Source organism: Lissotriton helveticus, chromosome 6, assembly GCF_964261635.1.
Source record: "Lissotriton helveticus chromosome 6, aLisHel1.1, whole genome shotgun sequence".
NCBI classification, from domain to species: Eukaryota; Metazoa; Chordata; class Amphibia; order Caudata; family Salamandridae; genus Lissotriton; species Lissotriton helveticus.
Window position 1 is genome coordinate 1,307,132,129 of NC_136067.1, and position 72,089 is coordinate 1,307,204,217.

A 72,089-nucleotide genomic window follows, 5' to 3' on the forward strand; every position below is an offset into this window, starting at 1 on the left:
ATAACCTGCAGAAGTAGCATTGATTACACCTTTCCACTCAGAATGTTAATGGACTGGAGCAGTGCTTAATTTGTAAAATATTAAGTGCCAGGGCTCTGACCAGGAGGCCACTGCAGCTTGCACCACCCATCGCCCTTGTCATCACTGCCAAAACAACTACTAACCATCTCTCTTGCATGTAAATGCGCACGTTCACATTATTCAACCTACCCAAAGCAAAAGGAATTGCTGGGGAGGCGGGTAGTAGCAATTTTAATGTATATTGTAATCTTAAACTACCGTTGTTCTGCTCATCTTTAAATTAGATGAGCAGCGGCACCATGTGGTGGACTGTTTCAAGTATGGTGTTGACAACAGGTGCCGGTGCCGAGCACCGGAGACTAATTACGTGCCGGTGGTGAGCACCGCAAAGCCCCAGTTCAAATTAAGCACTGCTTGCATTCCACTGCTTAATGTCCTAGAGTGCAAGGCGCAATTTAAAGTACAATGTGCTATCTACTCAGGCCAGATGTTTTAGCTTAGCTGCCGCCCAGTGCTCGCCAGTAAGATTATTGAATCGTAATCTAATTTGATGCTCTTGTGCAACCGGTGGATGGCCCTTACTGTGCACTTCTTCTGTGTAGTGAGGTGTGCAGTGCCGCCGCGTAGGAATAATAAGAAGTGCATAGCGCTGATTAGAATTGCATATGTTGATTTATCGATGGCCTGAGTCCAGCTGCTCATTGTTAGGTTCAGGTTAAGAGGCACTATGCTGGTTTTGATTTTCAATGTCTTTGCCTGCCGAAGGACTATGAGATCTGTGGCGATCATTGAGAGCTAATCTGATTAAATGTGTAAACCTTACCACTCTTGCGAGGTTGCAAACCTTAGTTTTTGTAAAGCACAAGCCTGAGGCCTCCTTTCAGTTCCTCACACCCTTGGCCCTGAAAATGGGCGAAGCAAACAATGGCGATCTTCAGCCAATTTGGGACAGCAACACTACAAGTGCAACCAAGATTCCTAAGGATATGAGCATAACCTGCAAGAGGATACGTCCCTGCATGCCCAAGCTGGATTTATATCACCCATTCTTAATGTGATGAGTACCATGTAGAGTATTTTCCTACGGGCCTGAGCTGACAGTGCTCAGAGATTTCTCCAGGTTATTTTACGTGTCCAGTATCGCAGTGATTGAATTGTGGTGAAATGCTGCCAAGTCCTGTTCAAATGAAATGGTCAATACCTGCCTCTTCATTGCATTTTTCCAGGCAGATACCAGGATATCAGGTAAGTGAAGGCTTAATGCTTCGATCTTAAAATTGCCAATTGCCTGCCCCTGTTTGGAATGCCAGGGGGAATCTACTTCCTTGAAGATAGTTTTGAATTGGTGTTTAAGTGTGTTTTCTAGGGCTCTAAATACCCTGATGCAGAATTTAATTAGGTTCCTGGCTTGTCTCGGAGCTGGCAGCACTTATTTGTATGCTTTGACCTGTGCAGCTACTATGAACTTATCCAGGGCACCTGGGAAGGCCAGATGCCATAAATAATAGCGGGTATTAATTTCACCTTGAGGACTGTCTACAGGGGCTTGGCGGTTGGGCTTGTCAGACGCAGACTCAGTCGCTTCAGTGTGTTGATTTCACAGTTTGCCTTTGCGCTTAGGTGTTGTGGGTGAGTAGCCGGTGTAGCCTTCTAAAAGAGCCAAACCCCCAGGTATCTCCAAGCATTTGTTGTCCCTATTTTGATGTTTACCCAGTTGCATTGGGCTTGCCATTTATGCAGGCATTTATTAAACACAACTATCTTGATTTTACTCTTGTCAACTTGCAGGTGGTCTTCCCGATTGTACCCATGGAGTGCATTGAGGGCTCTCAGGAGGAACACCCCAGTATGGTCCAATATTGCTGTGTCATCCACATATTGTAAGAAGGGGAGTCTCACCTTACCCAACCTTGGGGTGACTAAGCTGGCTCCTTGCAGGGCGACCCCCAGGTCATTAGTGGAAAGATCAAAAAGTAGGGTGGTCAAAATGCAGCCCTGCTTGAGCCCATTATTACTGGTGACTCTTGATGTTACTGTGGGGGGCTTGTTTTGACCTGGAACCATGTTCCCTGATATAAGGATACAATAGCCCTCAAGAGCTTGGGCAGAATCCCACATGCAGTTATCTTTTCCAAAATCCTACCTCAGTCCACATTGTCGAATACCTTGCTGTAATCTATGAAGCAGCAAAACACGGGTGGGTGCTTTTCTTTGACCACTTGTTTGGAAAGCTATGCCAATGCAATGATGGTATCCATGCTTAAACTGTGTAGCCTGAATCTGGACTGAAAACATAGGAGAATTCCATTGTTTTTTTACCCATGACTCTAGTACCTTCAATTTGATTCAGGCATAAGCCTTAGGTTGTAGGTCAAGCAGGGTAACACGACTATAGTTTGCTGGATTAGAGCAGTTGCCTTTTTTATGAATAGGGAATAGGATGGATCTTCTCCAGAACTGCAACATTATTGCAGTCATAAAAACATGGCTAAAAAGTGGGGTCAAGTTCGAAAAAAGTAATACCTGAGTGGATTAACATACTGGTGTGGGGATCATGTTAGGTCCTGGATCTCTGTCATTTCTCATTTTGCTAATGATCATGATTACTTCGCCCTCAGTGAATGGGGATCTGTGGTGGTGAATCAGGCTTTTTCTGGGCTGCTCTGTTCGATGGATCCATCGTCTGGTGGGACTTTTGAGTACAGATGTTTGGCGTACCTTACCCAATCACTTTCAGTGACTCCATTCTCTTTCGTTGTTCCCTGGTTATTGAGCTGGTTAATGAACCCCTACAATCTTGAATGGTTCTTTTCCTTCAGCAAGGCAAACACTTTAAGCCATCTCCCTTCTGTGTATTTCCTTTTGCATTCCCATGCTTTTTTTCTATATGCTGCCCTCAGAGTGGCTTTGGAACAGCCGTCAGACAATTAGCTGCCTCTTTTCTTTGCATCCAGTGACTTTCGGAGGGCGTGTTTGCACTGAATTAAGCTCTTTTTTTTCCTCATACGTCTGATCAGTATATTAATGGAGAAAGAAGAGATAGCTGTATATATATTCTCGCTTTCCAACCAAGAGGATACCCGGGCTCTCCGCATGGGAGGAGATGGAAACCGTCACCGGGTCCTCATCTATATAGCTTTTACTCTTTCCTCCTTTATAGATACAGGCTCTTATTTGTGTTTCCAAACTAGTTTCCCCAATCCATCTTGGCAAAAACACCAATTAAATAAGAGTATCCTGTATTTACTGATGCTTAATCATTGGAATAGGAAAAGCCAAAGATAACAGAAAAGAAGAAAAATAAAAATATATAACCCAAGAAAAATGCTATTCCTTATTAAATGCATCAAAGATTACATAAGTTGTAAGTGAATTTAAGTTGCTAAATCTGAAGTCGGGAAGGGGTGTAGAGTGGATGGGAGAATGGAAAGGGTGGGGAAGGGAGGATTTAAGGAGGACAGTATTTTTCAATCCAGTTATCCCAGATACTCCAGAATCTCACTCTATTGTTAACATAGGTTGCTCTATACATTTTTGCAAATCTATGAATTGAGTTTAACCATTCATGCTCTAAGGGGGGATAGGCAAGATCCACTTAATACAAAGTTCTCTTGTAGCTAAGAGAATCAAAACAAAAATGAGTGATTTTAATGATTTAGAAACACTAAAATGCAAGTTTTCCTCGGGAATGGCACCAAAGAAAGACTAATCTTAACTTCATGGCCCACCAGCTCTGATAAAACTTTACCCACTTTCTGCCAGAAAGATTGGATGGAGGGACACCACCGAAACATGTGCGCTTCATTCACATTAAGTTTGCCACACTTCTGACAGTATCTCACCAATTGTTGACCCATCTTTGCCAGTCTTCGCGGGGTCCAGTAGGCCTTGTGAATCGTAAAAAGATGATTTTTCTTTAGAGGTGCAGATTTGACAGAATACCATAATAACGATGTAGATACTTGCCAAAGTGATTCGAGGTCGATCTCCGGTAGTTCCCTCCTCCACGTCTCCACGTCTCCACAAGCCATGTCACTGGGTCTTCTAAAGAATGTAGTGTTATCCAATACCATACCAAAACCTCTTTCTGGAAGCCCGGTCGTAGTGCTATTTTAGCCTCGTACAATTTGTTTTGGCTGCCAGGACCAATCACAGTCTTACTCAGGGTTTTAGCCCAGCCAAATAGCTGGCAGTACTTAAAGCGAGAGACTGCCCCCTCCGAGCTTTGATGGAAATCTTGCCAGGATATTAATTGAGAGCCTTCCAGTAGTTGGCCCCATTCCCATATTCCTTTTTCTCTTATCGGGATTGCGAGAACATCTTGTAGGCACTCCGGGGTGCCAGGAGAATTCCATATTGGGGCATGATGGCTGTAGTATGGAATCTGGAGTGTCTTCCTGATATGGTACCATATAATGCAGGCACTTTTGAGTGTCTTTAATCTAATTTTTTTGAAAAATTTAGTATCTCCGAACTTATAGAGGAAATGATTGGATATATCAGGTGGGCCAAAAGTCAGAGCTTGGAATAGTGGAGAGATAAGGTTTGAGCGCCTTAATAGCTGCTGAATGTTTTTGAAATGAAATGCTCTTAAATAGCATGGAAGATCTGGGCTTGCTATACCGCCATTTTCCTTTTTCTCCCTACATTTCTTCCATGCAATTCTCAGCCTTTTATTTCCCCATATAAAGCTGTTAAAAAGGCCTTGAACGTTCTTAACCCATTCAGGTTTAAATTCTAGCGGGATTGCTTTGAAAATAAAGGTGTACTTGGGGAGAATAGACATCTTCAGTAGGTTTGATTTCCCCAAAAAGGAAAGTGGGAGTGAATCCCACTTCTGTAGCTGTTTTTTTACTTTTGAAGTTATCGAGTCAAAATTTACTTTTGCCACTGAATCTAAGTTATGTACCAATTCAATCCCCAAGTATCTTATCTTGTTTTTAATAAGATCACTATTCGAGAGAGTATTCCACTGCATAACCTCAGTTTTAGAAGGGTTTACAGCATACCCGGAAAGTTTACCAAATTCGGCTAACTTTTCCCAAATAATAGGGATTACCGGTTCCATATGGGTTGTAAAAATCATCAGATCATCCGCGTAAAGCCCTATCTTTTTCTCCCAGTTGTTACAAACAAACTGAATTATACCATTACACGCTCTTAATTAGATGGCAAGAGGTTCAATGTATAGGTTAAAAACGATAGGGTAGAGTGGGCAGCCTTGCCTGGATCCTCTCCTGATTTGCACTATCCTGGAGAGAGAACCGTTAACCAATACCCGGGCCATGGGATTTCTGTACAAGCTCTTAATGGCTGTTTCAAATACTTCCCCCATGTTAAAACGCTTGATTACCTCAAAGAGATAGGGCCAACTTACCCTATCAAAGGCCTTTGCAGCGTCACACATTATTACAGATAGAGTTTTTTTATACTCCATGGCTAGGTCAGTAGCCCCAATTAACTCATGTGTCAATTCGTCTAGATGTTTCCCCATCATAAAACCCTTCTGATCGCTGTGAATGATAGAATCAGCCATACGCTCCAACCTTTTATTGAGAATCTGCGTATAGATTTTGTAATCGCAGTTGAGCAGCGATATCGGTCTATAAGACTCGCATGCTCTAGGATTCTTATTAGGTTTAAGTATAATGGTAATAGTTGCCAAATCCCAAGAAGGGGGGGAATCTCGTTTCAAAATATAGGTAGAATTAAAAAGGTGTAACAGAATTGGAGACAAGACTTCCTTTAATAGAATATAAATCTCGTTGGGGATGGAATCCGGGCCCGCCGCCTTACCCTTTTTCAAACCTCTAATTACACTGTGTACTTCATTCAAGCATATAGGGGCGACTAAATCCTCTTTGTTTTTGTCTGAAAGAACAGGGATATCTATATCACTGAAAAAGACATCTAGCTGATGTTTATTTAGAACTATGTCCTCAGTATTGAGGTCCTGGAAGAAACAGACAAATACCGGTTCTATCTCTGCATCATCCAAGATAATATCACCTGTATCCAAATTCTTTAAGTCAGCTATATTATTTCTAGTTCTCTCTGCTTTAGCCTTCCAGGCCAGAAGTTTGCCACTACCTTCCCCGTATTCATAATTTGCCAATTTACTTGCCTCCCATCTCTTTTTTATTTTAGTTTCTAAAAAATCAGCAGTTAGATTTGTTTTAGCCTTAATAAGAGCTGCTTCTAGAAGGGACTTTGTGTCAACCTCTGTGGAGTGGGCTAGGTCAATTTGAACTGATTTTATCTGTTCATCTAATATGGAAAGGTCCCTTTTCCTTTTCTTATGTTCAATGGCAACACAACTTGGGGAAGGTTCAATGCAAGACCCAGAGAATGAGTTTTTAAATGACACCTCAGGTGCCACGTCATCCTAAGAGCTTAATTCAACTCAATCTAAAGAGTTTTTCTCTCTTAATTTAGATTTGGCACCACTCAACATGGTCTGGGACATCTACAAGGCCTTTCTTAGTGGCATGTTGATCAGCCTCAATGCCATTGAACATTAGAAAAGGAAAAGGGACCTTCCCTATTAGAAGAACAGATAAAAACTGAATTAAGCTCTTAGGATGACGTGGCACCTGAGGTGTCATTGAAATACTCATTCTCTGGGTCTTGCATTGAACCTTCCTCAAGTTGTGTTGTAATTCTGCAATGAGGGCTTCCCAGCCTCTTATTACAGTTGTTGGAGTGGCTACTTTTGGACAGTTTCTTCTCTTTTCCTCCCACTCCGTCAGGATACACATATACCACAAATAAATATATTTTCTTTACCCATGCACCATATGTGAAAGGTGTAATTCCCTGTTCAAGCCTGATCTTTTTGGCAAAAGCTCAATTTTTAAATTAAAAAGCAGAGAGAGAAAGGTCAGCCCTGCCTGTTTTTTCTTGTTATTTTAAAGCTTGGTGTAAGGTTGCCTTTCAGCAAACTTTTTGACGAGAGTTCCCTTATAGATGCCTTGTATGGCCCTACATAACTTATTACCCATTTTATAATGGTATAGAAGGGTGTATAGATACTATCAATTCACCCTGTGGTGTTGAGCATTATGATCACCAATGGTACTTTTTTTGCCAATGCTAAGTCAATAGTCCCTATCAACTGATGAATTAAGTGATGCATAAATCTCTCTTTCATGAAGCCTTATCGATTTTCTGTTATCAGCCCTCCAATTACTTTATTCAACCTATTGGCGAAGAACTTATAGTAACAGTTTAAAAGTGAGTTTGGCCTTTAAGATTCACAAACTAGTGGGTACGTCACTTGTTTTAAAATTAAGGTAACCACTGCTTCCTCTCAAGATTTCAGGAGAGAGGCTCCTTCTTCCCTAATTTCTGCAAATAGCTGGGTCATTTCTGGGTATAATATTTTGCGCAATAATAAGTCAAATTCATTAGGAAGCCTGTTGGGTCCAGCTGCCTTCTCTCCCTTACTTTGATTAATCAGCAACATTACCTCGCTTTGAATTATCACCTAATTGAGGGTTTCCTTATCCTCTACTGAGAGTTTCTCAATTGCCTGCCCTTCCAGCCACTCATTGACCTGAGTCTCAGACACATTCAAATTCTCTGTATATAGAGTCTCTGAGAAGTCAACAAGGGCTTGCTCCTCCTCTTGAGATTTTACTTATGTGTTCCCTGTTCTTCCACATTTTATTTCTCTCATCTAATTTCTCGTCAACTCTGTTTTAGATTTCCATGCCAAGAGTTTTCCTGCATTCTCAGTATCCTCAAGGTGTGCAGGTGTACTGGCTTCCCATGGCACCCTAACCCATTTCATACAAATGGCACTAAAGCTAAATTACTGCCCCTACATTTCTTTCAGCCAGCTCACTATAGATTCTTCCCGTTCTGCTTGCTCCCATCGCTTTTTTTCCAAACATGACAGTCGCATATTCCAAGTCTTCAACCACTTACTTGCACTGCTTAGACATAGGAGCGGAAAGGCCAATCAAGACACCCATATATAGATTTTGAAAGCATCACATACAATATGTGTAGTGTCTGACTTACTATTAATTTAGAAAACTTCTACTGTCCTTGTCTTTAAAATCTCTATTAAGCCTGGATCTTTGTTATGCTCTCTGAGTGACTGATCCATAAAGAAATAATCAATCCTTGAACAATGGTTGTATTTCTTATTGTGATAAGTATAACCCTTTGTGGCGCCCTTTATCTCTTCTCAAATGTCAGAAAAGGTCTACCTGTTTCATCAGTGATCTAATGCACACATGCATTTTGGGACAGAAATATGATCTGCTGTTACTTGACCTGTCCAGATGGTAGTCCATTATGACATTAACCCCTTCGCTGCTGGCCCTAACTGCCAGTTTGATAGCATCCTTAACTCCCAGGCAGTGGACTGGTTCTGACTACCTAGCCAGGGTAGTCGCACCCCACCCCTTTGCCTATGCTGAGGGTGACTCTCGTCCACCCAATGAATTCCGCTGTTTCACCCTTAACTGTTGCTCTCTACCCAAACATCAGCTTCATTTATTTAACTTTCTTGTTGATACTGATCCAGATGTTTTTTTTACTGAAATCTGGCTTCATGATGGATCCTTGCCTGACGTGATTGCTGCACTCCATGACAACTTTGCATTGCTGGGAATAAATAGACCCCATAAAATAGGCAGTGGTAATTGCAATATTTTAAATACATTCTACAATTGTAAAATAAAGGAACTACAGATTCTTAATTGTGAAGCCTTGCTCTTCTCTATTCCTTTTTCTGCTACATTCACCCAGGTCCAAACTGCAATGGCATGGTGAAAAAAAAATGATGGATTTAGGCCCAGATCTCTTGACTGGGGTGAATGTATGATTTGTTTGCGTAGCACGTTTCACCCTAAGTGGGATGGGTATGCACAGACGTGGGACCCTTGCTCACTGTGCTATTGTATTCAAGCTAGCCTGGCTGATGAAGTGTAATACCCAGACACAGGTCCCAGGATGCTTGTTGCCTATCCTGGGAGGACCTGGCTTGGCAGTTCGGTCTGGACCGTTCACATGAGGCACAGGGTCAAGACTTATTTGCATATGGATGGGTCTAATCTGGGGTGGCATGGTTAGCAAAATAACAATGGATGTAACCCCGATCTCTTGACTGGGGTTGAATGTGTGATTAATTCAGCATCTGTCCATCATTTGTTTGCATATCACTTGTATCGGTAGGCCTAGTGCTCGCAAAAGGAGATGGGTTAATTCTCAATGTGGGCACATCACAAGTGAAAGCGGACCCTTTTTTCCCAATGTGCCAGGCTGAGGATTTTGGACGCTAGCTCAGCTGGCACCTAGGGAACCCTTGCAAAACTATACTTTTTTCAAAACTAGACACCCGGGGGAATCCGGGATAGGGTGACTTGTGTGGCTCTCACCAGTTTCTGCTATACAGAATTCCCTTGCAAACCTTAAACTTTGTAAAAAAAAAAGCATATTTTCCTCATTTTTCTGTGATGAAAAGTTCTGGAATCTCTGGAGAGACACAAACTTCCACCCTTCCAGCATTCCCCCAAATCTCCCCTGATTAAAATGGTACCTCACTTGTGTGGGTAGGCCTGGTGCCCGCAAAAGGAAAAAGCCCAAAACTCATTGGGGGCGCATCACATTTTTCCAGTGAAAACAGACCCATTTTCACAATTTGCCTAACTGTGGGTTTTGGACCCTCACTCAGCTGAAATCAAGGGAAACATAGCAAACATGTAATTTTTTGTTAAAGCCAGACATCCAGGGTAATCCATAATGGGGTGACTTGTGTGACTCTCACCAGGATGTGTTACTCAGAATTCCTTGCAAACATCAAACTTTAAAAAAACTAATTTTCCTCACTTTTCTGAAATGGGAAGTTCTGGAATCTGCGGTGATCTGCAAACTTCTACCCACTCAGCATTCCTCAAAATCTTCCAATAAAAATTGTATTACACTTGTGAAGGCAGGCCTATTGTCTGTGACAGGAAATTGCCCAAAACGCAACATGCAGTGAAAACTGACTCTTTTTTTGCAATGTACCTAGCTGTAGATTGTCGACCCTGGCCAAACCAGCGTCTAGGAAAACCTAACAAACATGTACATGGTTGAAAACTAGACACATATGGGAATTCAGAATGGGGTGATTAGTGTGGCTTTTGCCAGGTTCTATTATCCAGAATCTCATGCAAATCTCAAACTTTGGCCCCAAAAAATATTTTACCCAAATTTCTGTGATGTAAAGTTCTGGAATCTGCGAGGAGCCACAAACATCCACCCACCCAGCACTCTCCCAAGTCTCTCAATAAAAATGGTGCCTCACATGTGTGGGTAGACCCAGTGCACGTGACAGGAAATGCCCTAAAACATACTGTGGAGACTTCAAAATTAACGATCACAAAAAGACTTGGTTTTGCAAGGGAGACACCTGTGTTTTTGGTCCCGGCCTTGGTGGGCAGCTAGAGAAACATACCAAACCCAGATATTTCTGAAAAACAGAGAGCCTGGGGAGCCTGGGGAGTACAGAGAGGTGTGGCTTGCGTGGATCTCCCAGACAATCCCTACCCAGAGACCTAAAATGTAGCTAACACATCAAGTTTTCCTTTCTTTTCTGCGTGGAAAAGTTGTGGGATCACAGGGCTGCCACAAATTTCTTACCACCCAGCCTTCCCCTAAGTCTCCTGATACAAATGGTACCTTACTTGTCTGGGTAGGCCTAGTGCTCACAACAGGAAATGGCCCAAAATATGCTCTGGAGACTTCAAAGTTATAGATCGCAAAGCTTTGTGGCTTTGCGACGTAGTCACCTTAATTGTTTTGGCCCAGGCTCGGCGGCCATCTAGGGATACCTACCAAATCCAGACTCCAACTTGTCTTGACTTTCCTTGAATTTCACCTTCACCCTATTCAACTCTTACCTCCCATGAGTTGTGTTCCCTTTCAACTCAATCACTGACACATCCAGTGCTTGTGTTCTTTGAGATAGGGATTCACATTTCTCTGCAAGCCTCTCGCAAACCCCTTCTATTGGCTTGAGAAGTAGTAAACCCATTTTTCACCTCTTCAGCAAGAGACATCAATAACTGCTCCAAGGAGCAGGCCTGGGGCACAGGGCCTGCGAAATTTGGTGGGAGTGAAACACTTGAGGACTTCTCCTCTAAAGCAACCATCAAATTATTGCAATTTTTTTTCTCGTCCACCTTTTCCTGATCCCACAGATGCAATGTTGGTATTGATCCTACAGTGGTATTGGTGTTGACTTTCAACTCTACCCTCCAGATGGCACTCACTATTGAATCTCCTTCTGCCTAGCACTAGTACCGGTTTGGACTTACAGAGTTCTCAGGCACATCCAATGCCCTCCTACTGTAGTCTTGAAGCTTCTCTTCCAATATGTCCTTGGGCCTTTTATCCATTTTAGAGGTTGTTACCTCAGACCTTGAGTCTAGATCCTCTGTGAAGGGAGCCTGACGGGTATTAGGAGGAAGGGAAGACTTCCCAGGCTCACGGCTTTTTCCATGTACTTTAAAGTAAGACCTGAGTTGGGGGGAATCTTGAAAGTATTACATTGGCAGTGTTTTACCCGACATTCGTAATTGAGATTGTCAAAACAGGCCTTGCTGCTCTGGTGGGTGGAGGGGGAACAAGCATCTCTTCCTTCAGCTCTAGGAGGACTTTCTTGCCCACCCTTTGGACTTTAATTTTTTACTTTTATAGGAACCGCCTCTGACTTCATTCCCTGAGGGGTTTGATCCTTAGCTGCAATCTGTGAGTTATCTGTTGTGAAGTTTAGATTAAATGAAAATGTTTTATTTATATTCTTGTTTTTCAGCTCTGAAGAAGTGGCATGTAAATGTAAATCCAGTACTTATAAAGTGCACTGCTCACAGTGGGAAACGGCCTTTACAACGAAGCCGTTTCCCCGAAATCTTTAACCACGCATGCAGTACAACGCATGCGTGGTTACAACTAATGCCTTTACCACGCATACCTTTACTACGATGTTTGTAGTAAAGGCATATGTGGTAAAGGTAAAAAGAAAAAAGGGTGGGCTTGGGGGGTCTCCCCCCCAAATAAAACAACTCACCATAAGTCACGTCGGCGTCAGCGTCGTTTAAGAGAAATCGGAAAAAATGCCGTTTTCTCTTAACGACGTATGACGTCACCACGCAATTATTTGAGGAAAAGTTTATCCGTGGTAAACGAATTCCGTTGTAACGCATGCATGGTAAAGGCATGCGTTGCAACGGAATTCGTTGTATCATCATATATTCCTCACAGTTAGATATCCCGGTGCTTGGGGGCCGTTGGGAAGATTAAGCGAGCTATTGCCCAGAGTCGCATGGTGCTGGGCAGACTCCTGCCGTCGGAGCCAGGGATCGAGCTGTGATCCTTGGCATCCAGCGTCAGTCGCCCTGTCCTCGGCGCCAAACCTCTTCCCTTTAATGCCACAAACCATATGTTGGCTGAAAATATTGTGTATTCAAGAAACATTGTACATTTGGAAATTTTGATAACATATCTTTTATGGTGCTGGGAAACGTATGAGAAAGAATATCAACTGAAAATATGTTCAAGATTTATTGAACGTTTAAAAGTATTGTTAAAAAGTTTTTTTCTAGTGTTGGGAAATTTATGAGATAATATTTACTATTGTAATATTAGTGTTTTTCTGTTGTGGTAGTATTCCAGTAGTACATTTGATTGCTAAATTAATGCACTGATGACTATATGTATGTGAAAGTTGAATCTCCCTACGAATATTTTTTGTTGAATTCCCAGTAACAAAAATGCTGTGAAATATGGGGCCCCAGGACGAGGCAATTTGACTAACCCGATACCGCAAACATCCAAAGGACATGGGCACCGTGGGGTTGGCTAAATGCTGGGGGTTCTGTTTTTGCTTTTTTTTCAAAATCTGATTTTATTAGGTTTTTGGCACATAAACAATTACCATAACAAACTGTAAACAACTTTACAAGCCATATTAGCCGGGCTCCAATCACATCCCTTATAATTCTGATGTCATAGTACTCTTGCTGGTGAAAACCTGTAGTCATGGGCCATCACTATGAAATTACAATCTCCAGATACCACCCAGGAAGACCCTTTGTCCTCGTTTTTGGTTTGAACCCAGGGCAGCCATGCCCATTTAGGGTCCCTTTTCCCTGCCACTTCTCCATGGGATACACATTAGGCCTGGGTGGAGCTTACGGAGTTTCCCTCCACGGTATTCCACGGAGTAAACAAACAACCCTGCCAAACTCCGCAGAGTTCCATGCGTGGGCAGTTATCAGCCGTCTGTGGGTTTCCCATTTAGAATAGGTGTGTATACTGCTTACAATGTCATACAGTTACGAGGTTGGGTAGAAACTGGTGAGCTGTAGTGTTTTGGAGCTGCAAGCTGCCTAAAACTAGTTCACTCCTCACTTACTCATGCCCAGACAACTGCCACAACAAGCAACACCAGCTATGCCTGCAGTCTGCATCCTTCTGTGCCCCATCATCAACCCATACGTAGAGAGTGTAAAAATCAAATGATATGGTAGTCTGCCACTAACCTGTGCTGGTTGTGGGCCTTGTCAAGTCTGCTCTGATATTTATTACTTTGATATGTTTATTTATAGAGTTTTATATAAAGCAAACATGATCCAAGTGGGTATCAGAGCTCTTTACAGATGATCAAGGACAAAAGAGAGGAAGACTAGTAGGTCAAAACAACAACCTGAATGTGCAAGATACATGAGTTCACAAGAGGACCAATATATTGGAACACCACATATCCAATATACTACCGGGAATTGAGGACACTGACTCTTCCTGGGCACCACTCAATATGAAGCCCTGCAAAGGCGCTCTGAGAAAGTCACCTGCTCGACTGTGGGAGAATGCTGGGAAACGTAGACTCAGTGTTTAGGACTCGCTTAGTATCCTGAATGAGATTCAGGTATCACACATGTCCGACTTGTTGGACTGATCCAGCATGATTTACTTATGTGTTCTAATTGGAATCTGACCAACAACAGCGGGTGCATGGAAGGGTCTCATTAGGAGTTTCTGCTGCATAGGAGGATGCTCTTTGGTTGATAGGAGCCATGCTCTCATGGCTGATCCAGTCTTGTCCTGTTAATGTATAGTGTTGAACGAAAGCAGGTGATAAACTGATATTGAAAAGGACTGCTCAGTTCTGCACACATGCATGCACCACTTTGGTGGATTCTGGTGTGTAGCTTTGAAAGTGAAGCCCATGGAGGGCAACAGCGTACAGGGGTGTTAATGGCCTGCACACACCTCATCTGCCTACAATTTGCTAAGAAACTGTGGCATTCGGCCAATCTTCCTTTTTTCTATGAGGATCTCTGGCCCAATTGCTATGCCACTGGCTGACGGTGCTTTCTGGAAGAGTTCATAACCTGGTGCCATGGTTTCTGAACACCGAGACGTCTGCATGCAATCATCTTCTTGGCCTAGCTGTCTCTAGGACATCCATTCAGAGACAAGTGCCTCTATCTGTCTGCCTTGAAGCAATAGGATCTCAAACGCTCACAACCATGGCATGTTGGCGCAGAGGAGCAGAGGATTAGTCATTGATTTAATCAGAGGCTGGGCAGTGTCTTGAATAGGACTGGGAAGTGGTTCAACATTCGAAACTGCCAAGATTAATCAAGGAGTTAAGCGTTTGTGATGAAATCTGTACAACACTTGGAGGTTATTACTTCAAAGGGTAAACCAAAGGAGGGAGAAGGACTTTTAATATCTAGGTCCTGCATACATGTCCTGCTAAATATCTGTCACGATACACAACAGGTTGACTAACCTTGTGAATCAGGTACAGCAGGAGCGATGTCGTAGCTAATTTCTCTCCTCCCCAGGAGCGCCACCCCAAGTGAGTCATATACATGAACACTCCCCTATGAGGTCCTCACCAGGGAAGGGGAAAAGTGGAGAAAACAAACATAAAGGGCAGGCAGCCAGAAACCATCTACAGCACGAGACAACAGGATAGGTACCATTCATTAGGTCTGTGTCTTGGTTCCTGCAGAAAAACACAAGAGACACACATAAATACACACCCCCCCCCTTTCTCTTCTTCACACTTAAAGGTATATATATCTGTATAAATGTGAGAACTCACTTATGATAGCTGCCACTAACATCCAAGAAGAAAAATAAAGTAAATAAGAAAGAAACAAACTACCCTTAGCTCGGCACTGGAGAGCTTAAGGTAAGGGTTCTCAAAGTTGTTGCACGAAACAGGTAGAATGCGACTTAGCTCATAAAGGGAGTCTCTTCCAGCTCAGTAGTGATAATCCAACAAAATCCAGGACTGACGTCTGGAAACAATAACTCTTGCTTTCTTCGTGATATCCCCTCTCAATCCGAGCCTCTCAACAGCTCTAGGGATAGCCAATGAAGTAGTGCCCAAAAAACAAGCAAAAACGAACAAAATAGGAAAGAGCCGAACAACGCTCTTAAAGTTATTGCCCTTAATTAATTGTCAAAATCACCTCCGTAGAAAAACAGGGTCCAAACAGGCTAAGTCTATGTCCCGGAACACCGCGTGTGCCGAGAGCGTCTCTCACCCTGCTCTCCAGCGCGGCTCCGGTTGGCGGGTCAAGGGTCACAATGCACCGCAGAAGCAGAGAGAGAATCTCCCCTCCGTCTTTCGAACGCAGAACAACCGCGAGCGAACGAAGCTACTGCCAGGGGAATTCCAAAAAGCGGAAGTAAACTGGTAACCAGGCAATACTGCGAGCAAGTCAAAATCCGATAAGAACTAAGGGCAAACACTGCAGGTGACAAGCACTGAGTGCTTCCAGCAAGAGGCTGATATGGAAAACAGAGACAGAGCAGAGGTGGAGAAAGAGAGGACAGACTACACACAGGCATTCTGGGAGATGTAGTTTAGGGGCTAACACGCCTGAAATGTGACAATATCTGTACACAAAGGGTATGCAGTTCCTAAGGGGGAGGAGTGGCAGGGGATGGAGGAAAGAGAGGGAGGATAACCAGACGGAGAAGGAACACTAGTAAGGAAGGTGGTGCTCCAATCTGAGCAATCAATCAATCAATCAATCAATCATGACACTTGTATAGCGCACTACTCACCCGGAAGGGTCTCAAGGCGCTTGGGGGAAAAGGGTCCGCTACTGCTCGAACAGCCAGGTCTTGAGTTGTCTCCTGAAGGCGAGATGGTCCTGGGTCAGCCGAAGGTGGATGGGGAGGGAGTTCCATGTCTTGGCCGCCCGGTAGGAGAAGGATCTGCATCCGGCGGTGGCTCTTCGGATGCGTGGTACGGCGGCGAGGGCGAGGCTAGTAGACCGTAGCTGGCGGGTGGGCGTGTAGAAGGTCAGGCGGTCGTTGAGGTACTTGGGGCCCAGGTCGTGGAGAGACTTGTGTGCGTGGGTGAGGAGCCGGAACGTGATCCTCTTGTTGACGGGGAGCCAGTGCAGGTCTCTCAGGTGGCCGGAGATGTGGCTGCGTCGGGGGATTTCCAGGATGAGTCGGGCGTAGGCGTTCTGGATGCGCTGGAGTCTTCTCTGTAGCTTGGCTGTGGTTCTGGCGTAGAGGGTGTTTCCGTAGTCCAGTCGGCTGGTGACCAGTGCCTGGGTGACTGTCTTCCTGGTTTCGGTCGGGATCCATCGGAAGATCTTGCGAAGCATGCGTAGGGTGTGAAAGCATGATGAAGCCCAGGTTACGTGCATGGTCTGTTGGCTTGGGAGTGGTGCCCAGGGCGGGGGGCCACCAGGGGTCGTCCCAGGCGGAGGGCGATGGTCCCAGGATGAGGACTTCCGTCTTGTCTGAGTTCAGTTTCCGGTCGGCTGTTCTTCATCCTCTCGGCGACGTCTTTCATCCCTTCGTGTAGGCTGGTTCTGGCGGTGTCGGGGTCTCTGGTGAGGGAGAGGATCAGCTGGGTGTCGTCGGCGTAGGATATGATGTTGAGGTTGTGTTGGCGTGCGATGGCTGCAAGAGGTCTCATGTAGACATTGAAGAGGGTGGGGCTGAGTGATGATCCTTGTGGTACGCCGCAGATGACTTCCGTGGCCTCGGATCGAAACGGGGGGAGGCGGACTCTCTGTGTTCTTCCGGCGAGGAACGAGATGATCCACTCCAGTGCCTTCTCTTGGATGCCGATGTTGCTGAGGCGTTGAACTAGGGTGCGGTGACAGACAGTGTTGAACGCTGCAGAGAGGTCTAGGAGGATGAGTGCCGCTGTTTCCCCGTTGTCGAGCAGGGCTCGGATGTTGTCGGTGGCTGCGATGAGGGCGGTCTCGGTGCTGTGGTTGGCTCTGAAACCGGACTGCGAGGGGTCGAGGGATCCGTTCGTCTCGAGAAAGGCGGCAAGCTTTCTGTTGACGATCTTCTCGATGACTTTAGCAAGAAAAGGGAGGAGCGAGATGGGGCGGAAGTTTTTGAGGTCGTTGGGGTCCGCTGTTGGTTTCTTCAGTAGGGCGCTGAGCTCGGCATGCTTCCAGCTCTCCGGGAAGGTGGCGGTGTTGAAGGAGGTGTTGATGATGTTCCGGAGTTGGGGTGCGATGGTGGAGTTGGCCTTGTTGAAGACGTGGTGGGGGCAGGGGTCGGTAGGAGATCCGGAGTGGATGGTGTTCATCGTGCGGGCTGTGTCTTCGGTGGTCACCGTGGTCCAGGTGCGGAGGGTGGTGGTGGGGGGCGTTGGGTCGACGGTTGGGTGAGTGGATGGTGCGCCGAAGCTGTTGTGGATGTCGGCGATCTTGCGGTGGAAGAACGAGGCGAGGGAGTCACAGAGATCTTGTGACGGAGTGATGTCGTTGTTGTCGGTGCTGGGGTTGGAGAACTCCTTGACGATGCTGAAGAGTTCCTTGCTGTCGCGGGCGTTGTTGTCCAGTCGTTCCTTCAGTGATTTCTTCTTGGTGGTGCGGATAAGCTGGTGGTGCTTGCGGGTGACGTGTTTGAGGGCGGTCATGTTGTCAGTGGTCTGGTCGAGGAGCCAGGCTTTCTCGAGGGTGCGGCAGGTCTTCTTGGCGTCCTTGAGTTCGTCGGTGAACCAGGATGCCTTCTTGCTTCTGGGTCTGCTGGGAGGGTTCTTCAGTGGTGCGAGGTCATTGGCGCAGGCGGTCAGCCACTGCGTGAAGTTGCGGGCGGCTTCTTTGGGGTCCGTTGTTCTGGCGGGTGGGTTCTGGCTGAGGGAGGTGGTGAGCTGGTCGGCGGTGATCTTGCTCCAGCTTCTGTGGGGAACCTGTTGCGGGTGGTGGTGGGTCGTGGTTCTTCTAAAGCTGAAGTGGACTCAGATGTGGTCGGTCCAGTGGAGTCCGGTGGAGTGGCTGAAGGTGATGTGCTTGCTGGATGAGAAGACGGGATCAAGCGTGTGGCTGGCGTAGTGGGTGGGGGTGTTGACCAGTTGCTTGAGTCCGAGGTTGGCGAGGTTGTCAAGCAGGGCGGAAGTGTTGCGGTCCTTGTTGTTCCTCAGGTGGAAGTTGTGGTCCCCTAGGAGGATGTAGTCAGCGGAGGGGAGGGCGTGCGGGCTGATGAAGTCCGTGATGTCTTCGCTGAATTGTGTGCGTGGTCCCGGGGGCCTGTAGACGAGGGTGCCTCTGAGGGTCGTCTTTGGGTCGGTGTGAATCTGGAAGTGGAGGTGCTCGGCGGCGGCGAAGGTGTCGTTGGAGTCGGTCTTGATGCGGATGGTGTTCCTGTGGACGATGGCGATGCCTCCTCCGGTCTGGTTGACGCGGTCCCTCCTGATGATCTTGTACCCGTCCGGGATGGCGATGGCGATGTCGGGGACTGAGGAGACGTTCATCCAGGTTTCCGTGAGGAAGGCGACGTCTGGTGATGTTGCGTCGAGGAGGTTCCAGAGTTCCACGGCGTGTCTGTGGACAGAGCGGGTGTTGAGCAGGATGCACTTGAGGTGGGTCTTGCTGGTGCTTGGCGGGTGCGGTGCAGGTTCGGAGGCAGGTGATCTTGCAGGCCTTCCAGGTGAAGGGTCCTTGGATGCATCTCGGGGTGGCCCGGCAGCAGGCGGGGTTCCGGCCGGCATTGAGTGCGTTGAGGGTGGCGGCGTCGTAGGTCTGTCGGGTCGTCTTACTTCGGCAGGGGCCAGGGGTCCTGGCACTGGGCGCGGTCCAGGCGCGGACGGGCGCAGACGGGCTTGCCTTCGGCACACAATCGGCGCGTCCGCTGCGCGTCAACACTGCGCGTCAACGCTGCGCGTGCGTGTGGGCGGCATAAGTCAGGAGCCAGGAGGGAGGAGCAGCTGGGTGGCGGGAGCGGGGCGCGAATGGGCAGGAGGGGGCATGGCCGCTGGGATTCAGCGGTGGGAAAGTGGCGGCCCAGCGGCGGCTGGGGCGTCCTAGGCAGCAGTGAGGAAAGCGGCAAAAAAACGAGGCAGGAGTCGGCGGGAGCAGCGGTGAGTGGGGGCGACCTCGCCTGGAAGTAGGCTCAGCGGTCGCTCCCTTCACCTCGTGCGCGTTCCCCTTAAGTCAGGAGCCAGGAGGGAGGAGCAGTTGGGTGGCGGGAGCAGGGCGGCGAATGGGCAGGAGGGGGGCGTGGCCACCGGGAGTCAGCGGCAGGAAAGTGGTGGCCCAGCAGCGGCTGGGGCGTCCTAGGCAGCAGTGAGGAAAGCGGCAAAAAAAAGAGGCAGGAGTCGGCGGGAGCAGCGGTGAGTGGGGGCGACCTCGCCTGGAAGTAGGCTCAGCGGTCGCTCCCTTCACCTCGTGCGCGGTCCCCTTAAGTCAGGCGCCGGGAGGGAGGAGCAGCTGGGTGGCGGGAGCGGGGCGGCGAATGGGCAGGAGGGGGGCGTGGCTGCCGGGAGTCAGCGGCGGGAAGTGGCGGCCAAGCGGCGGCTGGGGCGTCCTAGGCAGCAGTGAGGAAAGCGGCAAAAAAACGAGGCAGCAGTCGGCGGGAGCAGCGGTGAGTAGGGGCGACCTCGCCTGGAAGTAGGCTCAGGGTCCTCACACACTCCAAGGGTTGTCATGCTTCATCATAGGGCAGCTCCTCGTCGGGCCCGGGCTGCAATACCTGTTGGGGCCCATGGGGGGCTCTTTGCCAGAGATCTTTAATGTTGAAAAACCGTTTAGCGCTATATGGTGAAGCAGTGGACACTGGTGCTATGGCTAAAAACAGACTGCAAGAGTCCTGGCTGGCAAAGAAATTAAACTTGTTACAGCTCTAATAGTGAAGTGTGAAGGGATAGTGTTGAATTTAAAAGTCAACATGTTTCATGCCTTAGTTCTCCTAATGAGTGTGTGGCGTTTCTACAGGATGGGATGCAGGGGTTATCTAATCTACTCTCTAATACAGTTTCCTAATTATACTGTCCCTCTATTATCAGATTCCAAAGTAATCTGTGGGAAGGGGTGTAGAAATGTCAAGTAGGGTAGGAAACATCCTTCTCATAGAACTGGAGGGAAGGAAGATAGGGAAACAAAGGCAAGGGTAAGGCAATTAAACAAAAAACTGTAAACAGTTGCAGTCAGAAACCATGTATTTGTCACACATGGAGAGCTGAACAATTGTGACGCAAACAAACATCTGCATACAATCTGTGCGTACCCTTTGTGTACCACACCTTTTACTTTTATTCCAGCCTATAAACCCCCGCCCAGGTCCCGCTCTGGACTAATTTGGCCTACCAAGGAGCCATTTGTAACCTTTGGCGTGGCTTTATTACCAACACGGCCCGCGAGAGATCGTTGGCCACCCGCGGTTTCACAGGACTTTACTTAGTCCTTGTTTCTGACATATACTGAAAAGTGATTCCCGCTTTTTACCCGTGGATGGGTATTTTTACTATTGGGATTGCCCGGGCCACATGCCTCGGCCCCTGTTAAACAAACCCCTCCAATCCACCTTTTGCTCCCCCTTTGTGAGCATGTGTGAGGAGTTTGAATGTGATCCTCTTATTGACCGGGAGCCAATGCAGATCTCTTAGGTGGGTGGAGATGTGGCTGTGGTGAGGGAGTCCTAGGATGAGGCATGCGCAGGCATTTTGTATGAATTGGAGTCTCTTCTTGAGTGTAGTCGATGTTCCTGCCTAGAGGGCATTGTCGTAGTCCAGCCTGCTGCTAACAAGTGCTTGGGTGACCGTTCTCCTGGTCTCAGTGGGGATCCATCTGAATATCTTGCAGAGAATGCAGAGGGTGTTGAAGCAGGAGGAGGAAACAGTGTTGACTTGCTGGGTCATAGAAAGCGTTGAGTCCAGGATGAACCCCAGATTACCTGCATGGTTCGCGGGTGTTGGGGCAGCTCCCAGCGTGGTCGGCCTCCAGGAATTGTCCCATGCGGAGGGGGTGGAGCCAAAGATGAAGAACTCTGTCTTGTCTGAGTTCAGTTTCAGTCGACTGGTCTTCATCCAATCTGCGATGGCCTTCATTTCTTCATGGAGGTTGGATTTGGCGGTGGTTGGGTCCTTGGTGAGGGAGAGGATCAGCTGGGTGTCGTCGGCGTAGGAGATGATGTTGAGGTGGTGTGCTCAGACGATGTTGGCGAGCTGTGCCATGTTAAACAGGGTCGGGCTGAGGGATGATCTTTGGGGTACGCTGCAGGTGATCGTGGTGGCTTCGGATTGGAATGGGAGGAGGCGGACTCTATGGGATCTACCGGTGAGGAAGGAGGTGACCCAGTCCTGGGTTTTGCCTCGGATCCCTGCGTCATGGAGGCGTGTGCGCAGGGTGGGGTGGCAGACGGTGTCGAAGGTGGCCGAGAGGTCCAGGAGGATGAGGGCCGCGGTTTCACCCTTGTTCAGTATGGTCCTGATGTCATCAGTGGCGGCGATGAGGGCAGTTTCAGTTCTGTGGCTGCTGCGGAAGCCGGATTGGGAGGAGTACAGGACGTTGTTCTCCTCCAGGAATTGGGTCAATTGTCTGTTGGTGGTCTTCTCAATGACTATTGCCAGTAGCAGAGAGATCGGTCGGAAGTTCTTGAGGTCCTTTGGGTCTGCCTTGAGTTTCTTGAGGAGGACGTTGATCTCGGCATGTTTCCAGCTCTCTGGGAAGGTGGCAGTCTCGAAGGAGCTGTTGTTGATCTACCTGAGTTGGGGTGCGATGAGGGAGCTCACCTTGATGAAGATGTGGTGGGGGCACGGGTCAGACGGTGAGCCGGAGTGGATGGTGTTCATGATTTTGATGGTGTTGGGGGTGGCAAGTTCCTTCACGATGTTGAAGAGCTCTTTGTTGTTGTGTGCGTTGTTGTCGATGCGTTGCTTGAAGGAGGTTCATTTGGCAGATCGGAAGAGTTGGTGGTGTTTGCGTCTGGCGTTCATAAGTGCAGCATGGTAGTCTGCTGTCCGGGTTTTTTACCAGTGCTTCTTGAGACTTCTGCAAGCTCTTTGGAGTTCTGGAGGTCGGCGTTGAACCAGATGGCTCTCGTGTCGGTGCACCTGTTGGAGGGTTTCCTGATCGGAGTGAGGGTGTTGGCGCAGTCATTGATCCAGTGTCTGAATTTGTGGGCTGCTGAGTCTGTCTCGGTGGGCTCGGGTGGAGGGTCTCTGGCGAGTGTGGTGATGAGCTGGTGTTTGGTGACGTTTTCCAGTTGCGGTATGGGATGCGTAGCACTTGGTGGTGTGTTTCTTGAAGGAGAAGTGGATGCAATGGTGGTTGGTCCAGTGGAGTTTGCTGGTGTGGCTGAAGGTGACGTGGCCGCTGGCGGAGAAGATGGGGTCAAGCGTGTGTCCGGAAGAGTGGGTGGGTCTTGTGATGAGCTGTTTGAGTCCGAGGTTGGCAAGGTTGTCCATCAGTGATGTGGAGTTGTTGTCGTTGGCGTGATTGAGGTGGAAATTCTGGTAAACGAGGAGGATGTAGTCTGTAGAGGCAAGGGAATGCGTGCTGATGAGGTCAGTGATGGATTCCCTGAACTGTGGTCTGGTTCCCAGGGGTCTGTAGACAAGGGTTCCTCTGAGGGTGGTGTTGTGATTGATGTGGATCTGGAAGTGTAGGTGTTCGGCCATGCTGAGGGCATCCTAGGTGCTGGCTGAGATTCTGATGGTGTTCCTGTGGACGATGGTGATTCCTCCTCCTGGTTTGTTGTTGTTCCGGTCCCTGCGTGTAATCTTGTAGCCGTTGAGGATGGCTATGGCTGTCTCCTTTGTCGAGGATGTGTTCATCCAGGTCTCTGGCAGGAAGGCAACGTCTGGGGTGGAGGAGTCGAGCAGGTTCCAGAGTTCGACGGCGTGCTTGTGGACTGAGCGGGTGTTGAGTAGTATGCAGCTGAGATGGTTGTGGTCTGCGCTGTTGGGTGGGCAGGACATGCTGATGTGCGCTGGCTCGTGTAGTTGCATTTCTGGCAGGTGAAGGGTCCGTGGGTGAGCTTCGCGGTGGCCTGGAAGTATGTGGAATTTTGGCCGCCGTTGAGTGCGTGGAGGGTCTTTGTGTCGTAGCAGCATCGGGTCCTGTAGAGCTCATTGGGGCCAGGGGTCTGGTGCTGGGCACGGTCCAGCCACGGACAGGCGCAGACAGGCTAGCCTTTGGCGCACCGGCGGTGCACCCTCTGCATGTGACCCTGTAGCGATCTGCATTTGTAGGGGAGGGGGAGGGACGAGCAGCAGGGAAGCGGGAGTGGGGCGGAAGGGGAGGGTCAGTGGCGGAGGGCAAATGTCGGGTAAGACAGGGACACAGCTGAACAAGCTAGGGAGCAAACATGAGCACAATACAGTGTACAACACAATAACAAAAAGCAGGCAGACAACAGTGAGAAAAAACTCTCAGGGAACTGAGACTGCAGGAAAAAAACAACTTAGACCAAAACAGGATAGAGGGTGGCCTTGAACCCTGCGCGGATGTGCTGGCTGGCTTCATGGCGAAGCAGAGCACCACGGAGCTGCTGGGAAGAGTGAGGTCCTGGGACCAAGGTCTTAGGACTCACCTTTCAAAGATGTCAAGTAACATAAAGCAAATGGTAGGGGCTCTGGGCATCAGATATTCATTCCTCATACACCACATAGCATAAAAGCTTAAAAACATGAGTTTCTCCAGAACACGAGGGATGGCTTTATTTAATTTCCAGTGGAGGACAAAACCCATTACCTGGACTTTACCTGCCTCCAGGCTACTACCTCCGCCATTGCTGTGGTTGGTGTGGAGGCACAGGCTGACGCACCCGCTCCGGAACCGATAGGTGAGTCCCCTGTGTCATTAGTGGCAATACACTGGAAGGATTATTTGTTAGTCTTTGGTCCAGGATATATCCTTGTGCTTCTTGGTTGTGGGCATATGTAATGAGTAGTGGGACTGTTCCATGCATGTTTTGATGTTACCTCTTCCTATTGATGCATAAAAAGGGTTCACCAACTGGTGTGGGCCACAACAACGTGCAAATGTTTGTGTCACGATTGTTTCACTCCCCACGTGGGACAAATACATGGTAGCTCACTGCAACTGTTTACAGGTATTTGTTTAATTGCCTTACCCTTGCCTTTGTTTCCTTATCTTCCTTCCCTTCAGGTCCGCGAGAAGGTTGTTTGCCACCCTACTTGACATTTTTACACCTCCCCCCACGGATTACTTTGGAATCCATTATTGGAGGGACAGTACAATTCTGAACCTCCTGACAGTCCCCCTGTACTAGAGAGTAGATTAGGTACCCCCGCACCCTGCTTCTGAAGAAACGCTACTCATCCGTTAGGAGAACTACGTTGTGAAACATGTTTTAAAACCAACACTATCCCTTCACACTTCACTTTTTGAGTTGTAGCAATCTAATTCCCTTGCCATCCAGGACTCTTGCAGTCTGTTTTTAGCCATAGCACCAGTGCCCAGCGAATAAAGGACATTTTGGACACTTGTAGCTAAACACCACTACACCACTCTACTCACCACATTTGACATCCACTGCTTCACCATATAGGGCTAAACAGTTTAACAACATCAAAGATCTCCGGCTGAGAGCCCCCATACGGGGCCCATCGGGCATTGCAGCGCGGGCCCGATGAGGAGCTGCCCTATGATGAAGCATGACACCACTTGGCGTATCTGAGGGCCCTTTCTCCTATTGGAGCACTCCCCTTCCTTACTAGTGTTCATTCTCCATCTGGTTGTCCTCCCTCTCTTCCCTCCATTCCCTGCCACTCCCTCCCCATAGGAACTGCATACCCTTTGTGTACGGTTATTACTTCAACCATGTGCAAGGTCAACTCAGTGTGTCATCCTTTAGAAGTCAATAAATATGATACCTTTAAACTGAATAATGGTAACACCTGCTATTCAAGAGTGTTTTCTTTTACTTATTAAGTGCAACCCATAAAGGGAATTCTCAACATTTAATCCTTATTAGATCAATCAATATTAAAAAATTGAATTATGGAGTAGTAACATCCAAGCACAGTGAAATTAAACCTACAGGTAAATGGCAGGTTAACAGGCCCAGGGGATTATTAACTAACTTAATGTGCCCTAAATGTAGGGCTATAAATATAATGGAATACGGATAAATGATGTCAAGAGCCTCTCCTCACCCTACATACAAAACATAACCCTTTGTCTCAGAAATTAATGACAGAAAGGCTGTGTGGCAGTGCGAGCCTCTCAAAGGACCTGTCCTCATCTGACCTAGAGTTTAATTTGCTCAAGCTGTCTTCACCCTGGAACTCACACCTTGAATGCTATAGCAATTCTCCCCTGGTGCTGCAGGCCCTTAAATCCCATTGTTCATGACGAGCTCAGCTCGTCATCAGCACACGAGCAGTGTACTGCATGACGAGCTGAGCTCGTCATGAGCATGGAAGGGGTTAAGAAACCCTATATAAGTATGACCCCAGCAAATCAGGGCTTGACCAAGGAAAGAAAAAATATTCTTTGGAAGTCTAATGACAAACAGAGTGTGAGAAGGCAACTGAGGGCAGCTGTGTTTTATTCTCACTGCATAGTATATGTTCAGTGCTTTGTTTACTTACATTGCTTTATTTGCACAATTCATTTTCAGTTATCACTCCTGATGAGTCACAGGTATCGATTCAAGATTAGGCAATGGAGGTTAAACATATGGAATGCGGGTGACTCTCAGTGCCTGTAGGTGGCAGATCATTCCAACTGCTTTAATTCAGTAGCAAAACTCAGCAAACTCCGCTGGAGGAGCCGAGTCCACCGCCCACCCCTAATATGCTTGCCACACTGTGGACTAAAGATTGTTTTAAAAGTATCAAGAGAAAGAAATATCAGAAGTTAAATTTTGTGACACACAAATAATGTGAAGCAGGAGTATCGTTGACAAGAATTTCATTTTTTAGTCTAATATTGTTGGAAGTGATACTGATACTTTTTAATTTTCGTTTTCACTAATGTATGGGTTGAAAATATACTTTTAAAAATTATTTTAATGTGTTTTAGTTGATATATACATTTTTGAATGTTACTATTGTTTTTAAAATATGGCTTGTAATTTTATTTGATTTAGAATTGTTACTAATTTGTAATTGTAATTTATAGTGTCATTGGGGTTGTATGTAGTGAATAGGTTGGGAAATTAATTAGTAATGAATAATGAGTAATTATTTAATAAATCTAATTTAATTTAAGTGTTGGCTGGCTTTGTTACCCACCTCTTATAGCTTGCCTTGCCTTGCTCTTTTGGAGGCCTTTGCCACTTACTTGTACACACATTTGGTCTCCAATTCCCTGCTGTCCCTGTCTTTCTCCCTTTTTTTACCTGTCACATGTGCTATTAGCTGACCCCTTATAGCATGTTATAAGTCTACCACAAGTCGGCCTCTGAGTCCACAGTTCCTGAGTTCTCTCTAAAGTAGAGTTCTATGGTCTCCACAGTTACCTTCCTGGTGTTCCAGTTGCCTGTCTGTATAGTTGTGACAATGGGAGAGTGATCCGATATGCCCTGCAGCAGGAAATTTGTGTTTTGCTGTTTCTGAATCTACCCAGCTGGTGATGCAGCAGCAGAAGGTAAGCTACTCTTAACATTGTGCAAAAAGCATTGGAGACAAAGGAATACTGTGGTGACCAATAATGTTCCTCCAGCAAGAGGTCCATCATCCCTATCACCTCCACAAACAAGGCTGGGAGTAAAACTGCCCTGAGTCCATTCCTGGACATAGTAACTCTGTCCTGTCCTCCCATAGGGTTAAGTTAAAATCACCTCCAACTAGCAGGGCCTAGAGTACTTTGTTAATTCATTTCCTCAACCTGCCTAGACCACCCATTTCCAGGCCTGAGGGGAAGTACCATGATGCTAACACCAGTTTTTTTTCTATTCCATCACCCTATCGCTGCTGCTTGACACCTAGTTCTGTTAACCTAGGACCCAAAGAGAACCCTGCATAAACAAATAGTTTGTATCTGTCACAGGTTCAGGAACGCAAAGTAGTTACTAAAAGTGGGCAGCACTCACAGAGTTTAACTCTGTGGAATTCTGCAGAGTTACATAAAAACTCTGTGAGATTCTGTGGAGTTTCGCAAACTGCCAGAAGTCTTCACATCATGTGATTTTTAATACCAGGAGCTTGTTCCTTGCTGTAAAATCAGGGTGAATGGCAGAGGGGGTGCTGCTTCTTTTGACCTGCTGTGACTGGAAAATTTGAGAAATCTCACCAGAAGGCATTCTAGTGCCCGAAAATCACACTAACGAATGCAAATTCTCTCTCACCAATTAAACACTGGCAAGCCACGTGTGAGAAAAACCTCAGAGGTTGAAAGGGTTTTGCTGGAGCTCCATGTTACAGGTGGAACGCGGCTTGGGCAAAACTCCATGAACTCTGCCAGATGAGTGGAATTATTCGCCTACCCCTAGTTTTTACCCAGCAAGTGGGTGTCCTGAAGCAGCATGAAGTCTGGGTCATGTATAGCCAGATATTTCTCCCCAGATCTCTCTCCTCTTCAGTTTGCTACCCAGGCCTTTAACATTCCAGGAGAGTACCTTTAATATCAATCCTGGGGGTGACTGTCATGTGAAATATTCACCAACTTTGGACCACACCAGAGCAAATATGCCGCAAACCGCTTTCCCCACCTCCAAACCTTCCAACAACCTTTTTCTCAGATCGAAAACTGCCTGCCACCCCAAGGCCAGAGCTGTCTGTTGCCCCAACATGTAGAACTAGTGAACTGAATTACAATGAACAAGCTAGCATATACTGGTGGAGGGGCATGCTCCCATGAGCAATCAATAAACTGCCTGTGTAGCCCAGTGTAGCCTGTCCCTGCCCAGGCCTTGGCCCTGGGTCTGGCGCACCAGAGACTGTGAGTTAACCTTTTCAGGTTAACTAATTGTGTCTTCTATCAAAGGTGTGACAACCAGGAGGATTACTTATACCAATATACACTAGAGTCTTCAGATACCCCCTCAGTGTCCTCAGAGTGTTTCATCAGCTCCTGCCATCTGTTGACAGCAGCCAGGGACTGATGAAACAGTATATAAGCTGCCACTACTATGACCCTTTCAGTCTCTTCCCGGCCTTTAGTTGGGGTTGCATTGGGACATCTGCATTGTTTATGCTTCAATTTCTGTCTCTGTCCCACTGGAGACTTGTCCTTTCTCCGCAACTCAGGAGAGGATGGCATCCTATCTCCAGCCAATCCCACATCTCAGCTACTGATGAAAATAAATTCGATCCATTGTAATCTTTAATTCACAGTTTTGCAGGAAAAAAACAAAAATACTTTAAGCTCAGTTTTCTCAAGTGGTGTTTGACTGCATTAAAGGTTTGTCTTTGATATTGCACTGTTTTAGTGTAGTCTGGGTCTATGGTAACAGATCATCCTTTCATCTGTCAGTTGCCATGAGCATGGACCACCTGCAGGATGTTATCCTTATCCTGAATATTTAAGAGTCTTGTCAAAAAGGCCCTGGGCATAGGAGCCTACCCTGCACGCTGTGTTCCCTTTCGACTGTAAACATGTTGGAGACCTTGTCTTCCAGAACCATAGACAATAGCCTTTCCTCTAAAAACAGCTCAATTCTTGAGCCCTCAGTTTTTCCAGAACCCAACCAACTGCACACTGTTTCGCCGTAATAGGCCTTCAGCTTCTTTAACAATTTTCTGTATGGATCGAATCCTGAAGTCGCTTCTGGATACCGTGGACTTCATCTAAGTTAGCGCAGACTCAGAATCCACAAATATTTCTGCCAGCTTCTCAGCTTCTCAAGATCCGCACATAGGACCCCCAAGTGCAGTGCCACTACATCAATTCTTGGCTCCAATGCAGTTTTAGTGTCCTGTGTGGCGGGTGGGATTATTGTCTTGTGGGCCTTCGATCTGTAGATTCCCTCTCATGGCCATTGTTTTCTTCCCTGTGGTTAGGGGAGGATCAATGTCAGACCCTTGTTTTGTGTCCTTGGGCCACACTATTATGTCACGTAAATCATGGGTCCGGCTCCTGCCCGCCACCTAGCCTGGCTTGGTCTGGTCCTTTTGTAGGCCCCTCAGTGGTTTTCAAGATCATGCCTTTGGGCCAGGGAGGCAAAAGTGACCTTAGTGCTGCCCTTCATGGAGTCTGCTGCAGCCCCCGCAGAGGAGACAAGCCTCCCTACCTGACTTTCGACGCCTTAGAGCCAGCTGCTAGCTTCCCTGAGGCCGGGCCCGAGCAGAGAGATAGACCCGACACCGACAGGCTGCTGTGGCCCCACTTGCAATCACAAGCACACCATACTCACCCATTATAATGGTGTGGGAGAGGCTTATTACCTTCCCCACCAAGCCCCATCTGGGCCAGCAGCAAGGATTCCCATCCTAGGGTAGAACAGTCTATCCAGTGTAGCTCTCTTTTTCACTGGGCCTGTGGCTTCCAGCTGCTGCAACTCAGTACTCCAGTGACGTTATGGTCCGGATTGCTGGGTCGCAGGCACCCTCAAGCCACAATGGCTGCCCCCTTCATGGGTCAGGTAAGCCCTGCGCTGATTATTCCCTCACAGGATTGACATGGTTGTATGTCATTACAACGCGGGCTTTTACCCCGCATGACATTACAGCACGGGGATTACAACGAAAGTCGTTACAACGACTTTTGCTGGAGGGCGCTGGATAGTGGAATAGTTTAATTTTCTATTCCAACTCCAGCCCACGTTGACTGTAGGGAAGGTGTTGGATAGAAAATTAAACTATTCCCTATCCAAAAGCGCCCTCCAGCGAAAGTCGTTGTAACGACTTTCGTTGTAATCCCCGCGTTGTAATGGTAGTGCTGGGTAATCCCCGCGCTGTAATGGCTGTTCTTCGATTGACATTGCTGTCACTGGACCCACAACATAAACAAGATACGTTTTAGCTTTTGTAGGCCTAGATGGTCTAAAGGGCCCTGCTCTGTATTCTACAAAGAATTAAATAAACCTAACGTAAAGTATTTCATGCTCACACCTAAGCTACGTATTTAATTGTTTGAGTGACCTCATTGTTCGAACTTACCAAACAATAAACATTCCAAAGTTGTTAAGTTATGTGTATTTGTAAAGCTCACTGTCACCCGTGGGGGTAACCTGGAGATTAGGTGGGTGTGCTTATTTCTGCATACAGTAGGTTGGTCACTTGGAAAGGCAGGCCTTCAGCTTCTGGTGGAATTCAAGAAGAGAGGACAATGCTTTGATGTGAAGTAGGAGGTGGTTCCACACTGGGACCAATGTATGAGAATGCATGTACTCCTAATCTGGTTCTGCATATGTATGAGAAGTGTGTAAGTAGGAGTCCTGTGGAGTTGATTTGTTTGGGTGGTTGGTGGAAGGAGATACAACTTTTCAGTTAGGCAGGGCCTAAGTTGTGTGCGGTTTTGAAATTGTGTGTATTGAGTTTGAACTAAGCATGTTTGTGTATCTGGAGCCAGTGTCATTCCCTGTGGTCTAGTGTGATGTGAGTTCTGTGTAGAAGGCTGAGAATGGGGCTAGCCTAAGAGTAGCTGTGAACTTTCAAACGCCTCCACTTTCCTGTGCCTATTCAATAATGTGTAACTGTGAACCTATTGTTCATATAAGTTGGTGTTGTATCCTCGTGCATATAAATGTTCACTCCGCCGCATGCACTGGAATGTGGAATCCTATGCCTAGGCATTCCTGTGATTCCAGTGCAGCGGTTGGCGTGGGCTCAACAGGAGATCTGAACTGCTTGTCAATAAATCCTTTATTATATACATATCCTGTGGAGACTATTCATTTATATCAGGATACATCACTGGCGACTTGGAGGAAACGAACCTACGCGACCTAATGAGCCCACAGCCCCGGTAAACCCGGACCAAGATTACCGTTGGCATCGTCACATGCTGAAAATCCTTCTTCGCTTGAGCGGAGCGCTCGTCATGAATTCAAGGACACTCTGCTGAAAATCCCGTTTTTCTACAAGCAAGCGGTGAGACTGTTCTTAATATTATCCTCTTTTGTGTAATCCGTTTTGCCTACGCGCGCGAGTTAACGCATGCGCACCATCACGCGGTCAGAACACTGATCCCAGCGCGAGGAAACACAGCTCCGCATTCCTGCCTGGCAGCGTCAGCACAAGCAAGCGGCGCCAACACGGGGAAATTCTTAAGCTGATTACTCATCCGCCTTTGTGACGTCACAAAGCCCTCTTTCAAGGAAATTCAACCTTTAAGCCTGCAAAAGACTTCTAATATGTCACAATGACTCTCTCTTGAAAAATTTTTTTTCTATTCAAGAACTCATATCACAGTTGTTTGTGACATCACTGCCTCTAGTTCTAAAACACATTTTATTAACATCAAATAATATTTCACCATTTTATTCATATTCCTTAATTCAGATCCGAATTCATGGAGGGTTTCAATGCTCCTCCTCCATTTTTGGCAAGTCCTGGCGAACCACCCTTAGAATGGAAACAGTGGCGTGAAGGTTTTGAAGCATACCTAGAGGCCATTGGGGGTGAGAATTATACCGACAAACGCAAACTCGCCATCCTCAAACATTCGCTTGGTGCAGAAGGAAGAGAGGTGCTCTCTCATCTTCCTCCCCTGAATTTAGACAATTCCCCTGAAGATGAAGCCGACGTTTATGAAAATGCTATTATGCAACTTGATAGACAGTTTATCAAAAAGGTCAATGAGGTCGTGGCACGTCATAAATTTCTCAGTAGACAACAACTTCCCATTGAACCAATTGATTCATTTGTCAAGGATTTAAGGATTTTGGCTGCCAAGTGCAACTATCAACAATTTCATGATCAAATGGTAAGAGACCAGCTTGTACATAACGTCTCGGATGTGAAACTCCAAGAGAAATTGCTCGATGCAAAAGATTTATCACTCTCTAAGGCACTCGACATTGCACACCGATTTGAAGATATGAAATTGGGCATCAAAGAATTATCCGAAAAAAAATCTAAAGAAGCTTCTTTGGAAAAACCCAATGTCTCGATTATTCAAAATGTCAAGAAAAATCCATCTGAATTTCCTTCCAACAAACCAACGTTTCCTTCTACCTCACATCAAAATATCAGAAAAGAAGTAGTTTGTTTCAAATGTGGTTTTCCAGGCCACGTGGCAACAGACAAGAGATGCCCCGCCATAGGACAATTTTGCAACTACTGTAAGTCTAGAGGTCATTTCGCTAGAATGTGCAAAAATCGCAACAGACCAAGATACTCCAATCCAAACTCTAGACGTCCCAGATTCTCGGAGGTTCAACCAGTAGACATTGATGACGACGAATACGATGATGTTTGCACCATCTATGAAGTTGGAGAAGAAAAAAAGGACTCACCTTTCTGCATGCTCCAAATTGGATCCAAATCTATAAAAGTTATGGCAGACTCTGGTGCTAAGTACACATTAATTGGAGATGATGTGTTGTTAAAAGAATTTCCTGATGTCATATCTTTATTCCCCTCTGACATAAAATTAAGGGGATATGGTAAAAAACCCATTGAGGTATTTGGGTACTTTCCCTCCACTTTGTCATTTAAGGGCAAATCAATACATGCTAAAGTATATGTTGCCAAAGATGGGTCATGCCTATTGGGTTGGCCACAACAAAGAGAATTAATGATGAAACTTGATCCCAATCATCCTGATCAAGTGTTGGGATATTCTGATTTCATTAATTCGGTTGATGTTACCTCTGACGACAAATGGGAAACTATGTTTCCGCAAGTCTTTTCCCCCAATTTGGGTTTGCTCAAAAATTTTAAACACAAAATCATCCTCAAACATAATGCCATTCCCAAAGTACACAAAGTACGCAACATACCTTTAGCCTTACGTGAATCTGTTAAAAAAGAACTTCAGAGATTAAGTGATTTAGATGTAATTGAGGAAATCGAATCCTCGGAGTGGCTTTCACCTGTAGTCGTTATGCACAAACCCAATGGGAAAATTCGTCTTTGTGTGGATATGCGCGATTTAAATTCCAATGTGTGGGTTGATAGACATCCTCTACCCAATATTGGAGAGATGTTGTCTAAACTTAAGGATGCATCTATCTTCACCACATTGGATTTATCTAACGCATACCATCAGATAGCTCTTCATGATGATAGTAAACATCTGACTTCGTTCATAACCACTGAGGGTGCATACAGATATAAAAGAATGCCTTTCGGATTAGTGTCCGCATCCTCAGTGTTTCAGCGAGTAATGCACAACATGTTTAAGAATATCTCTAATGTATTATATTTTCAGGACGACATCTTGGTTTTCGGCAAAGACGAATGTGAACACTCTGAAATTTTATTTAAAGTTCTGTCCATTTTACAAGACAATGGTCTTACTTTGACCAAAGAAAAATGCAAATTTGGAAAAAACTCTGTAGATTACCTGGGCCATTCCATCAGTAAAAAGGGCATCTCTCCCAAATTTAGCTTAATTAAGGCAATAGAAAATGCACCCGAACCTGCCAACAAAGATCAACTTAGATCTTTCCTCGGCTTAGCCGAGTATTATGCCAAGTTCATTCCTACATTCTCTGATAAAACGTCTCACTTACGTAAGTTGATGAAAAACCAACAACAATTTATTTGGGATGACCATTGCAAATGTCAATTTAATTTTATAAAAAAATGTATTATTTCTGCTCCCGCCTTATCCCCGTTTGACACTAATTGTAAATCATTTATTGTCACAGATGCAAGTAACGTTGGCATTGGGGCGGTTCTGATGCAGAAGCAAAACGGTGTTCTGGTCACAATTGCTTTCGCATCAAGACCGTTACGGGGTGCTGAATCGAAGTATTCCACTCTTGAAAAAGAAGCATTAGCTTGCTGGTGGGGTATAGAGTACTTTCGCAGATATGTATACGGCACAGATTTTGTTGTACGCTCTGACCATCGCCCCCTTGTAGACCTTTTTACGACCAAGGGATGTAGTAAAGCCACTTCCAGAATTGCAAGATGGCAGTACAAATTACAGGATTTTCATTTCTCTGTTGAATATATTCCCGGTGCAAAGAATATTCTAGCTGATTTTCTTTCTAGATTACCTGTAGAAGATGATAATCTTGTTGCTCCTGATGATGATCCTGACAAAGTGGTATCAATTTGCGAAGTTTCCAATGGGTGCATCCGTGAAGATGATTGGGTTTTGGCTTGTAGTAATGATCTTGACTACTTAGATGTTTTGTCTTTTATCAAAAATGGTTGGCCTTCCAAAAACAGTTTATCCCCCAATGTATTACCGTACTTTCATGTAGCTCAAGAATTATCCATCCAGGGTGAAATTTTATTGAGGGGTTTGCTTTTGGTTGTGCCGCACAGTTTGAGGAACACTATTCTAGACATGGCACATGAGGGTCATCCTGGCATGTCCAGCATGAAGAGGAGAATAAGGAGTGAATTTTGGTGGCCTGGAGTCGACAGGTTGATTGAGGAAAAAGTAAGATCTTGCGTTGAGTGTTGTGTGAGCGATAAATCACAGAAACCCATAAAATATCAGCATGATTCTGTCTCGAGACCTTCAAAACCCTGGGAGTGTGTTTCGGTAGATATTGCTGGTCCGATGTCTTTAGGTCACAGTCCGGTTTATGCTATAGTGTTGATAGACCAGTTCTCCAGTTGGCCAGAAGTGAAATTCGTACCCCATGTATCTTCTAGAGTAATTATCGATTTTTTAAAATCAGTCTTTGAAAAAGAAAGTTTCCCTACTTCCATCTTGTCTGATAATGGCACACAGTTCACCTCTACAGAGATGAAAACTTTTTGCAGCAACCATGGCATATTACACAAACGTTCTTCAGTATATTATCCCCAAGGTAACGGCATGGTAGAAAGGTGGATCAGGGTGCTCAAGGAGGGTTTGCAACTTGCTGTATGCAATGGTGAGAATTGCTACGAGGCTGTTAGAAAACTTTTATGGAGTTATCGGAATACTCCTAAGTCCGATGGTGATCTGTCTCCTTTTGAAAAAATGAGGGGGAGGAAAGGTGTGTGTAACTTAAGCCAGCCCTGGATGTGGAATCTAGTAGACGATAAGCGTCTCAGACGTTGTGCTCCGGTGGTACCTGCGACTTCCAACAATCCATGCAAGGTTGGTGATTGGGTACGGGTGAGGAAGTCTGGCTTTCTTAGATCTGGTGTATCACATTTTTCTGACCCGTTATTAGTAGTTAGAGTAGGTAGGCAAGTTGTGGAGTTGTCTGACGGAAATGTTTGGAGTCTCTCCAAGGTTGTCAGAGTTCCGCCTCACCTAAGTGGTTCCTTCCCTCCTAATCAACCAGGGACCTCATTTCCTTTTTCCAGTTCATGTCGCCGTCCTGCTTTCTCTCATACTCATCAGCCTGTTCCCAATCACACCCGAGGTATGAGTTTTCCCCGTCTGAAGAGACCTCCTTCTTGGCACAAAGACTACAATGTTGATGTATGATTTTCTACCATCAAACTGTTATGTAATTTTCTTTCGTTAATAACTAGTCATCAAACTGTTATCAAATTATTCTTTCATGGTTTGCCTAAATGAATCTTATGTTGTGGTTAATTCTTTTCTTTTCTAGAAAGGGGGATGTGTTGTATCCTCGTGCATATAAATGTTCACTCCGCCGCATGCACTGGAATGTGGAATCCTATGCCTAGGTATTCCTGTGATTCCAGTGCAGCGGTTGGCGTGGGCTCAACAGGAGATCTGAACTGCTTGTCAATAAATCCTTTATTATATACATATCCTGTGGAGACTATTCATTTATATCAGGATACATCAGTTGGCTTACTTGAACACTACACGCAGGTTTTTTTCCCGTTTTAACATTGAGTCATTCTACACGTCGCACGCTATTGTCCTTTCTTTATTTTTAGTAGTAGCACTACTTTAGGATTGTATTGTAGTCCTCCGCATTCACACGCTGGCAAAACTCTTACCGCATCGAGCATTCTAGAGTGGAGCTCGTGTATTGGCATATTCACATAACCGCTAAGGTATTTATCTTGATTTCTGATCACAGCTATGGGATATCGTCTGGATATCATCTGTTAGACTAGGTTTTACAACATAGGCTACTATTTGGTCTTTTATACGGATGTGAGGACTTGCACTCGTAAAACTAACAAGCAGACAGCATCTTTAACTGCAACAGCACACAGTAAACATCGTTTCGTCCACCGAATAGTATATTTGTGAATAAGGTACGCGATAATTATTTTTTCTTTTGTCACGTTATGTATGCTTGCAGATTCTATAGCAGTTTTTGCGCTAATTGATGGCGATGCTTATGAGCCTAGTCATCTTCGCATTGAGAATAAGGGGAGTGATTACTTCCCATTTTTTTCATCAGGCATGGGATGATCACGGACTCTCAGACATTATAATGTATAGTGCATGGAGCTACGCAGGAACGTTGGGTTATTACTGGATACACAGTAAGGAATGTGATTATTTCTTTTTTCCTTTCCGAGATGTGAGGGATGGCCGTAGTTTCTCCTAGTAGAGCATCTGACAACAATTAGAGATAATTTGGCTTCATGTCCTTTACAGAGATAATGTGCTCATTTATTAGTTTAGATGAGGTCATAGTCGATATCATCATTTTTGTAAACGCACAGAGTCACAGTTCTAAACGGCATTAGGTTCAAGCCTTCATTTATCAGTATACTTGTTTTGACTCTAGGGACACCCCACAGAAGTGTTCGAGATATTGGGATTTTTTCCACCTTTTTTTCAAGAAAAATTACCTCAGCATTATTCGTTCCAGGTACATACACTTGGCTTTTGTTTCAGCTTGTTTCACGGCCGTGCATGAAAATTCACGCCCCTTATCATTGTAGGTTATCCTCACATTTACTTTCATTTACAGTTTTTTCTATTTCTCTAACTTGTTGCATGAGCAGATTGCGTATCCAAGCATGATAAGTCACATCTACCCCGATGGTTTGACCAGTGTGCCAATTCTTCCAGTCTCTTTCATTGGTTCTTGGGATGTAAGGTTTTATCAGTTTACACTACATGGCACCCCCAGTTGTGATCTTGTATTTAGTGTGTATTTTAATGTACTAGATACTTAAAATTCTCGATATTGGTATCCATAGGATATTTCCCCTGATGAAGGGAAACGTTTTCCCGAAATGCATTGGGCATTGGACCGCAAGCAATGAAGAATAGCATCTATATGAAGAAGGATTCTTGATTCTCAGAATTTATTAATCTATTTATTGATTTTCTGTAAATAGGACGATTATTTCAATAATTCCATGTTGCTATGATTTACTATAGCACAGGAAAGTGAATAATTTCTTGTAATCGCAAGAATGTATTATAGTATATAATGTATGATTTTGAATTACTGATGACATTATGATATCACTATATGATTTATGTAATTCATTGCAGTAATAAATGCAAATAATTTGTGAAAACATTTCTTCTTTTTTAGAATTTTGTTAACATTGTGGAAAGGGTTTTCTTTCCTCAGGTACAGTGCGCATTACGTGCAGACTCCTTCTGCACCCTCTTTGCCTATTGTTCACAAAACACAATGTCATGAATATTTTGGTCCATTGTATCCTAAACCATGTTCAGATGAGCATAAATACGATCATAACAACATATTGTGTCATATAGTTTGCAATGTCTTTATAAATACAGCATTTGCATGTACATGTTGATACGTTCAACCTGAAAATATTTAAATTATTTTTGTTAACATGCAACCAGTATTCCTCTATCCCGTAGTGCTTTTATGTCTCTAATGGTGAACCTGCTGTATCATGGATGTGAGTACAATAATGTTGTATAGAATGGTTTTAGGTGTGTTATACAAAACAACTCATAATCATCTTGTCGTTAAGGCCTAACGGTGCCATAGTATTAAAAAATCTAGAAGATCTCTTTTTGTATTTATATTTTCGCAGGATTTATGCATTTGTTGATAATTTCTACTTCCATTAATAGGAACCTGAGCTGAGCAATGTTGTTACATTGCTCTAACAAATGTTCCACTACATTTAAATTGGTGTTCTTATTCTGTATCATACTCATGTTCAGTGACCCTAATGTTAATGTTTTTTTCCGTTTTGCCTATGTACAACATTCCACACGGGCACTTCATTCAAAATATTATATTGGTTGTATTGCAATCTTCTGATTGCTTCAGTGTTACTGATTCTCTAGTCCTTGGATGGGTAATGCTATTACCGCTTTTACATTCTTAATGTATGCAATTTTGATATTTTTTTGTTTCCTCCATTTTCATGTGTTGTACTCTTGATTGTGATGCCAGTAATTCCTTCAAATTTCTTGTCCCAGTGTAAGCAATCAATGGTCTAGATTCAAAAATTCATCTAAAGACTCAATCTGTTTGTAATAGGTCCTACCATTTCAAAATCAATTTTTGATATAAATACTGCTTGCTCCTTTTCTGGTTTGAGCTGTTTTCTTAACAAATCTGTGCACACTTTTTTGTGCATTCTTCTGATTGATTCACTATAGTCTTTGGGTATGCCCAATTTAGATATCTTTCTCGGATCTTGATTATTGCCTTCTCACAGGTTGTGGTATCTGAAGAAATTCTTTTTGCTCTCATCATTTGAGAGTAAGGTAAAGTCTCAAGTAATTTCAGGCGTTGAAATCTTTGGGAATGTAAAGCATTATTGCGATCAGTATATTTAGTGTATACACTTGTTCTTAAAACTCACGTTGTTTTTTTCAATCCACACATCAAGGAAAGCTACATTGGTATTGCTCATATTATGAGTGAATTTTATCCTGTCATTTTTGGTGCTTAATGCTGTGATATTTTCAATGAGATTGGTTTCTGTGTTCTGCCATATCAGGAAAATATCATCACAGTATGGACATTAACATACTAAATTGCAACTCCAAGAAGTGTCTGATAGAATATGATCTTGTTCAAACTTGGCCATAAAAATATCTGCATAAGCAGGTGCCCCCCAAAGCCCATTGAAGTACCACTAATCTGAAGGTAAAACTCCTCTTGCCATTTGAAGTAGCTATTTTGGAGAAAATATTGAAGACGTTCTAACACGAACACCTTATTTGCTTTGACATTGGATCGCTTGAGTAGTGCCCATTCTACTGCTTCTATTCCCTCTTGTAAAGGAATTGTTGTATACAATGAGGACACCTCTATTTTGCATAACAAATAGTCATCCATATTTCTAACTGGTATATAGCGTAAATTAGTTACAAAGTCAGTAGTATCTTGTACATATGAGCACCATGCCTGTACACTAGTTAATAATCCAGGTATTTGCCTAATGGTTCAAACAAAGAACTACAACCGGACACTATTGATCTGCATGGAGGATCTGTGTGATTTTTATGAATTTTAGGCAACATATACAGACATGGTCACCTGGGGTATGATGTTAAAATTGCGCAAGTTTTGTGCAGATCCATTCCATAGTTGTTGCTTTCTGTAGAATTTTAGATAGAATATCTCCAATCTCCTGGGTGGGATTGTGATCTAGTCCCAAAGAAGTGGATGGATCTGTAACATGTTCATTGACTTTGATGATGTAGTAGCTTCTGTCAATTACTACTAGTGTTCTTCCTTTGTCCGTCTTTCTATGTGCTGCAGGGGGGCATGCACGTACTCCTGTCCCTTAACCCTTGATATTCACCAGCTTCCATTGTTTCCTTGATGGGAACTATGTTCTAAAAAAAAGATGATGTAGTTGCAGTGTCCTCATAAATTAAAATAAAGCAATATCTGTGTCAAATAAACTTGTGCTATATGTGGGGACAAAAGCTGTCCCTTTATTCAATATTTTTAATTGTTTTGATGTCAACTTATAAGAGGAAATGTTGATGACTAGGTTTTTTGACTCCTCAAATTCTTCCTGATTGTTTCTTTTTTTTTTTTTCCTCAACGTGTTCTTGTCCTGTTCCTCTTGTTTTGGATGGACTTGGATCTGGCGGTTATCCCAAGTCTTGGTTTTGGATAAAAAAATCCTGTGTGTGTATTTGATTCCGTGTCTATGTTCTCCACATTTGTGGTCTTGCTGTTTATTCTGTCACTTTGTGCAGAATCGTTTTGTATAGGTGTTCTGTTTGTTTCTATCTCAAGGTCTGATACCACACTTTCTTCAGATGAAGTGTTGGGTTTACGGAATGGTCTTCTTTGGGCACACACCTCTGCCCATTTTTACACTTCGTTGAGCTTGTAATCTATGCTATCTCTTTTGAATTTTCTTAGTTTTCTTTCTTGTAATTCCTTAACATAGTTGTCAAGCTTCCATGTGTCGGGTTCTATTCTGATGACCAGGTCTCTTTTAATGTTATACACCTCTTCTTCAGAGAACAGAGAACTAGCAGATGAGAATGAGTGATGCATAGGAATCACGGTTGAATTAAGGTATGGCTTTTTGTTGACGATGAGTGTAAGTCCGGAGCACTATCACTGCGCCCTCTGAGTATGAAGTATTGTATTGCTTCGTAGGAATTTTAGGATAACAAGTGGTCATGACGGTAGTCAGTGACGACTCCATTCAGATTGTGAGTGAATTATAGAACAAACTACTCACTGAGGGAGACACGTGGTGATATTGGCTTAATGAGCAACTCAATTACATGCTGAAATGGGGATTGGTTAGCTGTTGGTACACTATAGATGAATATTGAAGGGTGATATTTGATGTAGGTGTGTATATTCTGAACTGTCATATAATTAAATAGTGTTAGGGATCTAGTTATTAACAGTAATTGATTTCTTGATTGTGATGTGAAGTTTTCGCTAATTCATCCATTTTTGCTGTTTGATACAGAGACCCCTGAGGAGGGGACCAATGATCCCAAAATGCAATGCACTATTCTAAAATCAAGTAGAATCCACAGGAAATATTAAATTGTGCATTTCTGTATTATAGATTTAAAATTGTTTTTTGAACTGTGATATTTTGCTTAACATATGGAACATTGAAAAAAAATAAAAGGAATGAACAAAGCAATTTGTGTTTTGTGAACTGTTTAAAGTATTTGTACATATATATGTATATTGTGAATTGCGATAGGTCAAAAACCACCTACTGTGCACAAAGGGATTGAGGTATATATTTTCCTGATACACACACACAGCCATGCACTGCCTACGGTATATGTAAGCCACCCATACTGCAGGGCTTCAACCCTAAGTAAGGGTGCATGAGCAGATAGGCCCATGCAATGTCCAGCCTATTCTGTGATGTTTTCAGAGAAACAGGTAACCCATAAAGAGCACATGGGCTAGATGCTTGTCAACTTGAGTTTCCTAGCTCCTTGATGACTTCCGTGATTTCAAAGGTGTTTGGACCAAACATCTTGTCTTAATAAATCCTCACTAATGCTATTGTTGGAATTATTAATACATTCACACAGTAGACCCCCTTATAGTGTCCCTTAAAAAATAAGCAAACACTAGTGGTACCTCTGGCCGCTTTTCAGCAGTCTGCCAATAACAGACATGTTTCTGACCTCATGGGGTGAGAGTCGGCACTCTCAGAGAACAGAAACAATACCTTCTCTGGGCAGCAGTGTTTCACATGTCCTCCAGGGCAGGATGGCCTTTCCTGGTGCGAAGCTTCAAAGGCAATGCCACCTTTGAAATCCAACCTAGGAACCTCAAGATAGTGATGGAGGCCAAACCCCCTTTCCTGCTCCACTTTTGGTGGTAGAGAAGGCGGGAACATTAGTTAGATAAGGAAGAGGGCCCTCCACAGCCTGCACTGCCACTAAGGTGGGTAAGGTGAACCACTCTCCTGAACTTCCAACATCTTGAGAATGTGAGTAAAGCTCCAATCAGGGCTAGGGTAGTTCCTCTTCCCACAGAATGTAGTCATTAAAGTTTGTAGACACCGTAAAGGTAAGTAGCCCCTTGACTACTACTTGTCTCCCCTTGTAACCCCCTTAAATTCAGTATTTAGGCAGCCCCCAAGACCATGACTTAAGATTTCATGGACCGAAAGGAGACCAAGGAAGAACATGTGCTGCAAATCCAGGAACTAGAGCACTGCTGCAGAAGAAACCAGAGTCAACCCCTGACAACTGTAAAAGGACTCGTCAACTGTAGCCTGCTGTCCTTATCTGAAACCTGTGTAGCCTCAGAGAAACCAAGAGCCTTGTAAGCCTTCCACAATTTCCTGCGACCTCCTTTTGAACTAATGGTACCAGTCCCCGGCATGGACCGTGTTGACGCGTTTCACCTTGTCAACCAAAATTTGCATCAGCTGCGGCGAGTTGGTCACCAGTCCGGTGACTGACCCCTTCAATGCATCCACCAGCATGACGAATCCTTACAGTACCTATGACTGACGCTGGTAACAGCCCGACACCTGTGAGTCTGTACCAGCATCCTGGTGGCTTTGATTACGTCAAAACAGCAACTTGGGCATAACCTCCTTAACCGCGACGGACTGCCCTCACCACACATGCAGCTGAATGCCCCCGGTGGTAAATCAATTCTGTATCCCAAGACCTCCAGCATCTCTGACTCAGGTAACCCAAAAATGCCTGCTTTGCTTGAGCCCTGGGACTTCCAAAACTCTGACTCCCCCGAAGGAAAATTCTCTTGAACTCTGGGTGACTGTTGTCTCCCAAAACTCAGTGGTAGAGTGTTACTTCCATTAACCACAACCATAATCGTGTGGGCAGTACTCCGCTATCTAACCCTATGCTTTTCTTCTCCTTGATCGTGTGGGTCTCTTCCTGAAGGTATTGACAGCTGTTACTTAAATACCTGTAAGCATGTTTTACTTGAACTGCATTTGGTTAAAAATCGATTTACAAAGTATTTATTTGCTGTTAAACAAAGTTCTTGGTTTCTAAAAATATATATAAAGATAAAATGTTGTCTATTTCCTCTGTGTGTGACAACAAATGCTTAGCACTGGCATTTTATAAGCCTAACTGCTGCCCCACACTACCACAAAAAGATCATTAGAATTATCTGATTTTACCTCTGCACACCACTGGACTCTCCGCACAGTGTACCTGATTTTAGTACGCTACATAGAAAGCCAGGCTTTTGCCGCTGACCGCGCGACACGCAGGGGAGCATGGGCAGGCAGCGCCCTAGTCCCACACGGCGGGCGAGCAGAGCTTGGAGCGCGTCAACACCTTTGAGCCGCCCTCCTCGCCAACAGCCAATAGGGAGGGCTCACCTGGGAAAGGGGGCGTGCCTTGGAGTATAAAACAGGCCCAGCAACTATGCTCGGCCTCTTTTTCCCCGCGCCTGGTTCCCCCGGCTCTGCGCTGATTCCCCCGGCTCTGCGCTGATCTCCCGTGGCTCAAGTGCTCCCATTCGGACTCTCGCTCGGCTCTGCGCGGTTCTTTCGTGCTTCGTCTCCAGTCCGCCCGCCTAAGCGCTGCTGTGTCGTCGTGCCGTGTTGTCCTGCAAAGCCAGGTATGTGCCTCTCTTGCCTCCCCCTCCGGCCATGTCCCTGGGTATGACCAGGTTGCACGTGGCCCCAGTGGTTAAACACCACGGGGGGAGGGGGGTGGCCACGCTTGTTGTGTGTGCGGGAGGACGCGCCTTAAAAGAGCGTGGGATCGGGGCGGTGGGGGGAGGTTCAGCCGTTGGGCGAAATTCTGCAGCACTTCCTTGTCGCACGGTATCGGTATCAGCCCTTCCTGGGGTTCGCTGCCAGGAGCGCGCCTAGTCCCGTATCACCCCCGGCGAGGAGACAATCACGCCACCGATTCCGGCCCTCAAACACTATTGGCGGAACAAAATACATTAAGCCGCTCACTAAATCGTGAGGTTTTAACATGAGGCAGTCCAAAGCACGATGGATGGTGAAAAGCTCCCTCGCTAAAGAACAATACGTCACTGCCTCACAATGTGCAAGACTTGCTGTTCTCGAAACAGTGTTACTTTTCCCAGAGCACGAATAAGCCCTCAAGTATTTTCTTGTGCTTTTGTAAACCAAATGTAATCTCCTCATTCGCCAAACATGTTATAGTGAGCTGAGGTGTGCAGGAGCAGTTCATAAAGATCGTCCCAATGTTTTAATTTTTATTGTGCAGCCAGCAGTGACTGCCAGCGGCACCAACAGTCTTTTGAAATGTAGAAATGTGAAATGTGCACAGGCGGCGGGTTGCGCTCAGCTTAAGCACCGCTGCAGACACCGAGCAACCAGCCGGCTGCCTCGGGGGCCCCTGAGACGGAGCACCATTATCTATCGCCCCAGACCCCACCATGAGGTTGGCCGATGGATACATGCAGAGCCAGCCAGCCGTGCAGCATGTCTCCGCGGCGGGGCACCGAGACACTTCTCGGGCCCGTCTGAGAGGGGGCTTCTCAAATACACTGCGGGAAGTTTTATCGCACAGAAAAAGTGTTTTTACCACGGTTTCTGCATGCCGCTTTATAGGTGAGTCCATCTCGTTGCACTCCCTCCCTCTGCCCAGGGCCCAAAGACGTGATAGGGCCTCGGCCATGCAGGAAGTGCGTGATTCCCATCGCTGGTACCTTAAGTTACAGCCTGGCCGTGGCCATATATGGGTGACGGGCTGCCCGGACCGCCATGCGTCGATGCAATACATGTGAATTCTTTCCAGGCATTCCTTGACAGGGTGACATAGGGTCGATCATTTTCACTCTCTCTTCGTTTCCTTCGGCTGCGCTGTTTATTTATCTATCTACATTCCTGTAGCGCACCAACACTCAAATATGAGTCTCTAGGCGCTGTATGGAGTGTGCAAGCCACTAAGAGACAATAATTAGAACGAGAGCTAACTAGCCTGGTCTTGATTCAGTTCCTGAGTCTGTGTTCTGAGGGGGAAGCATGTTCCGGAGTTTAGGGCTAGATATGGCGAAAACATCCGCTCCCTCATCCCTAAAAGCAATGACTGAACGGAGGCCTGAAAGATGATTTCCCTATGAAGTATCATACAGTACAAGACGGTTCAAGTTGCTGATGTATATGCATTAAATCACCAGAATGCATTACTCTGATGAAAAATTAGAGCGGAATAATATGAGGCCAGAGGAAGCCATCATTCAGAATACGGCTTCGCAATTTTACAAGCTCATGCACGCCTTGTGCTTGCAGCTCTCGTCCTACCAATAAGGAAAGGCAGGAGCACCATTTTGGGAGCGCGGGCGGGGAGAGGCGACCGTCATGGAAACAATGGGGAGATACTATGAAAGAACTCCATCTTAAAACTATGTCGTTTTTGTCAAACATGAAAGATGTGTGGACCAACAGATCATTTATAGTGAAAAGAAATTTGCAAATGAGGTTTTAGTTCATGTTGGGGAAGACATATGCTTCTTTATCATCCCCTCTTGGGAAATTTCCTGCTTATTCCGTGGCCATCCATTACTTCAATTCCATCAAAGGATTCATACAGAAATGAAGTGTAAATAGGATTACGTGCCATGGAACTGATTTTACTTTCAAGGACAAATACAGTTTCAATTATATAAATATGAGTTGGGTATAATTTATATTCTGTCCTTTGGGACAATTTGAGATAGCGTCTGTGTCCAATTTCCTGTGAAATGGTAAGTTGATCCCATTCTCCCGAAGCTCTCGTAAGTTATAGAATGTTCGGCATGGACGGGCTAGGTTTAAGGTCTTTTAAGGGGCTATGCCCACAGATCGAGATCGTGCCCTGCACTTCCATATCTTTACAAAATTAGATGAATTCCTCGGCACTCTTATTGTCTTCCGAAATATCTTGTCTGCAGGAGCTTGACCTCACGTGACATATAGTGTATCGTTCACCGCAATGACACGATATCATTGAAATAATTACAACTTTCGTTATTAAGCCTAATTCAGCATTTTCAATGAGGGTAAAAGCCAATGCCCTCATTCTGGGGGTTAGTAACTTGTTTCTAAACGCAAATTTACCTGCAATGCGTTGGATCAATGCTGTTAGAAGCCCTCTGCAAAACGTATGCGCAGCACCGATGGATTCATGTGCTGGTATGCTCGGGGAGGGGGCGGTCTCCGGTTTGTGGCATTCGTATTTACAAGCGTCTGTGTCACCAGCGAGAATAGAGAGGCCACTCCGTGTTTTTGTTAGAATGCAAAGTCACACTATTGTTGTGAACGGGAGGTGCTCTGCATCAGTGAGGCGTCTCTTGCTCGGTGGAGTCTCCTTCTGGTGCGATACGTAGATGGAATTTGTCGGGGGGAGAATGGCCTGGCTGTCAAGCTACTCTCGATTGTTCAGGGAGCACAGCGTTAGTTTACTAATAAAAAGTCAACATGCTCGGCCCGGGAGCATGCCGGACTGGTGGCTGAATTTGGCAGCGCTATTCACGACACGCGCCGGGGTCCGTTGCGGTTGCGGTTAGCCGAAATTAGGGAGGGACTAGGGGTTCTGGCCTCAGTGTCGCGTTGTCATACATTGGTTTGGTAATCCATCCGACGCCTGGCGGTGTATCCGACGCCCGGCGGTCGATAACGGAGTAAGGTGGCGGTTAGAGTCGGCTTTACGCGTCTCCCACTGACTAGAGAGTGTAGTTGCTGACGAACGATTTCTAAGTAAACATTGGCCATGCAATAGGTCCGATCCCGCTTGAAGGGGATCGTTAAGGCACCTTGCGCTTGTAGTTGCTGACACCAGGCGCGCGCACACAGTTTCAGTATGAACGAGTTAGAAACAAGCATTGGCCATGCAACAGGTCCGAGCCCACTGTGCGAAAGGGACCAACATTGCAACTTGCGCTTGTAGAATTCCAGTATGTGGATGCCATCTGATGAGAGCAGGCGTCGAGAGCAATGCGGTTAGCTACTCCAGATTTCAGTCTGGTACTTAGCAGTCCCCGGCAGCCCCTCCTCTTACATCCTGTGGAGGGCCCCATGTTTTACCCAGCACTACTGGTTTCAGTGCACTACACTAACAGCAGATATTTTCTGCTGATTCCTGCTGCTGGCAAAGGATGTTTACGCAGCATGTACAGCGAAGCATGGGTATTGGTGTCAACTGTTTCATTTTCCGTGTAAGTTAATGTAACAAGTAGGACATTCCCCCTTGTCGCGTTCGCCATGAAGCACATTGCCCAAAGAACAGGAAAATGTGCAGCAGCCGAAAGTATGGCGCTGCGCGTGACATCTGCGGGATGTAGACATTCGGCTATTTCTAACCAGGGTGACGTGCCCGTGTTCGGAGTCCAGTTTCTCGGCACATAAATCACTCGGGGGAAAGGAAAGGGTTTTAAACTGCCATCCCTTCTGACCTCCAGGGGGTCGAGTCAGAGGATGGTGATCCACTCCTTCAAAGCAATCTTCAGGCAAGGAGGGCTGATCAGGGGGGATTTACCCAACAGTACAATTTTGATGGATGGTGATCCACTCCTTCGAAGCAATCTTCAGGCAAGGAGGGCTGATCAGGGGGGATTTACCCAACAGTACAATTTTGATGTCCTCCAAGTATGAGAAGAGATAACACGCATTACAATGCAACGGTCTCGCCTTTGCAAAATTTAGAGCAATTGGCATTGTAAATGACACAATTTTATGCATGTGTTGGTCTTTGAAAACAGACGAATAGAAAACAGCATTGGCAGTTGGAGGAACGTGCGAGGCAGTTGTAACACAAACCAAAGTGTACACAGCGAGTACATTTTATGCTCTTTCAGATCACGCCTGGAACACGGATTAGCAGCTGCACCTCTGGAGCAGGGACGCGAAGGTCCGCTCGCAAGCGGAAACACACCCGCCAACGATGATAGTTAGTTTAGGTCCTGAACACTAAGGGCGCTAGCAGGAGTCACAGCCACTTGCGCGCATGGTCGGCGAACACGCACCCTGAATGGGGCAGTCTTTCAATTTCTTGAGGTCACCGGCGTTCATTTATTTATTTAGGCGTTTTTATATAGCGCAGACTTTACCCGAAGGCGTGAGAGCGCTTCACAATAGGAACAGTAAATGACAGGTGAAAAACTGATAAAAGCAGACGTTAAGTTCATAAGGTGAAAGCGACAATTGTGAACGAACAAAATAGGCACTTGTTCAAGTAGCAAAGGCAAACAGCATTTGAGAAGTAGCATACAGTGTTACAAGTGGAAAGTGACGTGGGCAAATACAAAAGAGTACCACACACAGGTGCAAGGATAATACTGCAATAAATGGCAAATACTTCACAGGGACTGCACTACTCTTTCCAAGGCAGGATGGGGAGCGCTTGGAGGTAGCATGCACACGATACATGGACATACATTGCGTAAGTGGGTAATTACAGCAGTATACATGAGGGGTTACATGAGACGGCGAGGGTTACAAGGGATAGGAGTAAAACCACCTGTTAGGTGTATCTGCCAGGCCATGCTATAACCATTCCAGGTAATGACCTTGCAGTGTTTAGCCAGGACATGCACTGTCATAATTGTTGCGGCTACTGTGTTCACGCAGCAAGTAATTAATACTGATCACAGGGTGACTTCCATAATGCTTTTGCTTTTGCTTTGCTTGGTCACATATCACGGGTTTTTCAGCACCAGTTACAGTAAGGCAAATAGTCACTGGCCGAAAACAGCATACGCTTGCTCATTAAGCAGATAGTAAGAAAGGTGTATTAATATGACATTTTGAATTTGGCCGAAAACAGCATACGCTTGCTCATTAAGCAGATAGTAAGAAAGATGTACTAATATGACATTTTGAAATAACACCCTTAAGTTCACTGAGGGGAAGGATAGAGCCTGAAAGTGATGTCAATTGAAGGCCTCTAGCAATTATACAGTATTTACAACATTAAACGGGAAGGACGATTTGACGGTAAATTCATTGTCATAATGACTACGATGCCGTGCCCGCATTACGGTAACATGTTACAAAAGAGTACTAAACACAGGTACAATAATACTGCAGCAAAATGGCAGGGACTTAGGAGAGACATGCCTTGACTTTGTTCACCCTACATATAAGTACATGCACTGTAAGATTGCCAGATGTCTATCTCGGTCCTTGTACTTACCCAAATAACGTTTGATGAAGCACTATTCATTCCTTATAGCACTACTCTTCCCATTGCAGGATGGTAGAGCGCTTTTGAGTAACATGCACATTATACATGTACAACACATTGCGTAAGTGGGTAATAACAGCAGTATACATAGTGTTTCATGTGACGGCGAGGGTCACAAGGTACAGGAGTTCAATATCCTTCATAGTCCATGGTGGTACGTTAGAAGGATTCTAGTTTTATGAGCTGCAAGTAACAAGCTATAACAAATACTAATCAGTCATCTGCATGATACATTAAGGCTTTTCACTGCAGGCATTAACGCTATGCCTGCCATACCCATCTCTTTTGGTTCCTGGGACCAATATCAACGGTCTTCCATTAGCATCCAATAAAATCTTGCAAATAACATGCATAATGCAACAGAGAAGCAGGGACCAAGCAAGGATGTGCGGCTCCTCTTGTAGATATTGCAGGTAATGCCAAACAGCTTAATTCAAACTTCAGGGTTCACAAGAGGTGGAGGGCCCTGGGCCAGGTACACTATTAAGCGGGCGCCCTGAGTAAGTGAGTTATGGGTTATTCAGGTCCCAAAGTGGCAAGATCAATGTTATGGTAACTAGTCCTGTGAGAGCGAGACCTGCCCTTGTAGCATAATCATGTGCATGCAGGTTCAGATGGTGTGTTACCATGCGATAACCGGGTATCCATTATGTAATAAAGCACTTTGAGGCTCAAACCAGAACAGCACCCTGCGTACAAAGGTGTCTTTTTTACCTAAGGGCGTGGCCTAAGAACCGTATCTACGCAATCCCCATTAGAGGTGCGGCTTAGGTAACTAAGGGCGTGTCTACGCAATCCTCATTAGAGGTGCGGCTTATGTAACTAAGGGCGTGTCCTAAGAACGGTTTTAAGAAATCTCCATAGGGGTATGGTGAAGGGGACTATGATAGAGGTGCACGAAACAGCGTCAGAAAGTAGCTAGGTGGGTGGGGGGCTCTGTCATCGACGGGGGCCTCCTCCAGAGCTGTGGCGGAGTACAGGGCGATCTGGAAGCAGATGGACAGTAGGGGTACCTCTGCGGCAGAAGGATACAGTCTAAATACCTCTGCCTGGCACAGTAAGGGTGCCTGAGCCAAGAACCTGGAGCCGAGGGGGTTCCAGGAAACAGCGTCGGCGCCCCGTTAGTCCTTCGGGCGGCCTGAACCGACCGGGGGTGTGCCTCATTGCTCCGCCCTGACAGGGGGGGGCGGGAGTATAACGAAATAAAATGGTAATTTACTGCACCGTCAGAGCATCGACTCGCCGTGCAAGATGGCTCCTTAGGCATGCGGGTCAGCGAGGGGCTGCCGCATTGGATCACCTGTAAGATGACCCACCTTATCAGCTACCTGTTGTACGAAATAAACCTGCAACAGTGCTTTCCCACAAATATGTCTCGTGAGTTTTCCTTGGTATATAAGTGTTAATGTGCGCAGAGCGGAGCGAGCGCTGGCGGTGTGGGCACTATGCCGCTGACCGCGCGACACGCAGGGGAGCATGGGCGGGCAGCGCCCTAGTCCCACACGGCGGGCGAGCAGAGCTTGGAGCGCGTCAATCCCTTTGAGCCGCCCTCCTCGCCAACAGCCAATAGGGAGGGCTCACCTGGGAAAGGGGGCGTGCCTTGGAGTATAAAACAGGCCCAGCAACTATGCTCGGCCTCTTTTTCCCGCGCCTGGTTCCCCCGGCTCTGCGCTGATCCCACCCTGAACCCTGACCCAGCTGCAGAGTGGCGGGCGAAAGTTGTGAATTTGTTAATGGTCATGTTTTGTGTTGCAGGCGGAGTCACAGGGCAATCTGGAAGCAGATGGACAGTAGGGGTACCTCTGCGGCAGAAGGATACAGTCTAAATACCTCTGCCTGGCACAGTAAGGGTGCCTGAGTCAAGAACCTGGAGCCGAGGGGGTTCCAGGAAACAGCGTCGGCGCCCCGTTAGTCCTTCGGGCGGTCGGGGGGCCTGAACCGACCGGGGGTGTGCCTCATTGCTCCGCCCTGACAGGGGGGGCGGGAGTATAACGAAATAAAATGGTAATTTACTGCACCGTCAGAGCATCGACTCGCCGTGCAAGATGGCTCCTTAGGCTTGCGGGTCAGCGAGGGGCTGCCGCATTGGATCGCCTGTAAGATGACCCACCTTATCAGCTACCTGTTGTACGAAATAAACCTGCAACAGTGCTTTCCCACAAATATGTCTCGTGAGTTTTCCTTGGTATATAAGTGTTAATGTGCGCAGAGCGGAGCGAGCGCTGGCGGTGTGGGCACTATACACCATAGCACTATGGTGCAAGAGTTCCTACATTGGCGCTGGGCTGCCAAAATGGCGCCAGCTCAAAGGTAAAGGACATAAAAGCATCATATTGGGTTAATACGGTGTATTCCTGTTCTTTCCCTATGACACAGGGCAGGGCAGCAAGGTGCCTTGCTGCCCCGCCCTGCGCCACAAATGTCATCAATATGGCCCTACATTCTCTCACCTACTCTGGGTAACTAAAAAACATGTGGGTAAGGAGTCACTTCTAAATGAAATTACATCTAGGATATTTTGATTAAAATGCATGACAGTACAACACAGTTGAAGATACCACACAGAGATTAGCTGTCAACAACATTTCCAGCAAAACTAAACTCTCTACCTTGATAACACGCGGTAGCATTGTATTGTCGAGGAATTGGCAATTTCAGTTTTTACCATCATCATCCCTCAGTTGTTGTCATACATCAATCCTGGCATTTTTCTCAGGGGACACTATTTCTTTCAAAATACTGCACAAGTGTGGCAGCTCCTATGATGAAAGTTATGGCCGCAGAGTCTTTCATTTTTGATGCTTCAACCTTGTGCCTTTCACTGAATATGATTTTCTGCTCTCTGTGGTTTTTCCGAGCAACGTTCAGGCGCAGTGTGCTGGCTGAAAATGCATTTTGATCCTTGAGTATCCATAATGCAAATGTTTCCCCCGGAAATATAAAAGAAGGCACCTGTATTTTTCATTTATATTTAGTGTCGTGAACTTGTAAATCGAGTAAAGGCCTTGTATATACTACTATTTCTGTTTTTTCAACCTGGTAAAAGAGGGAGTTCGGAGAGTGGGAATATTGCTGGACCCAAAAGCATAACTCGCTCCAAAATCTTTCAATTAATCACGCACAGTATGACAACTCAGTGTATTAATTTTCTGCATCACTGCATTTTTATTATAATAATCACACAGCATAACGTCACAGCAAAAATACTAATATGCGAAATTAATTGGTAATAAACCATATTTTGAAAATTCAAGCTTAAACATAATGGGGCCAATCCACAAACTGTAATTTGTACTATATTTATTGGTACTACAATAGTACTGCTAACGTACTACAAAATGCTATTTACTAATATACTTGCGGAGGTCTCTACCTCTCCTATCTTATCTGTGCTAAGATATCCACCTCACCTGCTGAGATTTCCAAAAACATGCGCCTACATTTTAGTAGTAGTTGAGGTAGGGACACGGTAGTGGGTGGTAAATAGGAACTACTACCACTAAACTGGAGGTGCTTTGGGAGGTAAAAGAAGGGGGTTAATGAAGGGGCATGCACCCACCCACAAAAGTGTAAGTGTGTTCCTTCCTATCCTTTAACTGCATTCCAAAAGTTACTAAAGCCAAAAAGAACCAAAACATTAGTAAGTGTATTCCAGAATAAACCTGAAGCAAACCCAGCACCACACATGGCCAACGACTGGTACTGCATCATCCTCCCATAAAAAATGATGAAATCAGGGACTTAAAATAGAGTTTGAATCTTCTTTGTCGTAAAGAATGGCCTGAGTCACTGTTTCTCTAGAGTGGCAGAACATGCACTAAATGTTCTTTGAACTGTCTGACCTTACCTAACTGTCTGAGTTTGTGTATTGGCTGGTTCCATGAGTGAGGTGGTTTGCAAAGGTCCACAAAAAGAGACCAATGACTTCATCATATCACCAAGCATCAGTGCTCTGGTAGCCAGATAGACACATGGCTTCCTTTCAGAACTAATAGGAGGACAAGCAAAATAAAGCCTAGAATTAAAAAAGTTCTGAAATTAAAAGCAGAAAATTCAGAGATATGCATTCACGAGCACTTCTATCCACCTTACTAAAATATTTGAAATATAAAACTCACTTGGATTCAAATTACAATACAATTACAGTAATAGTAGACTGTTGAACGTGGCCCTTTTTTTTGCCTTCCTCCTAGTCTTTTTTCTAACCTGGAGTTGGTGGTTTTTGGACTCTGGGCTCTTTGGCACTGCTGTCCAGTGTAAAGTGTGCGCGCTCTCTGTGGTAAACATGGTAAGATTGGTCTACACCTGTTTGGCATATTTAATTTACTTGTCAGTCCCTTGTAAAGTGGTATCTCGGATACCCAGGGCCAGTAAATTAAATGCCACTGGTGGGCTTGCAGTGCTGATGATGCCACCCACCAAAGTAACCTGTCAAACCTGTTTCAGGCCTCTGCCATTGCAGGGCCTGTGCACCCAGTGTTAGTGCCGCTGTGACGTGACACCTAAAGTGGGTGCCACGTCTGTGACTCCCCTGTTACTACATGTCAGTCACCCCTAAGGTAGGCCCTAGTTAGCCCTATGGGCAGGGTGCATTGTAGGTGAAAGGTAGGACATGTACCTTAAGTGTGTGACATGTCCTGGTAGTGACAAATAGCCAATTTGGTTCCTCACTGCTGTGAGGCTGCCCTACCATAAGAATGCATTGGGGATTGCCTGAAAAGTGCTTCAGTGGTAATTCCTGTTATGAGAGGAGCAGCATGGTCAAGTTTGGTATCTTTGGAATAGTAATAATAAATGCTGCTTAATGGTGTGTGCAGATTTATTATCACTATTTTAGAAATGGCGCTTTTAGAAGTTGCCATTTCTGTGTGCTATGTGTCTGCCTGCCTGATGTGTATTGTATGTCTGGCTCTAGAGTGACAGGGGCTTGTAAGGTGTGTGGCTCCAGGGAGGGTAGGGTGCGTCAGCACTAGGCTGAATAGGAGATCTGCATTTGGAGTAGTGGGCGGAGTAGTCTCCCAAATAGGTCTGTGTCTGCCTGGGAAAATGCTGTCTCCGCCCCCCTGTGGTGTGTCTGAAGACCGAGCCCCCACCTGACAAAGTGCTCCAGTAACCCCCAGAACCAGTTGAGACAGGTTCCCCAAGCCCTGTGCCAGGGCAGAACAAAGAGAAAGGGTGTATAAATATTGGGGCTGTGACCCCTTGTTGGTGTGCTGTTCTTGGGTGCTACTTGCACCTGCTTTGCCCCAGGAGGAACCGCCATGAGGGACTGCCCCTCTGCTGGAGGGCCCCATGAGCTGGCCTGCCTGGGCCCAATTTTGCTTTAGGGTCTCTGATTCTAGCGCCTCGTGAGTGTTGCACCCTTTTTCCTACTACTTCAGGACAAGAGGAGCGTGTGAGCCTGGCAACGCTGAGCTGCCCATTGTCCCGAGGGAATCCCGGCATGGGGATTCCCCCCTACTGCATAGGAATGGAGCGGGAGCCCACCCTGCATTCCATGCTACTCTTTGAGCTGGAGCCTACCCGGCATTGAGGTGGAGCGGGATCCCTTCCCGCATTCTGGTGTTCCCAGGAGAAGTGGGAGCGTGCGCCGCATTTCGGTGCTCGCTGGAGTGAAGCCGCCGAGATTGGGGAAATCGGAAGTCAGGCGCCAGTGCCTGACTTTGGGCAAGGCCTACCGAGTCAGCTGAGCCGGAGTCTTGCGGGCTCCATTTCCACCTTCCCCCGTCTTGGAGTGTAGAAGACGACCTGGAAGCCAGGCAGCATCAGCCTGTTCGAGGCCGGGGCTGCCGTGTGATCGAGGTGAGCCCCGTGTGAATCCTTCAGTGACCATTTGTTGACTGTGTAGGAGATGGCCCAGCCTGAGGTACACTTGTTTATCCAAGAAACCGTGAAAGGTTCCGGATGTGTCGCACAACATCGGGATAGACCGGAGGAGTCCTTAGAAGCCCCGGTGAGTGGGGCTGAGGAGGCACTGCTTTGCTAGTGCTGATTAAGTGCACAACTGCACCAGGAGAGCGCTGGCAGCTGCAACAAGGGGGCATTGCTTTAGAAGTCTCGGAGTGGGGCGTCAGAGGCACAGTGGTGCCAAAGCTAATATCCACAGCTGTACTGCTAGAGCGTGGGCAGCTGCAACGGCAGGGGCATTTCTCTTTGGAGTAAGAGAAGCAAGGGTGAGTGCACCCTCGCCCCAGTAGAGCCCTGACTTTCGGACACAGCGTATTTGAGCCTCAGAGGAAGGCCAGTTGTCCTGGGATCATTTTGAGTCCAGGTGTGGCATAAGGCCCCCAGGAGATGTGCGCACCTTCCTAGAGTTACTGGGGTTCACTGCTGGTTATTAGGATGTATGCCTAATGTGATGCCTAATGCAAATGTCATAGTATGATGTTTATGCCCAATGTGATGCAGACATAATGCGTTTATGTTGCTTTTGATAATGCTAAGTACAGTATTTTGCCAGTAGTTATTGGTTGTGTTATTACTTGTGCTTTCTGATGGTTCTGACTGTGGCCCGATTGACCCGGTCATGAATATAATCCCCTGTAAATTAGTACCTGGTGCCAGTTGGCACAGTATATATGCTTGATTATGATTCTAATTTTTTGGGATAATACAAATGCTACTTTGGATGTAATCTTGTGTGGAATTACATATTGCCTTTGGGATAAGCCTGACTGCTCGTGCCAAGCTACCAAGTGGGTGAGATGGGGTTATCTTCAGCGTGTAACTCCCTTGCCCTGACTAGAGTGGTGTTTCTGCCTGGCTTAGGTGCATTCCCTAGCCAACCAGAAATCCCATTTCTAACATAGACAATATTTAGAAGTTGGAAGAAAAAATGAAGCTGCTAAAATCCTTTCCAAAGCACCCTATAGCTCAATCTTGTCACCATTATTCTTCCATGTATGTATTACTACATATGTCACCTTTAGAGACAACGTGACGATAGGCTACCACAAATATGCAAATTCTGCCCATTTTGATCTCAAGCTGGAAGATAATTCTGTGAACAAAGTCAAAGTGTCTTACAGTCTATTCCTACACACTATTCAATGCAGAAAAACTGGTTCTGGTTGAATGAAAAATAACATTAATTTTGCTCATTGTTCCTGCCAACCTAGCTCCACCTTCTATAGCATGCCATGAGGACTCGGGTCTCCATCCTTCCTCCATTGCACCAAGCAAAAGCAATCCATAACCTGAATATGTTGTCACTCCTACCCCCCCAAAAAAACATCAGTGTTTGTCACCTTTGCATGGTGTGAGGAGTTCTACTTCTCCACCAACTAGCTCAAAAAATCAACCAAATATTATCTGTGATTATGTCTCACCAGAACTATTGCAGAGCTGAGTTGGCTAAACTCTTCAAACAATTCATTTGTTAAACTCTAATGTGTCCAAATCAAGGCTGCCCATGCTCACTTTGGTCGGGAAAGCCACGACCATATTACACCAACAAGAAAAATGGTAAAGAGCGATCAAGTTTAAAAATCCTTTAGGCTATTGATAAATCACTTTATTGGATTACTTCTCTAAAGTGCTGTCCCTTACTCTTCAACTAGACCCGATTAAACAATTCCAAAGTACTTTTCATCCTGCGCATATGTTACAAGATAGTTGGTGAAAGATCCTTTCACAAACAAGCATGGTCTTGCCCTATATATATCGCCCTGCTTATATGTCAGACTTGCAACAAACTTTTTTATTTTCTCAAAGTCTATAAAACAGATTCTTCAACTTGGTATAGGGCTAGGGTCTGATTCTCAAGACTACTCATCCACACACCACCATCTTACTAGATTGTCCAATAAATCAAAAGTCTAAGATCAGCAGTAGCCTAAATATTGCAAGCTTTAATTAACAAGTCTTCTTCATGAACCACGACATATTGAAATTTCTCTTACACAAGTTGACACTAGGGCCCAGATTTACTAGATACTCATACTGCATAGTGCAGCAGCTGCAAATGCTGGGCTGCGCTGTGTGGGAAGGAGAGATCAGGACAGTCCCATATTTACAGAAAATATGGCATTCTCCTCCCCTCTTCTTACCACTGGTGCAGAAATGTCCTGCTGTGCACCACAAAAACACCTTTGCACCACAATGCAAGGGTGTCTCCATGAATCTAGCATAGATTTTGTAGTGGAAGTATACCTTCCAGTACAAAATACTACGCTTAGACTAACTTTAAACCCTTTTCCACTTTGTATGTGTGCTGCATGCAAAGTCAGAACAGAAAAGAGAAAGAAAAGCATTTCTCTGTGATATTGCCTATCTGAAATGGGTGCTATTGTCTGAGGCTGAACATTGTCTCCTTTTTTAAATAAATAGGGCTTAGCGTCAGAAACCTTGGGTGGCAGGATCGGAATGCCCATTTACCACTAATGGCACGCCCCCTTGGCGCTAAGGGATGTAAAGCACTGGAAAGTAAATTAGTAAAAAAAAGATTTAGTGTCATTTTGCATTTGTGACGTAAACACAGTGCTAAAATGTAGTAAATAGACCCTTAACTCTCACTGCTAATTGACTGCCTCATTCCCTTTCGCTATAATGTTTTATCAAATGCTTTGTGAATACCACCTGGTAGTTCCTATTTGACACTCAGGTATTTTGTAGCAATCAAGTAGTACTATAATAGGACTACGTTGTGTTTCACAAAATGTAGTTTGTGAATTTGACACTGTCTTGATGTTCTATTGCTGGTTGGTGACTTTTCCCTGTTAATTCTTATAATGAATGTGGTGAATTGTCCTAAGAAAACGTGGCAAAGTAACACTTCACCTATGTGGGCAACAAAACACTACACAACCACTAACAAGAGTATATAGAAATATAACGCTTTATTTACTCAAGCTGAAATTTTAAAGACTAAGGGCCAGGTTTATGACCATTTTTAGCGCTTGCAAACAGAAAATTGACCCGTTTGCGACTGCTAAAATGGGTGGTGGTATGTACAAACCCTATTTTGTGAGTCGGTAACCAATTAGTGACTCGCAAAATAGAGTTTGCAGTTTGCTATTAGGAAGGGGCTTGTCAAGGGTGTCCCTTCATAATAGCATGTTGCACTTGTATGTGCGATTGTTTTGCAACCACAATTGCAGTCGCAAAAGACTTGCAGTTTAACACCTACTACAAGTATGTGGTAAGCCACTCGCAAAGAGGAGGGTCCCCAGGGGACCACTTCCCCTTTGTGAATGGATGCAAAAATATTTTTCAGGAGCAGAAACAATTCATTTTTCTTCTTTAAATACATTCTGTTTTCCTTTAAAGAAAATGGGCTGCATTTAAAAAAACTGCCTTATTGACAAAGAAGTCACAGATTTGGTAGTCTATTGACCCCAGCAGGCCACCATCCCTTTGAGTGCTGGTGATTCCTCTTGGGTCGCAAGTTTTGACCTGTCTCATGAATGTTGATGTGGCAAGTCAATTGCAATCCCATTAGGAGTCGCAAACAGTGTCTGAGACACTGTTGTACATTTCATTTAGCGATTTGGGCCTCGTAAAATAGAATGGTCATACATCTGGCCTTAAAACACTTGGGCATTTAGCATTACGAATAAACTATCAGGCAGCTACAGGCACTACCCATGTGTCAGAAAAATACAGCATCCTGCCACATCCAACAAATGCTTTTTCGTGCCTAAAGGGCACCAGTGGTCTGGAAAATTACATGTAACCTACGGACTGAAACACTACTCTGCCATCCACTAGTGTGACAAGGCTAACATTACTAAAGGACTGACATCGCAGCCTGGCTGCTGCAGTGTTATATCTGCAGACCGAGCTGTTAAAATTACCCTTCATTAAAGATAAAGACTCCCTCTTAAATATTATGAAATCACGACAGGTAAGTCTTGCAGTCCACACAGCAAGATGCATAGTATTTAGGTGTAGGGCATGTAAAAATTTAAAATTACCATGTCCTTTTACTGTCTAGCACCCAAAAGCTATTTTCAGCGGGGCCGATTCACAGAACTAATCTAAGATAAAATCCTAAAAGTACTACTTTTAGTATTCACAGAAGGCATGTAGTAGTAGTAAAATTAGGACTCCTAACTTTACTAATACGAAATGCCTTTTAAGAATACCGAAAGTCATAAAGTTGTGAATTTGTCTCAGTTTAGTAGTAGTAAATCTAGGAGTCCTACCTTTACTACTACTAATTGCCTTTTGTGAATACTGAAAGTAGTACTTTTAGAATTTTATCTCAGATTAGTTCTGTGAATCGGCCCCGCAGTTGGAAGAGTGACTAAGCCATAAAGAAATAGTGAAAAGCATTGCGCGCTGTTAGTGTTGGCCGTACCCTTGTGTTGTGTGTATGTGTTTACGTTTTTAAACCTGCACTTTTTATTTTAAACTTGGAAATACCTTCTGTTACGAAGTCTTTCTTGCCCTGATCACGCCACATGCCTCCTGCTCCGACCCCGGTCCACCGCAGCTGATCGCTGTTTGAGTGGAGGGCGGACCGGGTAGAGCGAGACACCCACCCCCCCGACGCTGTCTCTCAGAAATCATACATAAGGCCCATAGCCTTCGCGACGCGCGACTGAAGCATTGCGCGCTGTTAGTGTTGGCCGTATCCTTGTGCTGTGTGTATGTGTTTACGTTTTTAAACCTGCACTTTTTATTTTAAACTTGGAAATACCTTCTGTTACGAAGTCTTTCTTGCCCTGATCACGCCGCACGCCTCCCGCTCCGACCCCGGTCCACCGCAGCGGATCACTGTTTGAGTGGAGGGCGGACCAGGTAGAGCGAGACACACCCCGCCCCATTGGGGTATAAGTTCAGTCTATGCTAAGATCGCGCAGCGGACGCGCACAGCGGGCGCGCCAAAGGCAAGCCCGTCTTCGCCCATCCAAGCCCAGCCGGGACCAGGGGCCAGCCATAATGCCCATTTGAACTCTTACACCTCATGTGAGCTCCACAAACTACAGGGAAACTGACACATCTTAATACTCCTAATGCAGCTCTTGACTGTCAGGCGGTCATGCTACACATCCAGCAATGGATGAACCTCAACCAGCTTAAGTTGAATCCGGGGAAGACAGAGGTAATCCTTCCGGGCAACAGCCCCACTTACTGGACCCACAGTTCTGGCCGTTGCAGCTTGGCTCCCCGCCTACCCCGGCGAAGTCAGCAAAGAGCCTCGGAGTTATCATAGATACAGAGCTCTCCCTCAAGCTTCAGGTGGGTGCTGCTGTGTCATCCTGTATGTTTCAGTTAAGGAAAATCAGGAAAGTCTCCCATCTCCTCACACCCGAGGCCCTGATACAAGTCCTGATCGCCCTGGTGCTCTACCGCCTGGATTTTTCTAACTCCCTGTACCATGGCCTACCCAAATATCTTCTTCATAGGCTTCAAATCGTGCAGAACCAGGCGGCCAGACTGGCCTATAAAATCCCGAAGTGGCAGTCTGCAAAACCAATACTTTACAAACTCCACTGGCTGCCGGTCGAACAGAGAGCCGCATTTAAGATCGGCTGCCTGTGACTGGAACTTCTCCCGCCTTTCTCAAATCCTTAGTCACTCCCTACTGTCCGGTACATAACTTACGGTCCTCTCATCACCAACTCTTGGCTGCACCTCCAATTAAGCTAAAAAAATATGGTGGCTGAAGATTCGCTCACTTGGCCCCCAAACTCTGGAACCAGCTGCCCCTCTCGCTTAAATCTTCCAATTCCCTTCTGGAATTCAGAAAACTTCTGAAAACCAGTCTCTTTACACAGTCTGGCTAGTTCCCCTCTTTTACATTCCTCTGCACCCACCTAGCGCCAGGAAACTTATGGTGACAGAGCGCTATAGAAAACCCCCTTAAGATAAGATAAGATAAGATCAGTCCTAATGTCAGGTTAGCCGTAAAGAAGTAAGGGATCCTGCTCCCCAGTGACTCATGTCCTGAGTACCGTACCCAAGGTATTGGGCACGGATCTTCTCTCCCCCACAAAGAATTACCGGCACTAATCACTTCCTACACTCAGGCAGCAGGCCCCCTTGCCATTATCTATTTAAACATGCGTTCCTTGGTAAAGCATCAGCTTGAAATTTTTCAACTGCTTGATGCTGACAAACCAGACATCCTACTTTTGTCAGAAACCTGGCTTACTGTTGACTCTAACCCCGATATCCTGGCAGCAATACCTACCGGCTACTGCATACTTCATGCAAATGGGTATCGGGTAAGCCAGGGGGTGGAGTGGCAGCTATTATCCAACATAAACACACATTTACCACCCTACAGATTAACAGTCCACCTCACATTGATAGCCTTATTTTAAAATTTGACTCTCCTAGGTTTTCCTTTATCTGTGCTCTTTTTTATCGACCCCCTGATCATATGACCCTGTTCCTTCAACTCTTTGGTGAACGTATTTCTCAGCTAGCCATCAACCACGCCAGGATCATCATCCTTGGTGATTTCAACTACTGGCCCTCTGATACTCACGAGAGTGCCACCTCGGTCTACTTCACAGACTCTTTATTAGGCATGAACTTCACCCAACATGTGAACAAGGCTACTCACGCCAAGGGCACATTCTGGACCAGGTTTGGACCTCTAATATAGAAATAACACCTCCTTTAGTTTCTCCCTGCACCTGGTCCGACCATGATTTTATTTCCTTTACTATGGCTTAAACTCGTTTTACTATGTTGCCCCCGGCTGGCAATCTTTCGGCCAGAAACTGGAAACGGGCCAACATGGACGATTTCCATGCATTTCTAAAAGCCATCTCCCCCAACGAACCGGCCTCTATCTCTCTTCAGGCCTCCAACCTTGATCGCTGGCTAAAAGTAGCCAGCGACAAGGTAGCCCCTCTGAAGAAGATTGTATTTAAGCGCCCCCACGACGCTCACCGCTGGTTTTCCGACGATCTAAAAAAGAAAAAACTGGCACTTAGCAGGCAGAGCACCTTTGGCGGCGAGCCTATGCCTCTGAGGAGAAAGTGGTCTATGTAGCCTTGCTAAAAAACTACAAAGATTCCATCCTCCAGACCAAATCTGCTTACTTTTCTCAAAAAATCACAAACTCATCCACCAAGGCTAAAGACATTTTTTCAATTGTCAATGAGCTTGCACAAGCTGATAGGGTGACGGCTAAACCTGTCCCTTCACAAACACTATGCGATTCTCTGAATTTGTTTTTTATTGACAAAATTACCCTTATTAAGGATAATATCCCCACCCCCACCTCTCCTTCCACCCTCCCCGCAATCTGTAAAAACCCTTTCACGCTCAATCAAATGCCTTTGATCTCTAGAGAAGAATTTCTGACCCTACTGAACAAAGTGGGACCTGGCTCTTCTGATGACTGCTGCCCTCCTCATATGTTGAAAGAGGCCTTTCTTACCTGCCCTGACCCGCCTCTTTCACTCCTCAATAACTCTCTCAAAACAGGCATTGTTCCGGACACCTTTAAATGCGCTGTAGTTGTACCTATCCTAAAGAAACCTAATGCCGATCCTTTGGTGTTGAGCAATTTTCGTCCTCTCTCTTTGCTCCCCTACCTTAGCAAGATACTGGAGGCTCACGTTACAAACTGCCTCAGCTCATTTATTGAGCATTCCCAGTTTCTTGACCCCCGGCAGGTGGGCTTCAGGCCTGCTCACTCCACGGAATCTGTCATCCTAGAAGTTATGGATGAGCTTAGGAGAGGAGCTGACAAAAACATCACCCAGGCCATGGTGCTTTTGGATTTATCGGCGGCCTTCGACACGGTCGATCATGAACTCTTGATCGACCGTGTCACCAACGCTGGCATCCGGGGCCTGGCCCTTAGGTGGATTACCTCCTTTCTACATGGGCGCTCCCAAGCAGCCTGTTTGGACAATTTTGTGGCAGGGAATACAAAGCTGACCTGTGGGGTCCCTCAGGCCTCTGCTTTATCGCCCCTTTTATTTAACTTTTATATGCAACTCTTGATTGTGTCCCTACGCAACAGCCCAGCCACAACCTTTAACTACGCAGATGACCTCCAGTTGATATTCAACATAGATCCCTCCAAAACATCCATTAGTAATTTTCAATCCACTATGACTTTCATTAGTGAATGGATGTACTCCAGCCAACTAAAGCTTAACCCCGATAAAACTGAGCTTGTTCTAACAGGGGGCTCCACCAACCCCTGGAACCCCAGGTTCTGGCCTCCATCTTTGGGCACCCCTCCTCGACCAGTCAACTCTGTAAAAAGTCTTGGAGTTATCATCTGTAGCGACTTGTCCCTGAAGCCTCAAATCAATGCGGTAGTTTCCTCCTGCTTCTTCCATCTTCGCAGAAATCAGAAAATCTGTGGGTTCTTGACCACAGAAGCCCTTACCCTTGTCATCTTGGCCCTGGTCACTCTCGCATCTATTATGCGAATGCTCTTTATGTTGGCATTCCAGCATACCAACTTCATCGCCTACATCTCGTTCAAAATCAGGCAGCTAGGCTCATTTTTCGCCAACCTAAGCATCAACATGTTAGACCCTTGATGAAGAGCCTTCATTGGCTTCTGGTAGCCAAACGTTGTGTATTCAAGCTAGGCTGTACCATCTTCAAGGCCCTTGCTGGTCAAGGCCCTGCCTTAATTTCTTCCAGAATCCAAAGCTATGCTCCCTCACGTGAACTTCGTTCCTTCCATCTCCACTTGCTCACTATTCCCACTTTTAAACGAAAAAACACGGTGGCCTTAGGTTTTCTTTTCTGGCCCCCCGCTTCTGGAACTCCCTTCCTAATGAGCTGAGACTCGCAACATGCTATACTCAATTCAGAACTCTTCTGAAAACTTTCCTCTTCTCACAACCATATGAATAACACCTCAAAGACCTCTTACTGCCTCAGTCCTTCTGTTCTTAGTGCCATGAAACCACTTGGTGTAAGTGCACTCTAAAAATTATTTTAACATAACATTTAACATAACATAACAAGCAATATTAGATAATAATTCTGCTATCTCAGGTTATGACAGCATGCGTGGATGATTGGTCAAGGTAGTTTAAATTATATACAAATACAAAAATTAGTCTTGCCTGAACAAAAGAACAAAAACAGATCACTACTCAAGATTGTATGTAAACTATGGAAATGTTTACTTCACAAAAGTCATACCGGCATTAAATGTGATTCAAAATCAAGGCATTAATGAATCAGAATTAATATGCTTCACAACAATACTTTTTCCTGTGCTCTAGTGAAGTAGGGAAGGAGGAGGATGGGGAAAGTGTCAGTGAATTGGTGGGTGAGGGACCAGGTAAAGGTGTATGTGACATTAAAAGAATACACAATATGTACAAGTAATCCTTTCCGGCCTAACAAAGGTCACTGTGTTCCCATTAATACATTGCTCACATGTATTCTCAATTGTCAATAGTTCTGTCAGATGAGCATGTAGGTGTTCGATAGGAAAAGTCTACGTTTCGACCCCAATAAGTTGGAGGGTGATTCAAGGCCTCACGGCGTGGTCTTCATCAGGACATATGAGCACTCTCATCAGGACAGATGAGCACCTAAGGGCAATTAGTAAATATTCAGTAGAAGCGATAGAGGAGTAGTGATCCTGTATAGCAGGTACAGGTACTGGGACCTACTTTGGTAAGGAGGGACGTGTGGTCTTATGATCAAATGTCATCATAAAAAACTGGCTGGTAATCATTGAAAAGTACGGGTCTTAATTAGTGACAGTTCTAGGGTGTGTTAAGACCGTCACAAACCATACAAATGGCGAGAACATTTGTGGTCTAGTTAGACCATAACATGAGTGCATGTCTGCTTAAAGACATTAAAATACATTTGTCCTTACTGGGGTGCAATGGTTTGTTAAACTAAAGCGGTTTCATTTGGCAAGTGGCGGTTAAAAGAAAGGGGCTCGCTGTTTTCAGGTGCTCCTGCGCTGGAGGGCTGGGGAATAATTTTTTAAGAGAAAGGGGCCTCGCTGTTTTTCAGGTGCACCTGCGCTGGAGGGCTCGGGAATCATTCTTTAAGAAAAAGGTGCCTCACTGTTTTCAGATGCTCCTGCACTGGAGGGCTGGGGAATAATTTTTTAAGAGAAAGGAGCCTCGCTGTTTTCAGATGCTCCTGCGCTGGAGGCCTGGGAATAATTTGGTAATATAAAGGGATTTGGCTGTTTTCAGATGCTCCTGCGCTGGAGGGCTGGGAATAATTTGGTAATATAAAGGGACTTGGCTGTTTTCAGATGCTCCTGCGCTGGAGGGTTGGGGAATAATTTTTTAAGAGAAAGGGGCCTCGCTGTTTTCAGATGCTCCTGCGCTGGAGGGCTGGGAATAATTTGGTAATAGAAAGGGGCCTGACTGTTTTTCAGGTGCTCAGCTTGTAGGACATTGTCACCTTGGCCCTGTGTCCTTCCCAAGAACAATATCCTCCCGCTTACATTCCTTGCGTATTTCATGAAAGGGCACGCCCACGAATGTGGGCCACACCCCGTGAATGTGGGCCATGCCCCACAAATGTGGGCCACTTTTTCGTCAGTGTGCGGGCCAAATTGTGATCCCAATCCGACCCTGATTGGGTAGGTTCTTGAGCTTTGTATACCACTCGAGGGGTCGGCTATCAGTTTCCCTAGGATTATCTTCCCCCGTTTCTCTCCTTAAGGACATGCTATGAATAGGTTATGATATATGTTCTGTTCTTTATTGTTATCTTATAGAGTACCACTGTGTAGTCTTATCTTCTTGGGCTCCTAGTTGCATTTTGCTCTAGTAAAGAATTCACCGATCTTGGTGCATCTTGAAAGACTACGGGTATGCGATTGAGCAATCTATGTGAATTCGGTGCTCTGCATGTAGGGCTGGTTCATGTTATTCACCTACTGCCTACCTTTCCTTTCCTACTTCTGACACTGGTTTTTTATAGTATGATATCATCCCCCTCATTTTCTTTTTATCTTTACACATTTTGTGTTGCAGTTTCTCTCTATTGCTGGTGATTCGGTACCTCTTGAAATAATCTGTGCTCGCCACCTTAAAAATGTAAGTGTCTGGACCATATCCAGTTTTGTTTTGTCTTATTGTCTTCTCTCAATGCCTTTTCATACTATTCAAGTTTTATTGAATCTGCAGAAATTTTAAGTATATATACCTATCTGGTCTCCCAGAAGTCGATCATGTAGCTTGTGAACTTGAATGTAGAAACAACTGTCAGACTACTAGCATTGTTAGGCACTTTGAATATATATATCCTCTCTTTTTTTATGCCTGCAGGTGCACTGTCCTACACCTTCTGTCCATCTTTGCCCTGATGAAGGTGTAGCCCCGGCTAGGGAGATACACCGAAACGCGCGTTGGCGTGGTTTGTGCGGGGGCAGCAGCATTATATTCACCCCTCCCCCTGGATGACTTCTTCCACCTTGTCATCGAATCATCTTGTGGCTGTTGTAAATATTTTGATGTCATTTTTTCTGTGAATTGCATGTGTGATGTTTGTGGTGCTATGTTGAGTCCTGGTGTGTATGATAGTGTGTATGATAGTATGAGTGTTATGTGTGAATCATGTGTGTGGGACATGCCCTATTGATTCATGTTGTATTCACTTGTCATATAATTTTGTATTTAACTTTTGTTCTTCTATTGATGAAATTTGTCTTATGCATTTGATAAAGAAAAAATACAGTGACTAATTGTGTTTAATAATCCCTTGTGAGTGGTTGTCTTAGCTCTGATCCGCTCCGGTTGGTGGCCACTAACATTTGGACCCTCTTCCTAATAGGGCCTCTATTGAAAGTTTGGGCAGGTACATTTTCGTTGTTGGTTGTCCTTATTCCCCCTGCTTACCTGCCTGTTCTTATCAGGGGTCCCCCTTCTTATTAGTAGTTGACCTAACCGTACCTGTTAGATCATCCCCATTAACTCATGATAAAAATAAGGGGTTATTACGGAAGTGGACCACTTTAGATCCTGATTATGTCTTACATCAGATCATAAAAACGAATTTAAACCAAGTTTTGACCTGCCTGGAAAACAGCATAAACCTTCACGTTATGATAACATCTTTGAGGCTATAACTGAGACAATAAAGGTGGTATTGACTAAGAAACATAGTGATAGACCACGGAGTAATAAAAGGTGGTTTAATAGTCAATGCACACACTTACACAACAAATTAAGATATTAAAATTTAAACCCCAAAATAAACCTGAGGTAAAACAGTCACACCTTGAATATAAGCAGGTGACAGAGAAACGCAAGCTAGAAATTAGGCAAGATGCTTGGGAACAACTTCATATAGCCTGCCAGAGTAAAGACTCTAAACTTTTTTGGCAAACTGTCAACCAGGAGTATTTTAATGGCACTCACAATGGAAGCATTGATGTCACAATTATGCCTGATACTTGGGTAGATCCCTTATCTGGCCTTTATAAAATTGGTAGCGACCCACACTCTAGTACTAATTTTCATTATGGGGCATCAACTTTGGCACCCCCGACATTAGACGGGTAAAAAAGGGCTATATTTCAGACTGTGAAAAACTAGGCCTACGGTCCTGACGGTATCCCAGCGGACTTGTTTTTAGCTAATATCCCTCTGTGGCTCCCGCTGCTAACAAACATCTTTAAATGCTATGTGGCCTTGAATCATGGAGATTGGTGACAATAGTTCCCATTTTCAAAAGAGAGACAAGTCGGACCCCAAATATTACCAGCCCATATCCCTAATTGACTGCTCCTGCAAGATTATGGACAGAGTAATATTTGAGAGGCTGGAGGCTTGGGTAACAGAAAGCGGGAGCTTTTCATACATTCAATATGGTTTCAGGAGAAGCCTGGGAACGGTTGAACAGTGCCTCAACCTGCACCTGGTCATAGGTAAATACACCTTAGGCAAGTCTGGATCTCTCTACCTTGGGTTCATGGACTTGACGTCTGCCTTTAACTGGGTGCAGAGAGGAAGGCTCTGGGAGAAGATGTTGAACATGGGCATTGAACCGCCCATCGTGCATTTTTTCGCAGCAATGCATCAGGAAGTGACATGGAGAGTTCAATATGGAGTAGGTGGTGAACTTACTGCCCTTATAAATATGGATTGCAGGGTCCGTCAGGGCTGCGTCCTTGTCCCTTTTTAATTTTGTTTATACATAATTCACCTAGAAAGCCAAATTAAAAATAGGAATGTGGATGCCCCTGTCGCTGGTGTCTCTTAGTCGAGGGAACGATTAGGGGTTTCAACCAAAATGTGGAGACTATCTTCAGATTTACCAAAAAGTTTGTCTCTCGGCCCATTAAAGCCATCACTGATATCTACAAAGCCCGTACTTGTGCTGTAGCTCTGTGTGGTGCTGGAGTTTGGGGCTTTTGTAAGAACAAGGGCCTACAGGGAGCTGATAATACATTCATGAAACGATTGTTGACAGTTCCTAAAACCACTGCCGCCTCCATCTGTCACAGTGAACTTGGCGTGACCTTGTTGTCTTTTCGTACATAGCTAGCTCCTTTATTGCCATGGCACAAACTTTGTGCAAAAGAAGAAGCAGTTTTTAATTGTGCTGTCATTTTAGATTGTTTAAAATTGGACTGTGTTAAAAAAAAAAAGCCCTTGGATTACTTATATTAATGACCAGCTGGGGAAATTGTTAGATTTCCTCGACAGCCTCGGAAACATAGCTAAAATATCGAGAGCAAGGTTGGAAAGACATTTTTTAACTCATTCCTATCTGGTCAGAGATAACCTAGAGAGGACAAAAAATAGGATCTTTGACCATTAATTGTTAGTTTGCTCTCTAGGTACTGAGCCCTACCTTACTTTTTATTTCAGCCATGCTAAAATGTTTTATTTGATAAGGTTCAAGATGGGCACTTCCCATTTACTGGTCTCATACCCATTTGATGCGCATTGTGATGCCAATTTTGATTTGTGTCCATGTGATTCAAAGTCATTCCAGAGCACTTAGCATTTTATGTTTTTTTGTACATTTTATATTAAGCCAAGATGTGCCTTTTTAAAACCACTTTTACGATTTTTAAACCTCAGAAAGTGTCGGGCTGTGTTACATCATCTTCTGCTTTTAAAAGATGAATTCATTCCACTAATGGTTAATAAGTATATCTCCTTGGCTGTTCGGTGACGATATATTGTTGGAAAATGATTCTTTTTGCATGTTTATTACATTATTATGCCTAGGACTTACGATTCCCTTATGTGGAATTAAACCATCACAATGATTAATCCTGGAAATTGAATTTGACACTTACAAGGACTCTGTATATAGATGTCGTCTTTGTATTTGGTATTACCCTGATTGAAATGCTGCTATGTTCAGGCATCATGGCTCCTTGTTTGCCCTAAGAGATTGACTTCCGGTTTTCTGTAATTATCATCACCATTGAATCATTATTCTTTGTCTGTGTTTTATCAATGTTATCGTGTTGCTCCCTTTCTGAAATGTTTTTATGATGCATTCTTTTATGGCTGGCATACAGCTTAATAAAGATTTTGACTGACTGACTTTGGAGGAGGTATTGATGATATAGATACGAAGTTTGGTGCTGACTTATCAGGCTCCTGGCATATGTAATATTATGGGGTGAACAGTAGACTATTCTTTTCTCCAAGGTAGCTCAAGGGAAAGTTAATTTCACTATTACTTACTGCAGCTAAAGAAGTGTTTTTAGCAGCCTGGGACGACAGTACACCACTGGAAGATCAGCATTGGTTACACAAGGTATTGGAGAAAATTGACTAGAGCCTGGACAAAAGAGGTAAGGAATTTGAGACTTGTTGTCCCTGGTTTGACTCTTTTATCCAAGGATTTCAAGGAACTTACTTGTTCTAAGTGCCTCAGGTACTTAGATTATCCGAGGAGGATACAGGGGAGATCGAGGAAGGCTAGGGTGGAGAAGAATTAGAGGACAAGTTGTTCTCTGACAAGCTCCCATCACATACTAGGTATATTGCGTCCGCCGAAGGCTTGACGTCTCGGGTGGGAGGGGTGGCGAAGAAGGAGGAGCTCTCAGAGATTATTTTAAGTTAATTTATGCTAATTACCTCAAACTAGACCATGCTGCCAGCCGGTGGATGTTGGGTCCCAGAACGGGAGGACAGATAGAACACAGAAATCAGGAAAAAGAAATTAGGAAAAAATTACAGTACAGTGTTATTTATTAACAGAGTACTCAAACACATCTTGGTGTACATTGTATGAAAGTATAAATTGACAAATATTTGTGCCCAATAACAAGGAAGGGGGCGGGAGGGAAAAAGTGAAGTGATAGGAAGTAGTGCGAGGTAGTAATCGTGGTGCAGTTCAAACATACCTATTTAAAAAAACAAAAGGAAACAGAATTTATGCTGGCTTCACACGGGAGCCAGACATTGGTATAACAAATGTACGTAGGATTTCGAGCAACCAAACTTCTGGAATCAGCAGTATAGTTCGTGCTAGGGGTAGAAGCTGGTACGTTGGTAGTAGTCAACATTTCGACCCTGACCGGTGTAGGGTAAGTGGTCCCTTACAAACGGGTCTTCATCAGGACGGGAAGGAGTGTTGGGTAAGTTTCCTAAAGGGGGGCATATAAACACACAGTTTAGAAGGTCCGTATGGGATCCCAGAAAACGGGTGGAGTTCAGAGGATATAAGATAATCAATAATGCATGAGAGACTATCCAACAGATTGCTGGAGTAGCTAGCGTGGATAACTGCACTGAATAGATCCATGACATAATACCCTTGATATTATATATACCACATATAACAAAATTGGCAGTGTACATTGATGTAAAACAGGTGTAACCCAGCGCAAATGTAAGGGAGTGAGTTTTTTCCCTTAAATTTGCGCTGGGTTACACCTGTTTTACATCAATGTACACTGCCAATTTTGTTATATGTGATATATATGATATCAAGGGTATTATGTCATGGATCTATTCAGTGCAGTTATCCATGCTAGCTACTCCAGCAATCTGTTGGATAGTGCCTCATGCATTATTGAATATCTTATATCCTCTGAACTCCACCCGTTTTCTGGGATCCCATACAGACCTTCTAAACTGTGTGTTTATATGCCCCCCCCCTTTAGGAAACTTGCCCAACACTCCTTCCCATCCTGATGAAGACCCGTTTGTAAGGGACCACTTACCCTACACCTTTCAGGGTTGAAACTTAGACTACTACCCCCGTACCAGCTTCTACCCCTAGCACGAACTATACTACTGTTTCTAGAAGTTTGGTTGCTCGAAATCCTACGAACATTTGATGTGCCAATGTCTGGCTCCTGTGTGAAGCCAGTATAAATTCTGTTTCCTTTTGTTTTTTTAAATAAGTATGTTTGACCTGCAACACGTTCCCTACCTCGCACTACTTCCTATCACTTCACTTTTTCCCTCCCGCCCCCTTCCTTGTTATTGGGCACAAATATTTGTCAATTGATACTTTCATACAATGTACACCAAGATGTGTTTCAGTGTTTGAGTACACTATGAATAAATAACACTGTACTCTAAATCTCCGAATTTTTTTTCCTGAAATGTTTTTTTTGCTGATTCGTGTGTTCTATCTGTCCTCCCGTTCTGGAACCCCTCTTTCTATATTACTGCATACCCAGGTCCCAGTGACTCCATTTTGGGTTGACCCTATTTTGTAACAGCCGGTGGATGTTGGCAGGAAAATGTAGTAATGCAAATATCTCAATAAAAAGTACTGTCTATGAATAGAAAATTGATTAAATGAAGTAAGTAAGTAAGTAAGTAAGCAAGCAAATAAATAAATAAATCCAACTGTGGCATTCAGCGCCTCTAAGAAAACGTTTGGGCTCATGGCCTTATATTTTTTTCTAAAGCTAAACCACTGATGAAGCTACTGAGAATTATTTAAGAATCAGCTTCTACTTTTTGAGTAATGAGTGAAAGGGTGTTCTAGCACCGATAG